Raw genomic sequence first — 72,089 nt, 5'->3', positions numbered from 1 at the left:
GCCCCAACTGACCGAGTGCTCAGTGAATACCTCAGGCAGCAGAAACCCAAGAAAGAGGAGGGAGACGAGGAACCATCATGGAAGGACAGGCCCCTGCACGGTATGTACCACCGGCAGATAGAGGAGGTGGCTGATATCCAGAAATCCTACCAGTGGCTGGACAAAGCTGGACTGAAAGACAGCACAGAGGCACTAATCATGGCAGCACAAGAACAAGCTCTGAGCACAAGATCCATAGAGGCTGGGGTCTATCACACCAGGCAAGACCCCAGGTGCAGGCTGTGTAAAGATGCCCCAGAGACAATCCAGCACATAACAGCAGGGTGCAAGATGCTAGCAGGCAAGGCATACATGGAACGCCATAACCAAGTGGCCGGCATAGTGTACAGGAACATCTGTGCCGAGTATAACCTGGAAGTCCCGAGGTCAAAATGGGAGATGCCCCCAAGGGTGGTGGAGAATGACCGAGCTAAGATCCTGTGGGACTTCCAGATACAGACGGACAAAATGGTGGTGGCTAACCAACCGGACATAGTGGTGGTAGACAAACAGAAGAAGATGGCCGTAGTGATCGATGTAGCGGTTCCGAATGACAGCAATATCAGGAAGAAGGAACACGAGAAGCTGGAGAAATACCAAGGGCTCAGAGAAGAGCTCGAGAGGATGTGGAGGGTGAAGGTAACGGTGGTCCCCGTGGTAATTGGAGCACTAGGTGCGGTGACTCCCAAGCTAGGCGAGTGGCTCCAGCAGATCCCAGGAACAACATCGGAGATCTCTGTCCAGAAGAGCGCAGTCCTGGGAACAGCTAAGATACTGCGCAGGGCCCTCAAGCTCCCAGGCCTCTGGTAGAGGACCCGAGCTTGAAGGATAAACCGCCCGCAGGGGCGTGCTGGGTGTTTTTATATATATATATATATATATATATATATATATATATATATATATATATACACACACATATAGTATATACACTGGGTGAATGTGCAGTAGTAGCAGCAAGCAGGTGAATTCTGTACATTAATATGAATAGACATCTGACTATTTTACAGAATTGACAATATAAACATATTTAAAATTAAAGGAATTTGAAATGTACATTGTGCCTTGGTTTAGTGTCTGGAAGAGAGTCCTGTCTCAATCAATTATAGATGATGTGAGAGGGCGGGTGTGTGTGTTTAGGGCACGGATGGCTTGGGGATAGAAGCTCCTCTTGAGTCTCTCTGTCCTTGCCCAGATGATGCGGAACCTTCTACCAGATTGCAGAAGTTGGAACAGTTTGTTGCCAGGATGGGACGGGTCCTTCAGTATCTGCGCTGCTGTAGTCCGGCATCTCCTGGTGTAGGTGTCCTGAAGTGGGGGGAGAGCAATCCTGCAGCAGCGTTCTGCTGTATGGATCACTCTCTGGAGAGCTTTTTGGTCCTTCACACAGCTGTTCCCAAACCACGATGTCATGTTCTGTGTGAGGATGCTCTCCACAGCGCCTGTATAGAAAATCCTGAGGATCTTTGGAGAGACCTGAACTTCCTCAGTTGTCGTAGGTGATACAGGCGCTGCCTAGCCTTTTTGGTCTGGACCTGAATGTGGGCAGCCCATGTCAGGTCTGAGGAGATGTGGACACCAAGATACTTGAAGGACTGCACCCTCTCCACTGGAGCTCCATTGATGATAATGGGCTTGTAGTCTCTGTGCTGACCCCTTCTGAAGTCCACCACCAGCTCCTTAGTCTTGTTGACGTTCAGCTGGAGGTGGTTGTCCTGGCACCACGATGCCAGATTCTTCACTTCATCCATGTAGGCCGCCTCATCGTTGTTGGAGATGGCACCCAACACCGTCAGCAAACTTCACAATGGTGTTGGAGCCATGGGTGGCCACACAGTCTGAAGTGTAGCGGGAGTAGAGCAGTGGCAAGAGGACACATCCCTGAGATGCTCCTGTGTTGATGGTGATGCTGTTGGAGAAGCACCTGCCCACCCTCACCACCTGAGTTCTGCCAGTGAGGAAGTCCAACACCCATGCACACAGACGGCTGTTAAGTCCCAGATCCCTCAGCTTTGTGAACAGTCTGCAGGGCACTATTGTGTTCCATAAAAAGTGACAAAAACATTAGCGTCCGTTGTGCGTTGGAAGAAAACTTCTTTTTACAGCGAAAAACCCCCCCTAAACTTCCAAACAAGCACCGAGTGCGCTACCACGTAATGGGAAATTCACAGAGAAACTCGCGGATTCTTCAACTGACCGCTGCGGCACACCTGCACCAGGGTAAACCTCCGCCTACCCCACTCCTGCTTTCCAGGTGAAAATAGAGCAACAGGACGGCTAGTCTTTGATTTTATTTATTTTCTGCTGTGTTTTACTTGCATCTATTTGAAAGAATGAGTGTAAACACATAAAAATATTTTATTTTGTGTGCTGCAATGTGCAGAAAATAGGTTTAAATGTTAAACAAATTTCTTCCAGTCAGTGAATGTTGCATATAATTAAATTTTTGCTTGATGCATAAAGTTAAAAGATTAAAACTGATAAAACAAGTTTTAAAAAGAGCTTTTGAAAATAAGTAATCAGTAAAGTAATGGGATGACGTTTTGGGGGGAGGAATCAGTAATTAGTTACTGATTACTTTTTTCAAGTAACTTGACCAACACTGGAAATGAACCATGAATTGTAAGGACAAAAACTCTTCTCAATTCAGAAAGAAACAAAGATTTATCTTTACATGAGAAGCAGGTAATTGAGAGAGAGGGAGACATCTTTACTTATATTACAAGACCTTTACCACTTTAAAACATCCATCTGAATGCTGCTATTCTCTCACTTATATCAAGTTCAGTAAATCAGGTGAATGCAGAAAGATGAAAATGTATTATCTGAATTAATACTTGGGAGCAAATCACCAAGTAAATTTCTTCAGACCACCAGGTGAGGGAACAGGTAAGTGACTTGTTTACAGGAACTTCGTGGGGATTTCTGCCATAGTAGAGAACAGGTTAAAGTGGGCCCAAGTTAGTATCATTATTGTAGCTTGAATTATTTTGTAATCCTGACTGGTTAGCTTAATTGTTGGTCTTTCATTAACAGACTGCAGGTAAGAAGCGTGCAGGAAAGTACAGGTGAGGTTATTTTGGAGGACTGTGCCAACAGACTCCTTTAAGAGTAAACACTAGAAAACTTGATTAATGCTGCAGAGTAGTATTGCTGTGAAGGTTTGAGCTGATCTTTTTATTGGGGGTCGGCCAACCAGCTTAAAGGTGCATTACCACCACCTACTGGACTGGAGCACTTAACAGGGTTAAGGGTTTCCAGAGGACACGAAATTATGCTCGCAACCCGCCAGGACCTTGGCAGTTTAAAAGTAAAGCAACTTGGTTGACCTTTAAAGGAAAAAAAATGACAACAACCACAACTGTGTTTACAGGGAAATATGCACATAATCTGAGGACTGTACTGGAATGCAGAAATCATTTTTTATTTTATAATTTCATTATTGAAGAACTGTGACATTCACATGGTTTGCCGAACACAATCTCAGCTTAGTACGTTAAACCACTCGCGCCACATTTTTGTGCTTTTTTTCCACGGTAAGTACTAGTAAAAGGAAGTATGTCAAATCTAATTTTTATTTAAGATAAAATCCTCTCAGTACTTCCATTATTTCCCTTAAAACCATTATTTGAAAGAAGCGGTATAAAAACTACTAAAAAAAACCTCTGTGTTGTGCACTTCTAGTATACCATACTAGTAAAAAAAAGAAGAACAGAACAGAACAGAAATGAAACATTCAAACAAGCCAATTGCAAAACAGCTGCAACAATGTAAGGATGTAAACAAAAGCAAAATGCACTGATTCACAAATCATTTAACTACATTTAACTCCATGTTTAACTACGACAGGCCAAAGACAACAAAACACAATCTCAAATTACCACGTAATTCTTTCAGGTTTAAAAAAGAAAAGACCGTTATTAATCTTCTCTTCTCTCTTAGTCACCTTCCAAAAAAAAGTTGATCAAAGCAACCTTTTCACCTCCAGGGAGGAAATACTGTTAATTCCACTTTCCTGCACAAGCACCTGTCACTCATCTCGTTGTGATTAAGGTGACATCTTTAGCCTGAGGCAGAGGCGATTAGATGCCATGAAGACTGGAAGAGGAGGAGTGGCTGGTTAAAGTTTGATCTGCAGTACAACTTTGAAAGCTGCCTTTAATGAGGTCTCATCAAATTTAATTTCTATTTTGGGGGTTTCTTCCTGTTATAGGTCATTAATGTTTGCCATGCAGATCATATACATCTCCTAAAGCAGAGAAGCATCAAAGAAATATTACATTTGAAGTAATTTGCACCAATACAGCTGCCTAATATTGTGTGGGTGCAATATTGTGTAGGGTGGCAGTTTGTACTCTCCACAGATGATCTGTTATGGTGCATCTCGGGGATGTTTTAGATTGGAGTTTGAAGGTTGGATCAATACCTTGGGCTCTTTGTTACTAGTGAGAGGTCAAAGTGTCTGATTCATCTATTGCATCTGCATGTTGTGCATGATAAGGCATGTTGTGCCTTATCATAGAATGAATATGACTTGAGTTTAACTATTACATGACTTTTGTCATGTAATAGTTCGTGTATCTTCTAAATGCACTCTCCTCCCAGGGCATCAAATTTTGTTGCGTTTGTTGCTAAAGAGAAACGCTCAAAGTTTCCTTTGGTATCGGTACCTTGATGCACTCCTCACAGGATGCTGCATGCTAACAGCTTTGTCATAAAGTAGTAAATGATCATGATATGGACTCAAATGTGCTTTACAAGATTTAGCCTGTATGTTGAGAATACAAATACGTAACTATAAATAAATGTGACAAATATTTCGGAACAAGCATATGAGACCCATGTCAACATTTTCTGTGCATCACAGCACCATAGCCAAAGAAAACCTTGTGCAAATATCTAAGACAGCCAGCAGCTTTGTCACAATGGCTGGATTTGAAACCTTGGGAATGAGAATAGGCTGCTCTTTCAAACATGTACACACACCTTTTTTAAACAGGTCATTTTCAGCCCTGTGCAGTAAAGTAGCTCTTCCATCCTGGACCACAACATATACCAGAGAGACAACAATGAAAGCAAAGCCCGGCTCCCTCGTTCCTCTTTGACTTTCGTTTTGGAAACAACAGCTCCTCATCTCCTGTGCCCTTTTCCCTGGCTCTTCACCTTGTTCTCCTCAGTAGCTGTAGAAACACATGGGCCACTTACACTATTGAATAGCCACTGCAACACTCTCATTGTGGTGCATGATGGTTTTTAGTTGTCTGCCCAATTAGCATATATGTAAAAGCTCTGACTGTTAACTTTTACATGAGGCAGTAATTAACACCAGTGAGCTTCATGTTCACAGTTATTATGAAATCTGGACTTTGTGCCCTGAATCATTCCCAAAATTAAACAAAACATTACCCGACTGCATATATTAATACCTCTTTAGATAGCTAAATAAAAAGTGCTATATTTATTGTAACTCCCAATGTATGCATGAGTCAAAACCTTTGATAGTCTGGGCAAATCCACCAATCCATGTAAATGCAGAGCATTTGTCCAAAAGTTGCAAGGTTTTTGAATCAATCTCATAACCTTCAACTATCAAAACTAGTTTAATGTATTACACCGCATGTGTTAGGGTAATATCTGATAAGTGATTCAGAATATCAGATCTAATGAATTCACGCCACCGTCGTGTTGCCTCATGACCTAGAAATGCCAGCAGCTGCAGTCGTGGTTTATACTTCATTTCCATCTGTTTGCATTTGCGTTTATACATTTTGTGGCAATACTGTGTTACAAAACTGTCCAAGTGACCAAATCATTTCCTGATTGTTACATTATGTAAAAAGTGTAAGATGAAATGATTTGTATGTTTTGTTTTTCTGCATTTCAGGCCACTAGAAGAGAATATTTAATCACTGGTTTTCTCTGTATCATCTCACAGAAATTATAAATGGTGCAAAAGTTATACAAATACAGGCCATTTACCATTACCATTACCATTTACCATTTTACCATGGTGCAAAAGTTTAAGCAAATCTTCAGAAATTTTAATGCATTAGGGAAATTAGCGTTAGGCAGTCTAACCCTTTGATAATTCAAGCTGTGCCATCCAATAAATGTTACAGGTGGACGTGCTAAAAGAGGACTTCCAGGTAGTGATCGAAAAATAACAACCAGATACAAGATGTCTGACATGCTCGAGAATATGACCTTGAACAAGAAATCAACAAAACTGAATCTGGTAGTATTTTGTTTCATACTGGAATTTTGTTCATACTATGAAGGTGTTTTTGTTTTATATTCTACAATGATTCTGAGAAATCATCCATCCATCCTACTTGCAGGGATAGAAACATCTTTCCTCTCGCCGGCCACCTCCTTCAGCTCTTCAGGGGGGAACACAGTGGCTTTTGATCCATACATGATTTTAGAACTAGATCAGAACTGAAGGCAGGAGTTTTAGCAGTGATACCCAGACCACCCTCTTGGGTCTCCTCCCAGTGGAACATGCTCGGAACATCTTACCTAGCATCCTAGTCAGATGCCTGAACCATGTCACCGGACTGCTGGCTTTACGCTCCCCCTTCAGAGGAAATTCATTTCTCTCTCTCATTTTTTTAAATTCACTACTGAGGGTTTGTGACCACACATGAGGGTAGGAATGTAGATTGACCAGTATATATACAGCTTTGTTTTTACATTCAGCTCAACAGATCAGTACAAAGTCTACATTGTACAGTAGGTGACATTGTACCTGTCTATTTGTCTATCTCCCTCACCACTTATCCAGGGTGGACACTCCACTTCACTGACAAGGAATCACCTCAGATTTTGAGGTGTCACTTTGCCACAAACCATCTGAGTGTCAGCATTCGACAAAGGCAGCAGAACCAGAAAGCTATCATCAGAAAGAAGAGATAAGATCCTGAAACACTGAACCACACACACTCCATTCTTCAGCCCTGCCTACAGAATGCATCTGACGTATTGCTGGCAGTGCAGACCGAGCTCTCACATTCAGCCTGCAACGGTGGGCCAGATACTCCATACTCCCAAAGCAACCTCCATAGGACACTCCAAGGTATGTAGTCAAGTCCACAAAACACACGAAGACCGAATGGGTAAACTCCCACAAACCTTCAAATACCCTTGAGAGGATAAAAAGTGGGTCTAATGTTACATGACCAGGATGAAAACTACATTTTTCTTTCAAATTGAAGGTTAGACTAATGGATGGACTCTCCTCCCCAGTACCCTGGCACTGACCTTCTCAGGGAGGCTCATAGGTGTGAAGTTGGAATACACCGCCTGGTCACACTTCCTGAAAAAAGGAACAACTAGCTCTGTCTGTTTGCTTACTTTCTAACACACAAGATAAGTGAACTCCAACACTAACAAAGCAATAAATCATAAATATTGATCATGCAGTGACCTGTCACAAGTGATTTTAATATTCTAACGATAGGATGTGCTGTTTTCAATTCCAATTCACAATGCACACAGAATTATGCCCGTTGGCATATTGTTGGAAGGTTTTTTGTGCAAAAACACTGTTTTATGCAGGGCCGTTGCTGAATGCATCAACTCTGCATCTGCTTTTTGATATTCTGGTATTGAAATTGTTTTCTCATAGATTTTGTTTCTATGTATGCAATTTAATCTCTTCTCTTCCAAGAAATAGGGCAGGTGCCTCCAACCAGCAATCATTTAAAAATCTTAGTCTTTTCAAGACAACTGTAATAAAAGGCAGCGGCAGTGTGAAATATGCAGGCTTTCATAGTTGAGAGCCTCATTTGTATGTTGACTGCGAGAACCTAGACAACTCTGAGGGGGCAGCCTTAGTTATTTGGTCACTGTACTAACCAAGCCTAACAGAAGCACTACACGTATTCCGGTCCTCATAAAAGATTTGTAAAACCAGCCGTGGAGAATTTCCAAACTAGACTGTATTGTTTGTATAATGCTCATATTCCTACCCTTGCACAGGATGTTAACATAATACTACAAGCTGTTAATAATGGAATAGTATGAAATCTCATCACCTCCATGAATTCAGTGTGTAAACAATGTGTCATGTTGCCACCAGTGGCCACAAACTACAAATTTCCAAACTAGTCAAAGTTCTTTTGGGAGTTTTTGTACATTTCCGAGAGTTTTTCCAACATATAGACATGTCGTGTATTCTGGGTTCAGCAACTGAATGTGGTTCCTGTTTGCTGGCTATTTTGTATTGTATAATTACTCGTGTGTGCATACCAGGCAAATACTACCGCATCAAATAATCATTGAATGACAGCTTTTATTGTACACCTACACGTTGTTCTTGTGTACAGGTATTTTGTGTATGCGTATATAGGTAGCTTTTTTCTGTGTTTTGGCCTTTTGTGCACAAATAAAAAGTGTTTTACATCCCTGAAGTGGAGCTTTTGAAAAACTAGTTTATTTCTGTGTTGAGATGTGGAAAACAAAGATTATGTCTTGCAGTGCCTTCATCTCATTTTTTGATGTCAGATTTTGTACCATGTTATTGCTTGCAGGCCACTGCTTGTTATACTGACATCTAGAGCTTTTGCAATGGTTTTGACAGGACTTTTTATGGTGGGATTTCATGTGGACTGAGATATTTTGTCAACATGAAAGCAGAAAATCCTCTTTTTAAAAAATACCTGTGTAGTTGCAGATGTAGCCCTAGTCTTTGGTTCATAAATACTTCAAAGGGTTTTCTTGAATCACTTGAATTCTTCAATGTTGTCTGGATGTCATTGCTAAACTTTTTAGGGAGAGAAGCATGCAAAAATTGTTTCTTGTTTTCTTTTTAACCATTACAATAAAAAATAAGAATATTGATCTTGATTGAAAAATGAGTAAGAACATCACAAAAGGTGAGCAAGGATTCAAAAGCTAATCTGATTTAAACCACGAGCTTCTTGCATCCCATCTTCATCAGTAGGGTAAAATGAACCTGTCTAACAGTCTAAACCCAGCTCACGCTCCCTATTAGTGGGTGAACAATCCAACGCTTGAATTCTGCTTCACAATGATAGGAAGAGCCGACATCGAAGGATCAAAAAGTGACGTCGCTATGAACGCTTGGCCGCCACAAGCCAGTTATCCCTGTGATAACTTTTCTGAAACCTCCAGCTTAAAACCCCCAAAGTCAAAAGGATCGTGAGGCCCCGCTTTCACGTCTGCATTCACACTGCTGCACCAAGGGAGGTTCCTGTCCTCCCTGAGCTCGCCTTAGGACACCTGCGTTACAGTTTGACAGGTGTACCCCCCCATTCAAACTCCCCACCAGCCACTGTCCCCGGAGCGGGTCACGCCCGGCGGGTGCTGGGCGCTTGACACCAGAAGCGAGAGCCGTCTTGGGGCTCGCCTCCCTGCCTCACCGGGTAAGTGAAAAAACTTTATGATTAAAATATCCAAGAGTAGGGAACGAATGAGATTTCGTAATGGTAGTCTGTGTATCTTCAGAAGTTGTGTGGCTATCAGTTCATCACACTTTGTGACCAATCAATCATATGTCACTGAATTCCAAAAAACCATTTTTTAAAAATGTATCTTTGATGTCTTATTGTACTAATCTGATCATCTGTTTGAATGGATCTCTAACATGGAGATAACGTCACGGTTTCAACCATGTTTGCTGGGTATAAGGTCCTCGCTGTTCCTCCCTTGTTGTCAGTGTTGATTTTCCTGATAAACTTTGTGTTGCCTCCTCAGTCTGTTTGCCCTTTATTCCTGTTTAGTGTTTCTCTTTTCACCTTTTGTTTCTGAAACTTTTGCTTTAACCAATAAAGGCTCATCTTTTAATCTGAATTTTCATCTTCATCTACACTAATCCATGACACATAATGCTGTCGTTTAGAGAATCTTGGATGAAAAGAGAAAGGACAAAAAGAAAGTTTTTTTTCTATATTTTTGTCCAGATCACTCATCAATACTGAGTAATCTAAGTTCATCTTGATTATTTACTACTTAAATGTACAATATTTACATGTCTAAGCCATTGGTCTTTCTAATCACTGAAAGCCAGCCACTCAATTAGCACCTAAGCATTTCTTTAATAAGTGTGTCAGTGAATCAGGGAATCATTTAATTCACTTGTTGAATTATGATCAAGACTGACTTGAGTATTGTGTGTTTCTATAGCTTGCAAGCATCTCCCCCTTTTATTTCATCCCTTGAATATTTTCAGCTTTCTTCTGTGTCTTCGCTAACAAAGGCCATCACTCAGTTTAAAATAGAGTCACACCAGAGTGACAGAATGTGGGCGTCTAGTGGCTGCACTGGTTTGATTTCTGCTTCACCAAGCCAGACACCATCAGACAAAAACTGTCTTGTTTTCCTAAAACGTGTGTTTGACTGATATTCACTTCACTTGTGAATCGCTCTGATTTAGCTTTGCGAAAACGTCAGGTTTAGAAGTGAAAAAGGTTTTGGTTGCCACACCAGGTTTCCTTTGATTCTGACTCACAAGTTAAAGCTTTGATGATTTTCTTTGAATGTCAGCAAACCTCATGCTGGCAGATTTTCCTCATCTCTCACACACATACACACATATGCAAAGAAACAGGCTTTTGCACATAAATGAAATGGTTTCTAAAAAAAATGTGTTTCACTTGAAGCATTTCATAAACGGTACAAATTTGAAAATCATTTGAAAATTCTTTAAAGGTTTAGAGCACTTTGGTGGCAGTTTTGGATTCAAATTTAAACTTAAAGTGGGAAATATTTCTAACAAGTTCAGGCATAAAGTAATATTTTTAATCACACATTAAAAAATTCCATTATTATTAATTCAGACTTGAAAAGAAGTTCCTGACTATATTCATAAAGTTTAAATAAAATTATTTTTTAATAAGGGCGCCACCAAAAGTGCTGGGAACAGGTCCTGTATTTAAGTTTTGATGATTTTTATATGAAGCAAATTTCATTAAATTATCAAATTTTGTCTAATTAATAATTCATTTTCCTACTGAAGAGCACCTGTTGGCAAGGTTACCTTAGAAATCAAAGGAAGAGTGAAAGAGACAAAGACATGAGAGAGCGGGGGAGCAACAGCACCCGTTCCCTGCATAATAAGTAGAAGAGTCTTTTTTATGACAGTCCTTACCAGGAAAAAACAACATTATTAGTATCTTGTGTAAATGCATGAAAGTCTTGATACTGATTACCATCTTGATGTGCAAATAATTCTAGTATCGCTACATGATGTCAGCTTTTGTGAAATGAGATGGAAACTGAGGCGTACCCTGTAACTATAAATAAGTTTGTCACTTAAGATAAAGTGTTTTTCAAATATAAGTATTGTTGTTCTCACCAGGTGTGATGCCCCAGTGTATTCTGCCCTGTCTCTTTGTTTCTGTGCAGGTCCCTTCAGGTGGAGTGCATCAGTGCACCTTGGAGCACCTGTCCATTCTCCCTGCACCATCGTTGGTTGGCTTGTTGATTAGGTTTGGCCCAACTGATAAGACTGACTCATTGTGTGTGTTTTTTTAGATAAAGTTATCTACTTTACTTGCAAATCCACGCCTCTCCTGTCATTTTTTTATGTCTAATGAGTCGGTCCATGACAAGTAGAAAGGTAGAGATGCATCATTTTTACACTGACTTGCCTTATAGTTAATGGGCACTGCTTTTGGAGAGATTCTGCGTGTGTGTGTGTGTGTGTGGGGGGGGGGGGGGTTCACATAATTGCCTCTGCTTCAGTGGCTTAATTGAAGCCAGGTGTCTTTGAGTAGTGCACCCCTATTCTGGTCTATTTATGCCACTCTCGTCATTCTGGGGTACGTGATGCCAATATACCAGTATCAGTATCAAACATCCTTTTCTGGTATCTAATTACAGGTAGGGGTGGGCTCAGCCAAATGACCTGTCGTCTTGCCCACCCAGTCAAAAGTAAAAAAATTGTTTTCCAAATGGAAAAAGCAGCACAGAAAGTACAAGCACCCTTTTCTAACCTCTGACTGGGTTGGTAGCATACAGCCAAATCCAATCTCTCCTCGGACTCACCTTATTAGAATCAGAGGTACAAACACGCAGAGGTCAAAAGAAACAGATTGCTGTGTCTCAGTGTGCACAGGTGATCAACTATGAACCCAAAGCAACAATCAAACCACACACACACACACACACACACACACACACACACACACACACACACACACACACACACACACACACACACACACAGAGTCAGAATACATGTGTAGATCTTGATTCCTTCACTGGCTGTTGTTCCATCATCACAAAGCTTCTGGACAGAGATCATGTACACAAGTGGCAAACTCTGATCAGGAACTCAGAGTCAGTTAAACAAAAAGGATCATTAAAAAAAAAGGTTTATTTTTGAGATATGATGAGTTTCTAGACTAGTCGGTAACTATTATCACGATATTTCCCAGCCTTAAAGGGAGCTCTTCTCTGAGCCCAAGCTTCCCGTATTCCTTTTCCGTACTCCTTCTCCGTATCCTATTCATGTAACTCCTTCCGCTGGGGATACTTGCATAGTAGCATTCCAACAGCGCCCTGTTCTCATCTCTTGCCCACTTGTGCCAGGAGCCCACTTCTCATCACTGTGTCCTGGTTCCTCAACACCTAACACGGACCATATTAATCCAGGCGACGTCTGAGTCTATACGGCTTCAGTTTTCTCTCTCTCCCTCATATCTAAAGTTAGCATGGGGGTCTAGCCTTACCGGATACAGTCGAACTCCTGACTTAAGTTCCAAAGGCGTGTCGAGTTAGATTAGTTAGCTATTTTAAATTGGTGAGTGTGAACTGTTGTGTTAGTCTTGCGATAGTTTGGCGACCTGCTCAAGTCAACCCTGCTACCTTGAATTTGATAGGCGGGAGATAATTGATGGATAGTGTTTATCGATTGTGATGAAGTATCCTGGGCAGCAAAACTTAAGATTCCAAGAAAAAAATATACAGAAAACTATTTTCTTGGAGAAATTCCTCTTCTGAGACCCCTGAGTGCTTAAATTCAAAGAATTGAGTTTCACACCTTCAGATGATGTCCATACTCCCCTGGAGTGTTCACAAAGGTCAAAACAGCAGACATCTTTGTGTTACTGAAGAAACAGACACGTTTGTACAATCTATGAAAGTCACAGCAACATGTTGACTGGCCTCTGTCTGTGCATGGGTCTGTGCCAAATGCCAAGAAACCATCCGTACTGGGAAAATGAAACAAGCTGTCCCATTGTGGCAGGTAGCCATTTTCAGACCCTATTGGCATGTCTACATTTCACTCACAACCTTTGAGGAGAAATGGGTCTGTGTTCTTATGGGTTAATACAAAGCTCACTGAACTTACATAAAAAGTCTTGGAAAACACAAACCTCAGAAGGGGGGAACTAATAAAACACAAGACCAAGAAAGAAAAAAAAACAAGCAGAAGAGGGGGATGATAAATGCACAGATATTTGAACACAGATAAAACTAATGAGGATGAGGTAGACTGAAAGAAACTCAAAGACAAACAGGGGGTGCCACAGAGAAAAGTATAAGTCACAGGAAAATGGGCGGAAAAACCAAACCACAAAAGCAAAATAAGTAAAAGCCAAAGGAAAAAACATAAATGAGACCAGAACAGTGAATTCAGCTTTCTTGGCACACTTTGAGCTCCTGAGTAACTCACTTACCACCTTTTAATGGCTACTTCCTGCAGGATGATGAATATCTAAAAAAAAAAAACGAAAGTTCCTCAGACTTCAGCAGCCTCCCTTCAATCCAGGCAGACAGCTTTGAGATGCGCACGAATGGGAGATTGACATCTGAAAAATCTGCAGAAAGTATATGACGGAATCATGTCAACATGGAGCAGAACCTCAAAGATTTATTCCCAAAATCTTTGGGGAATCCACAAAGACCGACTGAGAGCAGAGGGAGGTTCTACCCAGTATTAGTATAGCAACAAAGTGCTTGTTAGTGTATTTTTCTAACCACGAGTTGCTAATAGTCATATATGCCACATTTTCCTGTTCGCTCTTACTAAGAACTCCCTTTGAAATGATGCCATGTCTCTTTGTGTGTTTGTCAAAAGTGGAGAGGGAAAGACAGCAGACGCAGCATCTAAGAATAAGCACAGCAAGAGCAACAGGAAACCCTTGACTGACAGAAAGGAAGGCTGTGAGCTGGAGACAGTATCATTGATTCCCATGCTTTTGATAGTTAGCTGTCAAAAGCATAGCATAGCTTTTGGACCTTGAAATCAAGCTGTGACCAATAGGTCCCTATGTAAATTATAAATATACAAACACGGTTATCAGTCTGTGATCAGCCAGCAGATCAGAGAGCTCAAAAGAGGATGGAGCCCTTCCCCCTTCAGGCTGTAACATACTGATCTCTTGTCAGACAGCTTATGGATTTTCTGTTTCAATCCTGACATGAGAACTGAGTGATTCCTTTTAATTACACGTATATGTTAGAAAAATCAGGACAAATCTGAATCCCTTCACCCGTCACGCAGCTTTTAAGTTTGTTTCCCTACATGTTGTTGTGTAACGTGTTGATTGATGGTGCAGGTGTGACCGTGGCTCGAGCCTGTTACACACATCCACTACACATCCACACATACAAACACCACCCACCGCTTCTTGTTTGAGGTGTTTGTCTCCCAGCCCGTTAAAGGGCGCTGTGGGTGATAAAAGCTCAGGCGCACTTAAGTGGCCGCGCCTGAAAAGGAGCGCACCTCTCCGGAGCGCACGGTGGAGGGGCGGGTCTAACGGGACAGAGCATCTCTTCTCCTCATTCATTCGCAAAGTGTCTCTCTCAGACTAGAAAGTAGATTACTTACAGAAATTACCCCCTTGCCTTACCTTCATGCGCGCAGACTGTGGAGACATCCGTACGCCTTCGCCTCTCCAGATGAGTGAAAAGCACCGAGACCGGATGGTTCCCTCCCGAGGTACAAACTTCCGACTGGTGCAAACTTCGCGGCTCATCCCGGTATGATAATTTCCAACTTGAGCCTGAGCTGCGCGCACTGTCCCGAGGGAGTAGCCTGCAGCACTGAGGCGACGGACGCGTACGAGGAGGTATCCGGTTCCCTGCCCCCTCCGTCCCTGAGCCCGACTGGGCACCTTGTGGTGGCGGTGTGCCTGGGCTTCATCGGCACTTTCGGGTTTCTCAGTAACTTCCTGGTGCTCACGCTGTTCTGCCGGTACCGGGCTCTGCGCACGCCCATGAATCTCATGCTGGTGAGCATCTCCGCGAGCGACCTGCTGGTTAGTGTGCTGGGGACTCCGTTCAGCTTCGCAGCCAGCACCCAGGGGCGGTGGTTGATCGGACGCGCTGGGTGCGTTTGGTATGGGTTCGTTAACTCATGTTTGGGTAAGAATATTTATTATTATCATTATTAATAATTTATTATTTTTATAATTATTTTAATTAATATGTTTCATTGGAGAATGAATGGCCAAAACAACAGAAGTATTTCTTTTAATTTCTTTTAATGTCTAATCTTCGCTTTCCTTTTATTTCCCCTCAACAAAAATCGAAATACTTATTGCATCGTATTCTGTTGCCTGTCAGACCGGGTCTGTTTATAATTTCATACAATTTTCGTCTTTTCCCAACAAATTTAGCCTGTGTGAAAATCTCATGTCATCATCATTTTTATCCAAAGCTGTTTCACAGGCAAAATTAAATGGCAGCTTGCAATGCATTCCTCGACTGCAGCAATGGGCAACAGAAATTCGGCATGATTAACAGCTTAATTTTCCAGGTAATTTCATAAAACGATTAATATTAATTAAAGGTAATTCGAGTTTTGTTATGAAGGCATCATCTGATGGTGGTGTGCTTCCAAACTTCCCTTACAGGGACATAAATAATGCGATCTGGTGAAGAGGACTCTGTAGCTAGATTTTTTATTTTCATTTTTTTGCAGGGAGAAGATGATTGGCGTTGAAAAGATGAACGCTAAAATAAACATAAAACATGGAAAAAGCATTTCTGATCGCATTACGCAATAAATCTGCTCTTGTAAGGCTCTTATCTGGATCCTCAGAGGTCTTGTCTCAGATTTGTGCGCACAGGACTGTTGACAGAGCTGGGATCAAACCAGTGACCTTTCGGTTTCGGGGCAATCACTGTAATTACTGTCTGGGATTGATTGATTGATGTCAGCCCCATGTTCACAAACCAAAGAATCCTGATTTTCTACCCACTGGAGCGATGAAAACCAGGGAAGAACACCAGGATGATTGGGAGGTGATCCTGCTGTGCCAGACTTTTTTCTCTCCCCTGAATGCAGATGTTCTTCTTTTGCACTAAAGGGACTTTCAAGTTTTAAGTGAACAATCAGCCTGCCCATAGACTTGAATACAGACCTGTCTTCACCTGTAAAGAGAGAGAACAAAAATGTCACTATAAAACCAGTTGTTTTCTCTAAGGAGTCTTGACAGCAAAGTTTGAGTGCTATTAAATGTGATGTTTCATTTGTGAAGTCTGAATTTGCAAGAATGTGCTGTTCCCCTTAATTTATGTGGTTTGTCTGTGGAGTTTGGAGTGAAGTTTGGGAAGATTTTGGCAGTTTTCTCTTTACACCTTGACTTGAACATAGATGTAGTAAGCTGTTGCCGTTTCATCTGTGGAGTCTGAACTTGCTGTAAAGTTAAGTACGCTGCTGTTGCTCTTTATTTAGCTGTTTTCATGGTGGAGCCTGGACTTTCAGGGAGGTGCACTGAGATGTTGTTGCTCTTAAATCTCTTCTCACTTAGAAGTTTGGAATTCAAGCAGTGTAAGGTGCAGCAGGATGTTGCTGTCACCTCTAAATATATTGTTTTACCTTCTGAGTCTGCACTTGGAGGAAGGTGCAGTACAATATTGCACTTGACTCAGCCATTTTATGAGTAGTCTAGTGTGATATAAGGTGCTCTACGGTGGTATTGTTTTCTCTTTGGAGTCAGGACGGTTTAGTGAAGTCAGTTGTCAAATCTCTTAAATTAAATTACTTTTTTATGGAGTCTGTCACTCTTAAATCTGCCGTTTTCTCTTTGGAGTCCTGACCTGCAGCATAGTTTCTCCCCCCTCAAACCACTTTCAATCTGGCCTGTGTTTTCTCATCTTTTCCCCACTGACCCAGCTCAACTTCACAGTTACTGGCCTGGTCAGCAGCTGCTCAATAAAGCCCTGGATGCTACAAGCATCGTCTTCTATAATCTATAACCTATACCTATATAGGTAATCAGAGCAGGTAACCTATATAGGTTATAGATATATAACCAGTTTTCTGGTTATATATCTATAACCAGAAAACTGAGCACTTAAGTTTGGACTATAATTTTTTCCACTGGTGCACGTTCAGGAACAACTGTGGAATAAACAAGCAATAACCAAGAGGATCAAAACTGTACGTAATGGGATCAAAGGGTTGTCTGAAAAATTACACACACAAAAAAAAAACCCTTGAGTGAGATGCTTCAGAGATGTTTCAGAGATGGGCACCCTGACATCAAAGAATTGAGTCGGGAGTGATTGATGACTTTTTGGTTTGAATTGATCAGACAAGTGGAAAAACAAGGAAATGTGCAGCCCAGTATGGACAGACGGTAACCTCACATCATACTGAGTGAGGCTTGTGGTATTTATTTATAAAATGCTGTGGGATTTGTTTCTTTCATCTCGAAGAGGAGTCAGAGCTCAAGCTAGACTGTTTTCTGGTGGAATAAAAGGGAACTCGAGGAGGAGCTTCAACTTGAATTGTGTTGTCTCTTTAGAATAAATAGTTAGATATAACCCAACAAACATCACTGCCTGCATTTCACAGAAAAGTAATCTTTTCAGATGCTTGGAAAGACCTTATTTCTGGCAAAACTGAGGTACTTGTGTTTGACCCTGACAATTTTTCTAAGGAGGTCAGTCATTACACCGGCTCCCACTCCAGCAATATCATATCATCTGCTAAGAGCCTTGGTATCATGTTTCATCAGTATTTGCATTTTGAATCTCATATCTAATCCAGTCTTGTTGCCTTCATTTAAGAAACATCACAAAAAACAAACCTCAATGATCAACTAGCCTGTGTCAAACAGGCCCAAACTCAGCAGCTAGGCTCCTAACAAGCCTGGGAAATTCAGAATTTTAAAGTTTCATTAATAACATGTAAAGACCTACACGGCAGGCATGTATACCAGGCCTGCTGAGATTTTATTCCAACATTTGGCCTCTCCAATCATCTGATCATCTGTTTCATGCTTTGATTTTAAGAGGTGACCACGCTTTTGAAGTTGGAGCTCCTACACTTTGGAACAGGCTGGCTTAATTTAATTTTAAACATCTGCTGAAAACTCATTTTGACTCATTTTCTTAATCGTTCTGCTCTTTACTTTTAGCTCTTGTTCTTGTATGTGTGAAAGTGTGCATGCAAGAATGAATGTAGGATTGTATGTTTGACTGTGTGGACATGTATACTTATCTTTAATCTTTAATGTGTGGTTTTATCCCAAATATAAAGTAATAATGTTAAAAAAATCTATTTACATAAATTTGTTATTATTATCTAAAAAAAAGATTAGTGGATGCTTTAACATGACATTTGATTTGGTTATGATTTGATAGTAATCACATTTACAGAGCACCTACTTGGGTACACAGACTCATAGCTCCATATGCACTGTGAATTTATTTATACCTGCAACTTGAAGATCAGAGCTTATTGTCTGCATGCTGTGATGTCATGGTGTTGCAGTAGTGGGTTCCAACTTTCTGTTTTTTGAGGAGTTTGCAAAGATCAGAGCATTCCTATAGGCTCAAATTGTGGTCATAAATATTTTGTACTTGTAAATCGGTTTTGTACTTGTAAATCAGGATTTATATGTGAAAAAAAGAATTTGTGTGTGGACTTAGCCAAAATAAATACGTGTGAAACTCTGTAAGTTACAAAAACGAATTTTGACCCTATTTTTCCTCCTTTCATCTGATTGGTCAATGTCATGTCAATCACAAATTTTACTATCCAATCAGAGAACAGATTGGTTTGGCTGTCGGAGGGGCGCTTTTTTGAACTGCAGGTCCTTGAAGGGTAATACAGTTTGAAGCTGGAGGATCTCTATATAAATATCCGATAGAAGCGAGGTCCCATAACTTTCAGCAGCTGTTGAAAGGGTAAAGTTGTGGTATATCAGTGGTTAGAAATACCATTATTACTTTAGGATTAGTTTAACACAAAGTCAGACCCAGGACCATGGCTGTGAGTCACAGTGCGCAGCATAAAGGTCCTTTCACATCGGATGCAGGATGTGCTGCTAATGCTAACTAAAAGCAAAGGTGCTGGCTGCTGAGCTCTGTGGGTTTTTGCAGCAGCTCTACCTGTACTAGATGCACCTGCTCCTTGTCGTTTCTATCTCTGACTTTATGTTCTCTATAAGAGTTTTTTTTTTTTTTTTTTTTGCCAGTTCTTCAAATGTTCAATAAAAACATGTATGCTAATTCATAACGAAGAAAGCTTTGTAACTATCCCCACTAGTGAAGACTGTCATTTCCAAAACACTGCCCCCCCTCCCCCGCGGTTCGCAGTGCTGTTGAAAAGGCTGTGGAAGTCCCTGTATTAAGCACATAAACCTGCGACACAAAAATCACCAAACCACCACAGACTGTTTTCCTTCGTGGTGATGAAGGAAAACGCTGGGCTGGCATGTAAAAGGGCATTTATTCCCTTCAAGGACCTGAAGCTCCATAAAGTAGGGGTGCAACGATATTCGTATCGATATTGAACCGTTTGATACAGTGCTTTCGGTTCGGTATGCATATGTATCGAACAATACAACATTTGTAATTTATTTTATCAATTTTCCTTCTGACAATGCTGTCTGTGTTGAGCGCTCAGTGAATCTGCGTTCGACTACTCCGCCTAGGCTGCACTGTCCAGCGCAGATCCACTGAGCGCTCAACACAGACAGCATCGTCAGAAGGAAGAGGGCAGGGCACCTCCCCCACCCTCATTCAGATCTGGCGTTTGGAATTATTTTGGTTTTCATGTGACGTATGACCCTGAAGGTAAGCGAGTCATGGACTAAAGTAAAACAGTATGTTGGATGTGCCATGCAATGCTCAATTACATGGGTGGGAGCTAGTGTGTTAGCGCAGTTAGCTCGTTAACGTGTTGGCCGTCTAGCCCCATGCACGGAGCTATCGGCGGTAGCTCGTTAACGGAGATTTGCCGTGTTGTGGCGTTAAGGTCATTTCAACGAGATTAACCTGAAAGCACTAGTGGGAACACAACGAATATGACTGCACATTTACGCCGACATCATCCTAGTGCAAAGACAAGTGGAAGCAGACAAAAAAAAGCAAGCATGCTACTAACTTTAGCCGAGTCATTTAGACAGCTGTTAGCACATGATTCTCCTTATGCTGCTGAGAATATAGCCCAGAAGAAGCGGATAGTATAGCTTTTATTTTGGAAAGAGCCATTTCTCTGTAATAAACTCTCTTTTCCAAAGATGAGTGATTCCTCAATCAGACACAGGGCTTGCAATATCGCTAGCCCGACGTCCCAGAGCTAGCGATTTTTTCAGTCGGGCTACCAAAATCTATCTCTTCCCTGCCCGTCGGGCTATTGTAGGAAAAATATATGTCAATGCTTTTGCATTCTTTCAGAAATGTAGCTGGGTAATTATGTCATTGGCATCGGTGAGCCACTGTCAATATGTGACATATTGAAGTCGCGTTTGAATTTGCGCTTGTTTTTTTGCTTTCACTTTGCAATCGTGCGAACTGTGTATAGAGAGCGACAGCACTGATCTGTGAGTGATGATAATTTGTGCACCAATTCCTCTGACATCGTCTTATTAATCGTTAGCTTACTATGCAAACATGAGGCAGCAAGCTTAAACATGTGAGAGGTTGATCGCGCAGAGAATCGCTGAGCTTATGTGAGTGCGTGTGTAAAAGCATTTCAGTTCTGCTGAGCCAAATAAGACAGGTCAGGGTGAAGAAGTGACAGCCAAAGAAAAGCTTACCACAAAACGGAGAAGTTATGACAAATCATAAGGCAAAAAGAAAGTGCAGCTTTATGGTTTCATGGACAAAAGAATTTCTGTGCCTGCAATATGATGAGCTAAATAACCAGGGCTGCACATAAGTGGTCCGCAGGTGTGCATTCGCTGTCAAAATAAAAAACACGCACAAGGGTTAGGGTTAAATTTAAAAACTGTACTTTTGAGTTAAAATATATATTTATAATTTTAATAAATGACAAATTAAAAATGCATGAACATTTTTTGTATCGAAAAAATATCGAACCGTGACACCAAAGTATCGAACCGAACCGAACCGTGAATTTTGTGTATCGTTGCACCCCTACCATAAAGCACCCCTCCAATAGCCAAACCCATCTGTTCTCTGATTGGATAGTTAAATTTGTGATTGACATGACATTGGCCAATCAGATCAAAGGAAGAAAAGTCGGGTCAAAATTCGTACTTGTAACTTGCAGAGTTTCGCACGTATTTTTTGGCTAAGTCCACACACAAATCTTTTTTACACACACACAAATTCTTTTTACACATACAAATCCTGATTTACAAGTACAAAATATTTATGACCACAATTTGAGCCCATACATTCCCTTTCACTTTTCAACTACATATCAATCTTTTCAATGAGTTTCTGCTGGTGAAAATCTATTTGTATTCAGTGGATTAAATATTTGCAACAGCTTAACAAATTTCAGCAATTTGTTTGCATGTAAGAAGCTTCATACTGTTGAAATGCAGTGGCACAAAGTGATGGCAGAGTTCTGTTGTGCACTTCAATTGCTACAAATCTTACCAGCCTGCATTAGAAGCAGCTCCAACTAAAAAAAACTAAATAACTGAATTGAAGAAATAAATAAGAACTACCTTTATTTATCCGAGTGTTACTAGAAATATGTATTAAACTGGATACAGCAAAATTTATAGGTCTAGAAATAAGCTACTCAGTTTGTCGAGACTGATGTGAAAACAGAGCTGAGACCTAATTTCATCCCCTGTCTGGGTGAGCTGAGGTGAAATTCTGTCTGTTTTTTAATTCGCTAATGAGACATTGTCTGTTCTGATGCACGCACAGCAGAGCTACAGTGGTGATGGTTAGCAGGCTTGTCATCAAGCCTCATCAGGTCACTTTTGCTGGAATAAGGTCATTCTCATGAAGTCACTGACAACCATTTTCTCTTTTTCTCTGTCTTTTGTTGTTGTTTTGTTTCTCTGTGAACAAGCCAACACTGATTAATGGGCAAGCTATTGGAAGTGTATAATTGGGTAACAGACATGGGAAAGACTTTCTATGGCTTTAATTGTAAGTTTATTGGATGTTTGTGCTCTTGTGAACCTGCTTTAATGCACAAACGTGTGCATGTTATTCAAGAAATTATACTCAGATCAGATTAACTGTGTTGGGGGAATGAATCATTTTCTGAAAGAAATGTGGAAGTAGTGCTAATGTCACTTATATTCCACCAGTCTGTGTCAACTTTGGCACTGAACATTTTTTCTGTTGCAGATTAAACATATTTGACAGATGAAGTGAATGACATTGATCACTTTGTTATAACAACTCCTGTGGTTTTAGAATTCATATGGATGTGACTTTGCCACTTATCACTCATTGAGAGAGCCTCAATGTTATACAGTCTTTAAGACAGATACAGATATTTGGTGATTTCAAAATCAGATATTTAGATATATGTTCAATTTTTTGTCTTTGACACAAAACATACACAAATTTGAGGGAAAGCTATTTGTGTATGCAACAGAGACTGCCCTCTGGTGGACAAATGATGCAACATCATTGAAGGGGTTGAAGGGTGTTTCTCTAATTTACTTTTTCAATTTTCTCTTATTAGCGTTTATAAATGCTGATGCCAAATAGCTAATATCAGCTAAATCAATATGCGGATGAATCAGTTGGGCTGTAGACAGCAGTGGCTGCCCCCAACTGTTCAGTGGGACAAACTACAACAACACAAAAACTGCTCAGGACCACCTGGAGGTGCTCAAGGCAACGGCACACCAAAGATTTCACGAATGCACTGGAATAAGCCCGACCCACAAAAGCTGAACTTACAGGAGTCATTAGCAATTAATATTGTAGTTGCCAGCTTGAGTCATACTTAGTGGACCTGTTACAATCATTTCCAGCTAAATCCACTCTTAATATCATCACAGAGCCAAGAATAGAAAAAACAGTCTGAAACTGAGTTTGAAGCCTGAGTTTTTAGATTACTCTCACATATAGAAAAGTCTCCACTTCAGAGGTAAAACATTTAGTGGTCTAATGGATTTGTTATATCTGTGGAAACTTTTCTCTTCTTTTCTTTTCCCTATTCTTTTAATCTAATAGTGCTTATATTACAATTTTACAATACGTCCCCTGTTTAAAGTTTGCAGATGACATGACATTTGCTCTCAGAAATGTGGTGGCAGAAATCAGACTCATAGAATCTCCTAACCTGATCAGAGAAACCAGGTTAGGTATTTACATAATACTGAAGGAATTGCATACAGTAAACATAGTGCTGCATGTTGTGCTGAGGTGGCAGTGATGGGTAATGCAGAGAAATGAAGAAAAAAAATTATGTCAGCTGGAGTGTACGAGGAAGATGGATGGAAAGAGACAGCAGGAGTGAGATGAAGAAGGAGAAAGAGAGAGTGAGACAAAGGAAAAGAATGAGAAGAAAAAAGACAATGAAAGATGATTAGCTCCTGTGCTGACTCAGGCTTGGAACGTGGGGTCATTCATTTTACCATAAATCTATTCCACACTAGTATGGAGTTGGATGGGGAAGAATCGGGCCTCAGGTGAAAATCCCATTAAAATGCATGTTGCAGAATCAGAGTGGGCCAAGTTTGAATCAAAGCCAACTTTTAGGGGTTGATATCCTAACCAGGCTCCAAGTGCAGACTGTGCAGTCAATATAGGAAATGAATGGAAGATTTGTTGCCTTTAGAAGTTGCCCAGTTGCTGAGGTGGCAGACCATTCATATGAAGAGAATCCACTATATATTTACCAGAGTGTATTGTTTACCGGAGATTATGCAATTAATTTCTTTCCACAATACTCATTTGGTTTTCTTGTCCTTTTCATGAGCTTTTATATTGCTTCCTAAAACAACAGTAAGATCAATGCTATACTTTTACTGTGCAAATAGATTGAATAATTATATAAAATATGAAAGAAATCACACTACAGAGAGTATTTAGAAGTGTTTTAGGGGTGGGGGGGAGGGAAGTAACCAATAAGATGAGTGTGGCGCAAGTATTAGATTTAACAGGTGACCCTTTTGGATGGATAGATGTCAGTGGTTCTTTCAGCTTGTCCCCCTTGTTTCTTTGGCAAATGACACGTGGACAGTGTTGCCAGCAGAAAGCCTCTTCTCTCTTAGAAGAGGTTGAAAGCACAGCTTAGGTTTTCAAAGTTGCATCCAAACAAAGATTTCTGTATCTTCTGTATCTCCTTTGGAAAGACAAGCCCAAAGTGGAGATGCTTGTCCATCATGCACAGCCTCACTTTTGGAGTAAGCCAAACTCAGCATGTCAGCACAAATATAGTGTGGTGGTGGAGGGATGTTGGGGTCGCTTTGCAGCCATAGAACCTGGGCAATTTGCAGTCACTGAGTTGACCATTAAGTCCTCTGTATGCCAAAGTGTTCTAGAGGCCATCTGCCTGACAGCTAAAGCCTGGCCCATGCATCAGAACAATGATCCTGAGCACAGCAACAAATCTACAACAGAATGACTTAAAAAGAAAAGAAGGTGTTGCAATGAAACAGTCAAAGTCTACTCCTCAATCATAGTGAAATGCTGTGGTGGGACCTTAAGAGAAATGTGAAAAAAGTCATACAGAAAGAAAATATGGGCTAGAGTTCACATAACTGTACATTTAAGAATATTACAAGCTTCATTTATTAATTTCATTTAATTACATTTTTTAATCAGATGTTGGACACTGGAGTCAATTGTAAATTACCTAAGAACTCAAAGAGATGAGAATAGGCCTGGCTCAGGAGTCAACCTTATGCCTAATGAGATGCTGGGTTTTTGTTGTTGTTGTTGTTGTTGTTTTAATTTGTGGATGTTGAGTTTACCGAACTGCAGAATTTCACTCTTAAATGTTTTGCTATCAGCCTTGTTTGTACTTTGTCCTTTGGGGGCTGTTGTATTAAAGGATGTAAGCCTTTTCTCCCTGCGACTGTGAACTGGATAAGCAGTTAAGAAAACTGATGGATGGAAGTCTTTTTCATTAAGAAAAAAAAAAACACAGAGGGAGGTAAAGAAAAAATTATTATTGTTTTTCCTTGTCCAATTTTATTGTTATTCAAAAATAATCTTTATCTGTATGGCTCCTTTAGTGCAGGTTAATGTTGACACTAATGGTTAAACGTAATCAGCAATACAATATTATTATCTCACAAACAGCTTCTTCCCCTGAGCCATTCAGAGTGCCAACAAACACTATCCCCCACCCCCCTCCCCTCCCTACTCACCTCACCAATCTGAGCCACGGTGTGAGCACCCCTCATCACTCAGGCCACACACATACAGACTCTATACTCAGACCAGGTTCTTTGCACTGCTTCCAACACTTTGTTCGCCAATTTGTGTCTTTTCTATGGTGTGCCTTTCTCTTATTTTGTGTGTAGGAGTCTCAGCCATTGCCTTGAGAAGGAAAAGTGGAAGAGCTTCTAGGTCAGTTATGTAGGAATTTTCCAACTGGGATGAAACCCCAGGGCAGATGCAGAACATGCCATGGAGGGTTTGTCTCTAGGCTAGAATGGTGGGGACAGAGTGGGAAAAGTCTTCTGAGACTTCCTCTGGTGGAAAATGGATGAGTGGATTGGGGGAAGTGTTCTCTCTAAACAGAGACAGACTGCTGCTGTGATGATACGGCTGTCACTATGACTTTAACCATGACTAAGATTTATTAGTTATGATTCTTGCTCTGATTATTTTTTTTAATGAGTCTGACTCTGTATGTATGCGGAGATGGTTTATTGTGTTGAAGCTACTGTATGTCGGCAACATAATGAAGCACACAGGTTCAGACAGTAACAGCTGGATGTGTCCGTGGATGCCACCACATCAGCTGCTGGGTGAAGCAGCTGCAGCTGTGTTCACAATCAGTAGCTGCACACTGTTGGAGGCGATCCTTTTAAAATGAGGAGTGAGCACAAAATCCACAAATAATAATATTAATAATAATGGATTGCATTTATATAGCACTTTTCGGGGCCCTCAAAGCGCTTTACAATTCCACTATTCATTCACTCTCACATTCACACACTGGTGGAGGCAAACTACAGTTGTAGCTACAGCTGCTCTGGGGCAGACTGACAAAGTGTAACATTAACCATTCTTTGCAATGTATCAGCAGATTGCTTCCCTGAACGTGGTACACAGTACCACAAACTCACACAAGCTGTTTAGATCATTTTTATAAAACACTACTGCTGCACTCTGAAAAAATACATTTTTAGGGTAAAAACATTAAAGAAATGCAAAGCCAACCTGGCCAAAGAACTGACTTTGGAGACCCCTAGTGGCGACTTTAAATATATGGCAATTAAAATATTTGTTTTCATTTTTTTTTTAGTGTGTTGGCTTTTATCAAGAACTTTAAACTGATATTTTTTTGTTTTTGTCTTAGTACAGAGTGTAATGAAGTTTCTGTCTGACCTGGAAAACTACACATCTGAAGTGTCCATGCTTTATCTAGCCAGTAATGAAAAGTGAGAGCTCTCACTCCCTCTTCAGCCACCTGAAAACACACACACACACACACACACACACACACACACACACACACACACACACACGCACACACACACATCTTTCACAAGACATGCCAGCACCAAATCATTTCCATTATTTTCAAGACACTCACCCTTTGCTATTCCTCTCAACACATCATGCGCCCAGCCCCGGTGTGCTGTCCACGCCAACATGGCATGGTTTCAGCCAATCAGAAGGCTTCATTATGCATTAAGGCACTCTGATTGCCTGTAATCAAAGTCTCTTTCCCAAGCAGACTCAGCATAATGGAGGTAAAGTGCCTCTGCACCAGTACTTTCGCCTGTATGTGTTGATTAGCTCTGATTTAAGACTTAACTCACTTCAGCAACAATTTTCTTTCATCAATCTGCAGTTAACACAGAGGAAAGACAGCACATGGCTGTGCTGTCTGCAAATCAGTGTTTCTGTAAGTGGTGTTTCTTTTTTTCATTTTTTGGTGTGAACAGGTTGTGATGATATTTTAAACTACTAGAGGATACAACGACTCAGGGTTTGTATCAGTCCACGACACAACTTCTGCTGTTGAATAAACTCCATTTTCAGTTAACTGAAAGTTTCCCAAATGAATTAGAGCTACTCGGTTGACAATGATTAAAACTGTCAATAAATAATCTATCAGTTGTTTAGGCTAATTTGCTTTCTTTTCTTAACCAAAGAATATATTGACTATGATTTGATTTTATTGTGTTGGTCAGAAAAAAGAAGCATTTAAAGATCTTTTGAGGTTTTGTTAAATTGTGATGCAATGCGTGTTTCCAGTGTTGTTTGTCAATTAACTAAGACATTCTCCTCTGTGAAGAAAAAGTTCTTCAAAAGTCCTTTTAGTTTTTTAGTGTTTTCTGGTTATCATGAAACCAATCTTCAGATTGAGCTTGAATGGAAATGACTACCTGCAGTTCGAATAGTCAGTGTTCAGTAGTTTTTTACTTACTGCCAGTAGCACAAAATCAAAACATTGAACTGAAAAAGAGGGAAAAAAACAGTATGCAAACTCTAGTTAACCAAAAGAAATGTGAGCATGTGTTGAATACTGCTATTTGGATTCTTTGTAACCCGTGTTTTTGTAGGTACAAATGATTGCCAAATGCTAAAAGTGATACAGAAGCACTCACTGAACGGGGGTATGTCTGATTGCACCTGCTCAAAACATGGCTGTGCAGAATGGATAGATTATAGGTTGCCGCTTTATCAAGAAGCAGTCATTGAAACAAGATTTTCTCACAGGAAAACAAAGGCAGAAACAATCAGTTTAATTTAAACATGGCCACCTATCTTTACCTTTCATACCATTTCAAAGACTTGTTTGAGGGTTAAACCTGGGATTACGAGGCATGGGAATTCATAAATATGAATGAATGTAGAAAGTCAAATAACAGTGAATGCGTTGTATGTGTGATCCTCCCACTACACCCAGAGTGGAGCAGGCTGAAGGCCCTGTAGTGGAAAGAAGTACATAAGCAAAGAGACAAAAACATTCTGATTCGGTTGACATATGATAATGCCTGAAGTAAACACGTGTGGATGAACAAAAAGCTCAAACCTTAGTGCGCTCCAAGATGTACAAATTGAAATTAATCTAGCAGGCCTTTGCCATCACAGTTACTGTAAAGCTTTCAAAGCAAATGCCAGCTAATGAAGTTCATTCTCCTCTGTTTGTGCCCCAGCAATGCAAAGTTAAACGCTATTAAGATGATCAAAGCGAGCGGAAAATTGACATGACTTCGTATCTAAATGTATCAATCAATAACTCTGAGGGAAACAGAACGCAGTTGCTCCAGTTCTGAAGAAAGCTTTTTCATTCTCCTCTGCTCACTGACTCCCAAAAGCCCAAAATTTGCTTGATATCTGGGTCTGACCACTTGTTCTGAACTTCTCCCTCCTCAGGTATTGTTTCCCTCATCTCATTGGCTGTTTTGTCCTACGAGCGCTACTGCACCATGATGGCGCAGACTATTGCAGACGGTAGAGACTTCCGCCCAACCCTGGCAGGGATCTGCTTCTCCTGGCTTTACTCCGTGGCCTGGACCGTGCCTCCGCTGCTGGGCTGGAGCAGATATGGTCCCGAGGGTCCCGGCACCACCTGCTCGGTTGACTGGAGGACACGTACGCCAAACAATATCTCCTACATCATCTGCCTGTTCACCTTCTGCCTCGTTCTGCCGTTCGGCGTCATCCTCTACTCCTACGGCAAGCTGCTGCACGCCATCAGACAGGTGCGAATCTGCAATATAAATGTTATGAGAGCGTTTGTTCCAAAGTGAGAAAATGAGCCTTTCGGGAAAAACAGAACACTAATTCTGTCATGAGATGTGACTGTCAAGACAGTTGTGTGGAAATGACCCAGATTTGAGATGAGACACCACAAGGTCATCTATACATTATGTGATTTATATGTAGAGCACAAGAGCGGCCCCTTATCTACGACTTCAATCGAATCACGAGTGTATCATAAGCCTCTCTTTACTGTATAGCCCGGGGCTGCAAAGCCGACAAGAGAGCGGGTAACATGAGTACAAACATTTCAAAGACTTGAGCTTGAAAGCTGAGAAATTTGAACCACCGATCAGGTTTGACTTTTCAACAACCGTCCATTAAAGCTGCCAACATCGTTTTCTTCTCTTGTCTTTAACTTTACGCCTTCGCTGCCGGTCGGGGAGGCTCGGGTCAAACTGCAGCTGTGAGTTTTCTTTTAAAAGCCTCTGAAGCCACATCATATGTGCCAGAGCATAATTGATACCTCGAAGCAAGAAAGAGCAGACAGAGAAAAATGGGAAATCATGACCTGAATTCTGGATGACAGTCATAAATTGTGTCTTCATATTGCTGCTGAGCCGGTGAACTGTTGTAACGGCTCCGGTTATGTCTGAAACTAGGTTGTGTGCTCAGTTCTGTTTTAAATATTAATGGTTTTATTTACACTACCAATCAGAGGTTTGGAGTTCCTCTAGTTCAAGCATTTTGTGTGTTGTGTATTGTCAACATATAGAAAGTACAGCATAGATATTTAAGATATCATCTCACATTTGACTTCTGTATTTATGACCTTGAAGGAGGTCAAATTCTAATAATTTTTCCTTAAAATTAAATACTACCTAGAGAGTGAACTTTGGAGGAGGTTTATGCTCTCAGAGTGCTTCTGGTTTGTTGTTTAAACATTTTCTAATAATTTATTTTGATGTAGTTTATTTATTTATTTTCAAAATGAGTTTAACTTCACATAATACAAACACAAACCACAGGACTATAACTTGGAGGAAAAAGCTGAAGATAAATTTCACACTTTAGGATTTAGAATATTATTATTCCCTTCAGGTGTAATCTTTCTATTTCCCTCCTCTCCTGGTTTAAAGTGCTTTGCTCTATGGATTAAACTAGGATTTTGTTGCTTATTTCCAGCTTCATTCTTTTTTTAGCATTCTGCCTTATGCCCATATTAAATAGTTCTTGGCTTTTTGACACCATAAGGATCTAAGAGTGGAGAAAAGTAAGCTTCTGGGCCATAGGGATTTCCATTATTTAAAATAATGGAATTTCTGCTAATTTAAACTTAAATATAACTTCTGCATTATCTTGCTTACCACATACTGCTGTATTTATGAAAATACATCATTTTAATCAGACATAAGGGCAAGATATATATGCAAAGATAAAAAATGCCTCAATCATTCCAACAATAATGAGATTAAGTCTGCCTTGCACAGTGTTTTTACCAGCTAGTAGCATTAGCTACATCATCAGTGTGACATTATTACTCATATGTAAAATCCATATAACTTTAAAATGTAAGAGCACGAATCAGTGGACTGTAAAGCAAAATACTCCATTACCTGCCACATACAATCGTACTATACTTAGCACAGAAACAGATGACAAATGGTCATTCAAGATCTTCATGTAATAAAAAAACAACAACAATCAGGTAAATATTGTGATTGGTCAGTGAATATCAATAACTAGTAACAGTAACATTCAATATTTTAAAGCCTGACTTTGACTGATTTTCACATTAGAAAGCTGAAAATGGTAGTTTGGTAAGAAAAATGAAGAGCAGCACAGAGCTTCAGTCTGCAGCGTGGTGTTAATGACAAGATTATAGGCAACTGTCTCCATTACACACTGCTGAGGCACTTCATTAAACCTCGAGGATACAGGCTTTCACGCTCAGCGCCGGCTAACTGTAGCGCCGAAAACTCTTTATGGAAAAGCCCAAATAAGAAACAAACAAAAAACATGTGAATGTTATGAAAAATGTACAAGAGAAGGAACGCTGATTTGCCAATGTTTCTTTTACTTTTATTTCATTGCATGTAATATGGTGACCAGTGTTGGTCAAGTTACTTGAAAAAAGTAATCAGTAACTAATTACTGATTACTTCCCCCAAAACGTAATCCTGTTACTTTACTGATTACTTATTTTTAAAAGTAATTAATTACTTAGTTACTTAGTTACTTTTTAAAAACACAATTTACAACCTGAAAAGGTGATATAGCCCAATTCTACTTTTTCTGCACAATCCATCATACAAAATGTAATCAAATGGAAAAGTCCCTTTTTAAAACTTATTTTATTCGTTTTAATCTTTTAACTTTATGCATCAAGCAAAAATTTAATTATATGCAACATTCTCTGACTGGAAGAAATTTGTTTAATATTTAAACCTATTTTCTGCACACTCCAGCACATAAAATAATTTTTTTTGTGTGTTTACACTCACTCTTTCAAACAGATGCAAGTAAAACACAGCAGAAAATAAATAAAGTCAAAGACTAGCGGTCCTTTTGCTCTATTTTCACCTGTAAAGCAGGAGTTGGGTAGGCGGAGGTTTACCCTGGTGCAGGTGTGCCGCAGCGGTCAGTGGAAGACTCCGCGAGTTTCTCTGTGAATTTCCCATTACGTTGTAGCGCACTTGGTGCTTGCTTGGAAGTTTAGGGGTTTTTTTCGCTGTAAAAAGAAGTTTTCTTCCCACGCACAACGGACACTAATGTTTTTGTCACTTTTTATGGAATCAAACTCAAAGTAAGGTCAGTACTTCCACGCTTTAAATGCTGCATGCTCATACTCTCTCCTGCACTCGATATATTGTCCGTTGTTGATCTGCACACAGCTGTAGTCATGAACGTTGCACTTGCTTACGTCACTGTCATGAGACATTCTCGCAAAAAATCACGGTTTTAGTAACGCAGTAACGCAGCGTTCCTACGGGAAAGTAACGGTAATCTAATTACCGTTTTTGGAATAGTAATCCCTTACTTTACTCGTTACTTGAAAAAAGTAATCGGATTACAGTAACGCGTTACAAGTAACGCGTTACTGCCAATCTCTGATGGTGACACATGTTAACTTCTTTTTATTCATGAATATAAATACATTCTTCTTTTCAGGCTGATGGTGCCTGTCTGTAATATGTCGTTCTATTAGGGTCATTAATTAGGTTAAACATTATAATATTATGATTTTAACAATTTACACAGAAGCAGCTCCAAAGTAAGTTGTTCTTTAGGTGGAGAGATGGGATGAGTTACATACTCAAGGTCAGAGATGAGTTACTAAACCATATGGACCATATGATGGTGGGTGCATAACATAGAATCTTTGGATAAAACTTAACAGAAGTGGAGCCAGTGGGCTCCCTGCTCATTTGTAAGGATATTCTGTAAAGCAGATGGGGGTGGAGATGTGATATTGAGGTCCCACCTCCTCCTTCATGTTTAATAGCAATCTCACTGGGCAATCAAACTGGGCAAAATGTGAGGTACACCCTGAACAGCTCACCACTGTTGCAGGGCAAACACAGAGGCATAGATGCCCATTCACATTCACATCTAGGGATATTTAACCCAGCATGCCTGTCTTTGGACTGTGAGACGAGGCTGCAGAACCCATGCAGGCACAAGTCCACACAGCTGGCTGGTGAATTTGAACACAGGGCCCTCCTATTGTGAACAAACAGTGCTCCCACTGTCCTACTGTTGTGTCATCTTTATGACATGCTGCAAAAATTGATTATTGACTACCCGACAAACAAGCTGCAGCATGTCAGACTGCGCAGAGCTGCACAGGGGGTTGTGCTGTCTCCATTCCTCCATTCCTGCTCACCATGCCACATATAGAAATAATCTGATTTTACAGTGGTTGAATGGGCAGTAGGAGTACAAAACACTAGTGGATTTGTGGAGTGGTGTGAGAGGAATCTGCTTCTGAACCTGAATAAGACCAGAGAAACGGTGATCAACTTCAGAAGGAAAAAGACAGCTACAGTCTGTGTCTGTCCTAGGATGGGATGTTTATGTGGTAGAGGGGTACGTGTACCTGGCTGTCCATTTCAACAGTAGGCTGTAGCATAAAAGTGCAAGAGCAAGAGCAAGAGCTCTGTTTCCTAAGGAAGCTGATCCTTCAATGTGTGCAGCAAAATGAAGTAGTGCACTTAGCTGTGGTCTGCAGGGAGAGCAGCATTTTAGCTAGCAGCTTGAAATCTGAAAAAAGAAAGCGACCGGAGGACTTCTTTAAGTTGGTGAGTAGTTCCAGGTGTCTAATACCTGGGACTCTGGAGAAGCCTCTTGGATGCCAAGTGAAATGTATTCACAAACTTAAAGAAGTCCAGTTGCCTTCTTTTTTCCTGGATGACTGAGAACCTACACAGACATCAGAGCGATTAACACCACCAGGCTGAATAAGCGTATTTGGAAGGCTGTTTCTGTGACTGGCTGAAAATTGGACATTTTTACAGCTGTGGAAGAAAGGTCACTGAACAAACTGTAATCCATCATGGATAATCCTGCATTATTTACTGCAGGCAGCAGAGGACACATTGATTCAGCTGTACTGCTAAAAGGACAGATAGTTTTCTTTGTGTTAGTTTGTGATATAAACACAGATCTCAAAATTTGTTATTAGGATCTCATAACCTATAAAGATTTGTACCTAGTAGTTTATATGTGCTGATGAAATTAATAAAACCATCTCTGAGGTTCAGAGTTTAGGCTAAAATCTTCTACACTTCAACCAGAAATCGGTGAAGGATTTAACAGAGTAATGCAAAATCAGTTTGCAACAAACTTAAAAAGGCAAAATGTGTTTAAGCTGTCAGTGGTAACCCCAACACTAACTTTAGAGAACATCAAAAAGTACCAAACATATAGCTTTTGAAGCATGTCAGAATGGGCATTTTTGTGTCTTCTGTATAGCATTAGTGTTGGGTTTAGGGTCATAATCTGTGATGATTGAAGGAAAAATGGGAAATATTTACAATAATCATCTGAAAATGTCTTTCACAAATATAAAACTAAGTGAAGATCATGTTGAGTGATTGAGCCTAACCCGTCAAATAGTTGAAATAAATTCATTTGAAAAAAGCAGCACGGTGGCACGGTGGTTAGCACTGTTGCCTCACAGCAAGAAGGTCCTGAGTTCAATTCCACCATCAGGACGGGTCTTTCTGTGTGGAGTTTGCATGTTCTCCCCGTGTTTGCGTGGGTTCTCTCCGGGTACTCCGGCTTCCTCCCACCGTCCAAAGACATGCAGCTTGTGGGGATAGGTTAATTGGATAATACAAATTGCCACTAGGTGTGAATGGTTGTCTGTCCTTGTGTGTTGGCCCTGCGACAGACTGGCGATCTGTCCAGGGTGTACCCTGCCTCTCGCCCTATGACAGCTGGGATAGGCTCCAGCGCCCCCCGCAACCCTGGAAAGGATAAGCGGAAGCGAATGGATGGATGAAAAAATAATATAAATTAATTGATAAAACTATTTCCAAATCACTGCTGTAAATATTCTGCTTGTCTGTTTATACACAAACAATGGCTCCCTTAATTCTCCTTGTTCTCTTTCTGCATGGATGCCTGTTTGTCATTGCCTTCGTTGTGATGTATGTCCTTCACGTTAATCTGTGACAGCTACATGCACAGTGAGTCTAAGAATTAGGGTTGCCTCAGTCTTCGGCTGTGCATCATATGTCTTCACATTAACTGTGGGAACTGTTCGTTTCTATTAGCCCTGTGGGTATTGTCTGTGTTGATGTTGTTTGCACAAGAATTTAATTTGCCACACCATTTGCTGGTTCATGTACCGTGCTTCTCTGGGTCTTTTCCATGCCTGCAAGCATAAGGAACTTTTTTTTACTAGTTGTTTGGAGCAGAGACTCAATTTAAGTGTAACTGTATGCAATAATCACTAGTTCAAATATTCTCTGTATTGCAGTGTTACCTGTGAGTAAGCGAAGAAGAAAATAGTTACACACCTTCACTGAAGTCTCAATAATGCAACTGTTTTGGTTGTATTAACATTAAAAGCATGACCCCATACTAAATGCAAACACGTCACATTGTAACTTTTCAAAGTCAGTCTTCTTCTGCATCGCTAACGTGGAGGCTGGTAATCTCTGGAGGTCACCATCAGTTGGCTTCCTTTTATCCATACTGAGATATTTCAACCCATCAGATGGATTGTCCCAAAAATATGTTGCAAATGTGCATGTTTGTTGTCCAAAGAGGATTAAACCTTATTACATTAACCATATCAGATTTCAAAGCATCATTTAAATTCACATTCTATCGTAAACTGTGATTAAATTCCTTAAGATATGGAGACAAGGAGTGGAGCAGTTGGTACAGATAAAGAAAGTGATGCTGCAGACTCGGTTACTTTATCAGTGACGCCATCTGAATTAATTAAGCAGAGGAAGACGGGCCAGATGTAGTGAGAAGTCTTTTAGCATACTGCATCCTGTCAGTGATGGCAGGTACATTGATGGATGTAGGTGTAGAGAACAAGGACCCCCCCCCCAAAAAAAAAAAAAAACAAGCAGAGAGTATAGCTGAGCAGGAAGATGACTATTGAGATTGACAGCTGCGATATTTTTTTAATGTCGTTTTGGCAGTTACTGTATACACTGTTTTTTTAATGCCCTTCACAGTTTCCTGTGGTCGACACCAAGTCAAACCTGGATCATCTTACATAAACAGTTTTTTTTTGGTAATGATTAAGATTTTTTAGAAAACTGTGTCTGGTTTTATTCATATTAAACAAGTGTGTTAAACAAACAAGCAAACAAACAAAAAAAGATATAGTCATAGACAGATGGTTTCTTCTGTCTTCATTCTTGTTTCTGATGATTTCTGAGTCTCAGTTAATGTTCTCTGTGTTGTTGTGCTGGTGCTTACTTTCTACATCTATGGTTCTTAGGCTACGTCCACACGTACACGGGTATTCTTGAAAACTGAGATTTTTCATTTTCGTTTTAAAAAAGAATCCCGTCCACACGTAAACGCAGAAATGAAGAAAAACGCTGCTAGGAACATGCCAAAGCAACAGGTGGAGATATATTCCTAACCGTGCAGAAATGTTGGCCAATCAGAAGTCTAGAAGCCTCGGTGGGAAAAAGTAAACAAAGATGGGGCATAGAAGCAGAACCGAGTCATATGTGTGGAGGGACAGTAACTGTGTGTGTATATGTAAGCATTTAAACACTGCAGAGAGTACAATTAACAGTAACAGTATTGTAGAAATTCATTTCACTGAAACAATAACGTGGCGCACACCTTTGACGCTGCGTTTTCACCATTTTTCTCGTCCACACGTAAATGCAAAAACTGAGTTTTTGAAAGTCTCCACCCTGGCAGGCGTTTTTAGAAATCTCCATTTTCAGTGACCGAAAACGTCGTTTACGTGTGGACGAAAGATGCAAACGCAGAGAAAAATCTGCGTTTTCAAAAATACCCGGGTATGTGTGGACGTAGCTTTAGTCTTCAGTCACACAGGTCTAGAGATATCAAATGTAGATTCAGCAGCAAGTTGGTGAATGTCTGCTGACTATTTCCAGGTAAAATCAGCTGGAAAAAGGCTGCTGCACTGAAAACACGTGAGGAAAGTGTGATGCTAACTGGAAACTTTACCCTTCAAAGTAAAAGTTGGGCTTTTTGAAACATGTTGGTTTGTCTCCAGTTCTGGTATCTGTTGCACTTCATGGTTTCATCTTTATCCACTGCCAAAGCAATTGCAAGGATGCTTGTGGTGTAGCACTACACACCTCTCCACAACCAACTTCACCTAGCCCCAAATACACGTTTCCCCTGTGATCAGTGGTTGCCAGAAGGTTGCCAACTGGTCTCTGGACAGAATTTTACATTGCAAAATATTTTATTATTGTGTCTATTTGACATATATTCTGTTGAGGTTTTGTTTTCTTGTCTTTTCATTTTAATCTATTTTTATTATTATTATATGGTCAAAGTAGGTTTCCCAGCATTCCTGTTATATCTGTGCCTGACTCACTCTGTGTTTATGCATTGGTCCTTTTTGTTTCCTTGTCTCATACTTCTTGTTTGTGACCATGTTTCCCTTGTTTACTTCCTGTTTTACTATGAAGTGTGTTTACCTGTTTGTTAATTATATTCATCTGTGACCCTCTCCTTCCTGTTTCTCATTACCAGTTAGTCTCTGTGTGTATAAAGACCCGTGTTTCCTCTCTGTCCTTGTCAAGTCGTCTGGTAATGTTTCTTTGTTAATTTCTTCAGGGATGCTTCCTTGTGCTTTGATTTCCACTTTCTTTACATTTTTGCACTCCATATTTTTCCTATTTGCATCTGCCATTAAAGGCTCATCTGTAGAGTTGGATTTCTTGTAAGATTACAACAGATCATCTTCATTCATGATCTCAGATCATTATTGTAAAGCAGAATTGGTCTACAAATGTGCACTCCTAACATGGTTCAGATTAAGCATAAGTAGCCAAAGTTTTATATAATTAAGTCAGTATATGTACATGTGTACATGTAAGAGTGATCCAGACACTAGCATTCAGGGAGTTTTTATTCTTGGCTCTATATGTTGTCGTTGAGAGCAGATATCCTTTATTCAATCATCTCAGTCAAAGTCACCTGCTAGGCCACCGGCATCCAATCAGAAAAATGTTGGCTTTAAGGGAGAGCGCCTAAAATGACCCAGAAGTTGGTGTCTCAGGACTTGGTGCAGAGCAAACGAGGAGTGTAAATACTGGACTTTTATTCACTGGAGACACATGTAGGTTGAGAATTGTTAGGTAACTTGATAAATATGTCAGCTATATTATACAGCCAAACAATCACTGCAGTGGTAGAGAAAGTGTGCTAATAAATCCTTCCTGTCACTCTGTAATAAAAAGCTAAATGGATGCAATCAGTGGGAATTTTCTTTTATACTGAACAGTCAGTGACATTTTCATTTCGCTTAACCACATCAGATCTGCTGGTTTTGCTGGTCAATAAAAGAACAATATGCAGTTTGTTTTCACAGAAAGATACTGAGGAAAGTTTGAGAAAGATTGTTTCTTTCTGTCCACTAAATTAAGCCATGTTTCTACAGAGTAAGCCCTTAAGGCAGGAAGATAGCTCTTTGTTTCATGTATTAGTTCTGCGACTTAGAAATCTTTCATTCACGGCTGGTGGCGATCATTCTAATTACCAAGTTGATAAGTGATTTATTAAAACAAACTTGTTGCCAGAATCTTAAAACAAGAGTTGAACTGATAGTCCCTCTGGTTAATGAGCTGATAAGGATCCTAATCATTTTCTCAGCTTTGTTGTGATGTGGTGATTTTATAATCGAATGTTGCGTGAGGATCGCTGGCAAGTTTTCTAATTAACCGCAGCAAAATGCAGCTTCCCGTGGAGACAGACAAGAGAAAATGCTCACGGTGAGGAAGATTGGCATCAGCTGGGGAATGCGTTTAGCTTTGCTTTGCTGCCTTGTATGTGTGCTGATGTTTGTCGTCTCACAGCGGCGTAGGCGTAAGGTTACCTGGGGTTAAGATAATCCCTTGCTTACACAGCATGTATTTTTCACACTTGCAGGACAAACAAATAAAGCCATCCCCTTAGTTTTGCGATTGAATCTCTTGAGTGTGTTTGTTCAAGCCACATACCAAGCAGAAGAAACTGAAACTGAAGAGGGAGAAGAGTTCCTTCAGGCTTCTGCATCTTTGCTAGCAATGTGAGTTTTGCTTGCTTTACTCCACATTTGTAATCCTTTACAGTTTTATTGAAACCTCGGAGCCCGTAATTTAAAACAATTTAGCATTAGCATTAGCATTATGTGACGGGTATGACCGCAGCGAGGTGTGACCTGTGTAACCGATGTCACTGGTGTGATGTTACGCAGCCTTTGCAGATGGCAGCGCGTTGTTACGTGAGGGGTGTATACTGAGCTCTCTCCTGTCCTCACTCTACACCTACGCCTGCACGGCCACTAGTATCTCTTATTTTATTGTGAAGGAGGATCTCAGTGCCTTTAAACTTTATTGCTAAGAGAACCATCTCACCCTCAATGTCACAAAAACAGAAGAGATGATAGTGGACTTCTAATGATAATAATGGATTGGATTTATATGTAGCGCTTTTCAAGGCACCCAAAGCACTTTACAGTGAGCGAATGAATATTCACTCACTGGTGGAGGCAGCTACAGTTGTAGCCACAGCTGCCCTGGGGCAGACTGACAGAAGCGAGGCTGCCATATCTCGCCATCGGCCCCTCTGGCCAGCACCAGTAGGCGGTAGGGTAAAGTGTCTTGCCCAAGGACACAACGACCAGGACAGAGAGCCCGGGGATCGAACCGGCGACCTTCCAGTTACAGATGCGCTTCTCAACCCCATGAGCCACAGTCACCCATGACCTTCTAGAGGTGTAGTAAAGCACATACCCGATCACCATCAACAGCGCTGCTGTGGAAAGATTGAACAGCTTCCGTTTCCTAGCTGTACATCTGGCGGAGGATCTCACATGGTCAGTTCACACGAACAACATACCCCTTCATAGACAGCGCAGTTTGACAGGTGTGACAAACCGCGCTACCCATGACAAACCATAAAGACAAACTGCTAACAAAGTGGCTAAAGATGCGGTTTAAAGCTGGTTAATTTTGCCACTAATTAAAGAACAAAAACCATCATTCTCCCTTCATAGTCTTAATGTGCCTGATAATATGTAATAAAAATAGTTTAATCCCCAAGTAGCTAAATTAAGTGAAATTAATCAGAAAGTGTTCCCCATTCTAAAACAATCTCATAACTAAACCGCTCTTGGTTTAACAAACACAGCATCCTGGTTCTGTAAACACTTCGCTCTTTTCTATTGCAGCACACAACACTGACAGCTGATATGTTAAACCTTGAAAAAAAATGAGAATCTACTGAAATGCACTACCCCCATTCACTGGCAGAAAAACAAAGTCAGCAAAGTATCTGTTTTATTGATGGGGCCCGTCAGAGATTTCAAACATATTTATTAAAATGTTTCTGTTTCTTAGCCTTAAAGCTTCTTTAAGAATACGTGTACTGCAAGAACCTGGTGTATAATTTTCAGCTGACGGAGCTTTTGTGTGTGAAGTACCACAAAGACTTGTCATCAAATCTTTATGCATTAATTATCATAATGATATATATCAATATATTGTTTTAAATGTACTTGTTGTTTTCTGCCTATATAGATTTTATTCTATTATTAGGTTACTTTTGGTTGATTGCTGATGCACAGGTTTATAAACTGATACTACAGGTGCTACTACTAAAAATGACTCCGAATCTCAGTCTGCAAACATGCAAAGGCAAGCACAATTATTTTAGCTTGAAAAAAAAACCCATGACGATCATCTTGGATCAAATTTTGATTGACATCCTATGAGAATAAAGTTATATTGCACCTCAAATCAAACAAAAACAAAAAGCACAATGTGACACATGACTGACGAGAGGAAGGCGATGAAATGCATCTCCACAGACTAGCTGGAGATGTCTATGTGGCTGTGTCAGTGAGAGAGATGGGAGTAGCTGAGAAAGAAAGGAGAAAACGAAATGAAAGATATGTTTGTTTCTCTTCATTTAACACAACTGATAGAGAGGCCTCCAGCAGAAGGCAAGAATTGGCTATTGAGTGCAAATAAAGCTATTGGATTCCAGTTTTTTCTCTTATTCAGAATGAAGAGACAAGAAAAAGAGTAGTAGGTACCCATGATTACCAGTCAGGACTGAAAAAGAAAGTAGAAAGGAGGCTTTAAAATAAGCTAAAATGACAAACATAGCGATGAAAGAGTAGAGTGTACGTACTGGCACTGAATGTAAACAAATGACCAAAAGAGAAGATCCCTCCAGTAATAGCAGGTTATAGGAGTGGTTTGGTAGCAGCATTGAAAAACACCTCAGCAGAAGCTTTGCAGATAGAGCAGGTAGAGCTGTTTTGCAAGTCATTCACTGTTAAGGTGAGCAACTCAGACTCAGTCTGCAAAACTGTAATTGACATGGGATGCGACAGCTTTCTCCCCAGTGAGTGGAAAAAGCAACATTACTGTTGCCTCCTGTGGAACTCTGCGCCCTTGTCCCTGACCTTTTAGACCTTCTTTGCAACCTTGATGACTTTAAACAGAGTGACAGCCTCGAGTAACCTCACCACTCTTAGACTGAAAATGAAAGGAAGTTCAAACCATTGGCTTGCTTTATGTGTAACAGTCTTACTAATATGGTTAAATTTAATACTTTGGAACTGGTGAAACAGACAGGAAATTTCACCGTGGGTTGTCTTTTCGAGGAGATTCTGTATAACTACCATTAGGACTTTAAAAGGAGCTTTCTTAATGTAACCCTCAGCTTATGAGATGTATTAAACAGTTGCCAAAGTTTGATGTGATGCGAAATAATTTTGATAAAATTTAATAGTCATACACTTTAAATGGTGGCTGCACCATTTAATATATTTTTGTCTTTCTAAAAGGGGGAACAAGTCTGCACACTATTTCAATTCAATTCATTTATTTGTCTCCAATTCTTTAGCAAAAAATTGAGCTAATGTTTTAAGAATTAAACTATTAAATTAAAGCATTTAGGTCAGAACACAAAGCCTAAGCTTTTGGCTGACCTTATTTTTTGCGAGTTTATCCATCTCTGCTTAAACCTGTTTAAACCATCTTTAATCTATGTTTAATTTAAGCATCCACCAATGCAATTAGAGCAAATAATTTAAATCTAATACCTCCCCTTGAAGTTGACCCCTTTAAGTTGGAATTTTTGTAATAATTTATATTACCAAAATAGGACTAAATGTGAGGTCAGAATATTCAATAGCACTGAGTATTTCTCGCTTTTAAATGTTTCACATCATCAAACAAAGTTTGATGTTAGACAATGGTGACCCGAGTAAATGCAAAATGCAGTTAAATGAGCAACAGAATAACATCTACAGAACTGCAGGCATTAGCTGCCTTGGTTAAGGTCAGAGTTCATGATTCAACAATAAGAAAGAGATCCAAGGTGAAAGCCACCGTTAACCAAGATGAACAGAAAGACTCACAGAAAATATCCTGTGGACTGATGAGAAAAAGTCTAATCTGTTACAGAAATTAAGCCTTCCAAAAAAATCTAACTAACAGCATTTCATAAAAAGAAAATCATACCAAACATGGTGGTGGTAGTGTGATAGTCTGGGGCTGGATAATGTCTGGTTTATGTCCTGAGGCTCGATGGTGCTTGGGTTCGGCAGCAGGACAAAAAAACAAAATGAAAGTTTTGGGGTACATTAGTCAAAAAACTCATTGTCAGTTAATTCAAATTCCTTGATTGCAGTTCTTGTTGCCAAGGGTAGCAGAGCCAGTCATTAGGGTTAAGGGGCAATTACTTTTCCACACAGCACCAGGTAGGTTTGGATGGCTTTTTTCCCCCTTAATAAATGAAATCATCATTTTAAAACTTTATTTTGGATTTACCCAGGTTATCTTTGTCTAATATTAAATTTTGCTTGATTATCTGAAATATAAAAACTAAGAAGAATGCTTTTTCACAGAGCTGTACATTTTGCCTCTAGACAGTTTTATTTATCTGGTAATCTGACTACTCCACTCCTTTCTGCATCTGTCCCTCTGGTTTACGCAAAGCTTGCTTAATAATACTTTTTTCTATCCCCGTGCTGTCATCTCTTAGGTGATTTTATAAAAATGAAGTTGATGTCCATAAAAACTGATCTATTTGATTAGGAAATGATGAGAACATTGTGCTGCCTAGAGTTGCAGTTTTATGGGCTGGCAAGAACTTTTCATCTCCTCCTTGTGAAGAGTTGCAGACTTAAGATTCAGGATGCAGACTGAACCTTCTGCTCTGCATACAACTGTACACATTTAATCTCATTCATCCTTCAGCTCCTTCAGTATATTGGACAGTAAGGTCTGGACTTTCCTTCCATTCAGGAATTACGGATGCATAGACTGCTTGTTGAATTGCTTTTGCCTGGGACAAATGACCAGAAGGGCTGAATTGCAATTTTGCCCTTTGTGCCACAGTACAAACACTTTTTACTTTGAGACTAGTTCAAACTAACTAACTAAAAATCATTTATATTCATAACATTAGACAATATTTATTTACAGAGAAGATCCAGATGTACTCTTCTTTCAACCAGATGAGGTCTGTAGGACATGCTTTAAATCTCTCAGGCATGAAATATGGCAAATGTTTGTTCAGCTTAGTACTGATGAGATTTTGATTCCTGCAGAAACTCATCAGGGAAAGTCTTGAGCTTCTGTCCACTGCTGTGTACAGGAGCCTTTGACGCCCATGTTTTACTTATCATTCTACTTAACATCTATAACTTAGTTCAGATTCATCATTTCCAAAGAAAAGCTAGAGATGCTCACACATTCTGCTTGTATGCAAACTCCAACCGTCAACCCAGCAATGTGATGGAACATGTCCTTGATCGTGTGACACTTTGTGCGCTATGTCTGACCTGATGCTGTCACATGTCCAAACATATCTTAGTTTTTCTAGCACACTCTGCCTTAAAAATGTGCTTCAGGGGGTAAAGGCTTGAAATAATCTTCAAACATCCTCCACGTCCAGCTGACACAGCAGCTGTCACATGGATTGAGAGGCTACAGTTTGCTGAGAGTAATGTGGAAGATGTGATTTTGTTCTCCAAATGTTCATTTTTTTACTTGAAATTTCAACAGTTGACACATAATGGAAACAAGCACAAGTGCCTAAACACAAGTGCATGTTTGTTGTCTGTAATACAAACCAGTGCATGCCAAGTGCATGTTTAAACCTGGAAGTAGTTGACATGTTGGATGACGTCCATGTTTAAATTAATTACATGCCACAAGAGACCAGTATTTAATGTTTGTCCATTTAACATTTAACAGCACAGACAATGCTTCAGTTCTGATTTAATCCCAGTGACTAAAGCGTTCACCGGCATTAACTGATAACGTCATAAACTCACTAACACAAGAAAGCCATACCTGTGTTTTTTTTTAAAGGTTTCATCAACAAAATAAGTATAAATCTAGATACTGAGAAGAATATGAACACTTAATTATTCATTAGATTAAATAAAATTCTTACTGATCTCCAAGCACTCTCAGTCAGAGGACGTCTTCTTTCTTTTCTTGTGAGTTTGTAAACCCACCTTGAAAATTCAGTTTGATGAAAATTAAATGGGGAAAAAAGACAAAAGTAACTTTTTATGATGTTTTCTCCTTTTTCTTTTCTTACCTGAGTAAAATCGCATCTTCTTTTATGTATGATAGAAATTATTTATTTATGATTTCCAGCGTATTAAATCATACAGATTAGTCTCTGTTGTTGCTAAAAGAATATTGCTTTTACTGCTCTAGGCCTCTGTGGGTCCCGCCAATTGATTGAATTATTTGATGTTCATCGTGCTGCTGTCTGCATTTATGGTCTTAGGTTATTGTGCATCAGGTGTTTTGGTTTTTGAAAACTAATGTTTGCATTCTGGTTTAAGGTGTGTTTTTACACAAGTCAGCTCTGAGTTGTGCTTTTGGAGGGGAGGTATGGCAGCTTTATAACTGGTCAGGGGGGCACAGACATAGGGAATAATAAAGCAGAGATTAATGCCACTGTTGGGGGAGAAAAGTCTACAAGCTGCTGAAATTGCAGCACCACTGTTTTTTTGTCTGGTTTTTTTTTTTTGGCATCATGACAGTAGATCAGTAAAGTGTCTTTTCCTCTTTGTCAGGTCCGCAGCGTGAGTTCAGTGGTGACCCGTCGCAGAGAACAGCGGGTGCTGGTGATGGTTGTCACAATGGTGGTATGCTACCTGGTCTGCTGGCTGCCCTATGGTGTGGCAGCTCTGCTTGCAACCTTCGGCCCGCATGATCTTTTGACACCAGAGGCGACCATCATGCCGTCACTGCTGGCCAAATTGTCCACTGTCATCAATCCCTTTATCTACATATTCATGAACAAACAGGTGGGTTAGTGCTCTTTATTTGTCTTAATGACTTTTTTGCAAACATCACTCTCTCTCAACATCTCTTCAGTTTTATTCTAAAACATGCTTACAGTAGAAAAGGCAGCATCTCTTTTATAACTGTAGATCCATCATAATTCATTTAAGGTTGTCTACATCTTGTTTGGATTAGTTAGTGTTGGAGATATAAGCATACAGTTTATGGTACCTAATTTATGCAGACATAAACGCGGGTAACTACCCAAATGGATGTTGTGTGGCCCTTCCTTCCTACCTATAATTAAACCAAACCGAAAGCAGTTTTTCTGTGACAAAATGAAAAATTAAACATTTGACCCTTTTACAGAGACTCTTTTCACACCTGGAAGCTATATCTAAACTAAATTGTGATTTCACAGCTCTGATTGATGGCACAAATGGTTTAACTGAGTCTACTCTAAGCTCAAAATGACACCTTTTCAATGTTTGCTTGGTTCAACCAACAGCGCAAATTTCTAGATTTATCAAAATTACTGAAAGGCAGACGAGATCGTTTACATTACATTACATTTAAAAGCTGGAACCATAAAATTTAGGTGTTTTCAAAACCAAGAAAGGGGCAAAAAATTTTCTCACAGCACTGGCTTAATGTCATTTACACAGAGTAAAAGAGATGTATACATTTAACATTTAGAGGGTAATAAATTGAGTAAGAACCTTTTTAAACAGTGAGATTGAGTCTTCTTCTAGTCTGTCACATGGTTTGCAAGTTTAATCTGATATAATACTTGATGATGTAATTAACTCCACTCACAATGTCCCTGAGGAGCTTCCCTTAGGTCATTCCAGAAGCAACGTTGGTGAGTAGTAGGGGAAAACATTATCACTAATGGCCAGCCGGTTCCAGAGACAGCTGCACCCTCAAACTCCAACCAGCTGACTTGCATTCACTTGACAATGCACATATACTACCACAATCTGAGGATTTGCAGACATTTTCAATGCATGAGCACTACGCGGCATGAGAACAAGAACAGAGAGGTGCTTTGTTTGACAGGGACAACTTTAAAAATCAATGATATCTTAGAAAGAAACACACAGTGCAAACATAATAAAAGGCATGTAAAGGACACTACATCCTTCTGACCTTCTCCAAAGATCATACCGTTGTTATTCTGAGGCTATTGGTAAATTTATGGGTTTTCATAAAATATGGATGACAATTGGAGGGTGGATGTTTTTTATTGAGATAGCTTAAAGAATGCTTAAAACAGAGAGTTCAGCTTGTCTTGATGGCTGACTGGGTGTAGTTATTAAGACTGGTTCAACTTCATATTGCAGTTGCTCACTGCTGGTTGTTTAAGGTTTACTGCACTGTTAATGCTTCTTTGCAACTTTTCTAGGAGTGCAGTCAATTGTCATTTTGGTTTTTTTGTTGCACAGTTCTCAAGGACATTCATTTTCTCAGTTTTGCGTTCTACATGCCGACCATCAAGGCAGCGTCATCTTTGTTTGCATCTTCCACTGACATTCAAAGAAACTCATCTTTGAACTGCCATATGCAGGCTTTAGAATTGTGGCTTTATATGAGCAAAACATCACTCGCTCCATCTTCAAGGCAAAATAATCTATTATCTTTTTATCTCTCCTTGATATTTTTTTTTTAGCTAAACAAAAATATTACATAGCAGCTGATTGTTCAGTGGATTTGCTGATTTAACCGAGCGTTGCCAGAAGCCATTTGTATCAGCTCTGACTCCAATTAAATCCATAAACTTCTCGACCAGAGGCAACAATAAAAGTTAAATATTTTCTTGTTAATAATCTGAATATCAGCCACTGTCCCTACCAAAGGCTCATAATGATCTGTTAGAGAACAAAACAGTGCTGTATTTAAATTGGACAAAATGTTCTTACACCTCATTTTTGCTCTTATTTGTGAACAGAGCGGACGCCACTGGGAGGCCTCTCTGTTGTGCTGTTCTTTAGAAAAATCACTTTTTGGGAGTCGCCTGTTTGTTGCCTCTCCAGTGCACCCGTTTTCACTTTCGTTAGTACCAAAGCAGGTGAAATGCAGTGATTTACAGTGATGTATGCTTGCAAACAGTAAGGACTGATGCTCTGTCCATTAATATGCTGCTTGGAAAAAAAAAAGAGAACATTCAATTGTCAGAGTATCAAAAGGTTTCTATGCAAAAATCCAGTGACTAAAGAAATATAGGATTTACACTTGTGGAGAAAGCAAGCAGACGTCCTCTCACCCTCTGCTGTCTCTTTCTTTACATATTCAGCTAGAACACACATGAAGACGCAGCGCAGACAAAGACAGAGCTGACATTACTCTAACGGGGTCAAAGTCATAAAACACCCCCACCTCGCCCCGCTGTTCAGTTGTGATACACATCAGTGACATTTAGTTGATGTTACTGCTGTTCCTAAATGACAGCAGATCAAACTTCAAGGTGCTTTTTAGCAATTTCACTGTAGATAAATCTTTAAAGCAGTCATTAGCAGATTAATTTAATGACTGCAAACAAATCAGATCAGCACACAGAGGATGGCTTTACGCAATTATTTTTATTACAGTGAGAAAAAAACGATGGTTTCTATGGTTTCTCCTGTTATGTCAGTAAACCTTAAAACCTTATCACAGTTGTCAAAAGTTCATCTAAACAATGATACTGGGTAAAATCTACTTTCTTTTTTCTTTTTTACCTCTACAAGTCATTAGAAAGATTCCTTTGAGCTTCTGCCCCATGCAGACATGATTGCATCGCATAATTTCTGCAGATTTATCCACTGCATTCATATTCATTCATTCATATTCATACTGGAAATCAAGAGCAAGCAGGTTTTTGCCCTTCTTGTTCTTCAGGGGAGGTTCGTGTCCTTTCTGAGTTCATCTTAGGACACCTGAATTGTAGATTGACAGGTGTACCATTCCAGTCAGACTTCTCTCCTGACAACCTCTCCTGAGGAGGTCATGTCAGGTGGATGCTGGGCATTTGACATCTAAAGCAAGAGTCCACCTGGGACTCATCTTCCTGCCTTACTGAGTAAGGGAAAAACATAAGTGATGCGGTGATCAGTACTCTTGCCTCAGCACTTGGTTCAGATCTGCGAACTTGTCGGGGGGTGGGAGGGGTGTCTTTCTGTGTAGAGTTTCCTGTAGAAGTTTCCCCAAGCGCTCCAGCCTTCTCCTAGAGTACTACGACATGCTTGTTAGGTTTATGGGGATTCTAAATTAGAGCCCGACCAATGTGGGAGTTTTTAGACTGATACTAGACAATATCGAGTATTTTTTTTATATTTATTTGCTTTCAGACACACAAAACATATTTCCCAAACATTTGTTATGTATAGTTATTTACTCATCCTCACAAAACTGATGACAATGAAGCTTAAAAATAATCTTGTTTATAATTCTCAGAGCAAGTTATGAATTAGTCTTTTACGCCCTGCAACAACCAGCCCATCTGAGCAGAGTGTCCTTTAGTGGACAAACTGCAGTGTCAAAACTCAAAACATGCGTGAAAGGTGTTTCTGCTCCCTCCGCTTTACTTATTGAAGTTTCATTCATCAGCTGGTATAAATATTGACACATATGACTGATATATCAGTATGGCTCTGGTCTAATTTGGCTGTACGTGTACATGTGGGTGTAAGTGGCTGTCCATCACTCTGCATTAGCCCAGCCACTAGTGACTTGTAAGTATGCGCCTGGTCTCTTACCCTAGGACAGTGTTGTGGCCATTTTTGTTGAATTTTTATGAAACATAATTTGTATCCATTTTTGATTTTTCTTTAATACAATAAGAATATCATAGTTTGCTTTGTCAGTCTGTAATTAATTTTACTTTTGGGAAAGTTTTGGAAAAGTGGTTAGTTTGGTAACTTTTGGACCCTCCCATTAATTAAGGGATTAAGAGCACACTAGGGGGTGTGGTGGAAATGTTTTTTTTTTGTTTGTTTAACAAATGTCAGTTGGGACGAGGGTTTAAAATGATTTGTTGACCACTTTTTGAAATATAATCAAATTAACTTTCGTTTATGTTTAAGTTGTAAGACATTATTGGGTTGATTTTTTTCTTTGTATTTTACCATGAAATAAACGCCATATATTTTCAAAGAAGTCAGAAGTGTGTTCTGAAACAAACCACCTGTTGCCACCCACGGCCTTTTCGTGGACTATTTTTCTGTTTTGGAACTTAAGAGGCAGCGACAGACAGCCTGGATAGGCTCCAGCCTCCCTGTAACTCAAAAAAAAGAAAAAAAGTTTATTTATTCAGTTCTGTTTAAACCAAAATACAGTGGGGTGAGAATGACAAAACAAAACAAATGGATGTACAAACAAATGGAGAGAGACTTAACTGAAACATTGGCTGTTCCCACCTTTCAGGTGCACTCATTTCCCCATTTTAATCATTTTTACTACCTGGATTGTTTCCCAAGAAAAATGGCATATAGTAGGAAGAATGGATACAAGCGTTTACAACACCTGATGTTATATATATCTTTATGCCCGTGGCTTTGACAAAATCTCAGCATACATCTTGGGAGTGAGAACTGTCTGGGTGACTAGAGAAGCCTGTTATTTTAGCCAAACTGGATTTTTCCATAGTGGGAATAGGTTAAGTGATTAATCCAAATTGCTCATAGGTGTGAATGCAGGAGTGAATGTGAGTGCGAATGGTTGTCTGTCCCTGTGTGTTAGCCCTGCGACAGACTGGCGACCTGTCCAGGGTGTACCCTGCCTCTCGCCCTATGACAGCTGGGATAGGCTCCAGCGACCCCCACGACCCTGAAAAGGATAAACGGAATGGATGGATGGATTTTTCCTTTGTAATATGGTGCATTATTATGCTGCAGCAAGCCAGCATAATAATGCTGTGTATAATCAGCAGTGACATTCACATTGTGGTATTCAAATCACTGGTGTTAAAGGGCACAAATTCTGCCAAGAAAACTTTCCTCACACCTTCACAGCAACACCAGGAAGAGTGCAAACTGCTGACACAAAGCCAGTTGTGTCTTTGGATTCACGCTGTTCTTGCCAATTTCTTTCCAAGAGTGGAACCTTCTAATAAAGTGCTGAGCAGGAGGAGTGATGACAGTCCTAACAACCACTCAGTAGTTTCTCACAGTAATTTAAATTTTAAAACATATTTTTCTCCTTTTTTACTCAAAAAACAAGCTCAGAAAAACAGCCAAATTACATCAAAATCAACGTAACGTATCTCATCCATTTGTATTCTTGCAAAATTTTCTTTCCGTCATATCCTGTCATCTGTGATATATGCATTTTTAAATTCAGCTATCGTTTGATGTTTTCCGATGGTACTTTGTATAGTGACGCAAGGCGGTTTTTTTTTATGTGTTAATCTGTCACGGCAGGATGGTTTTTGACAGGATTCAGATGCCCCGTGTTACATTTTCATGAGCGGTGACCTCCAGAGCTCAACAAAATTATTTCTTTTTAATACCTTGTGACATCTCGATGAATCATAAGAAAAAATGAGGGGAATATGAGGTATTCAAACGTGTTGATTGGGTGGAGGAAAAAGCTAAACTTGACCGGGAAAAAGGAAATAATATGCAAGGTTAGATTAAGGATGAAAGAGTAAAAGAAGGCAGGTAAAAAAAATTACAGAAGGAAATGGAAAATGACACAGGAAAAGGGGAAAACAGAAAAACCAAGGTGAGGAAGGGAGGACAGGAGAAATAACTGTAATGAGGAAGCTGGACGTAAAGGCTGGAGGATGGATGTTAAAAGAGGGGAGGAAAATGAAGAAACTTTTTTCAAGAAAGAAGGAATGAAATGAAAATTTGTTAGACTGGCAGTGAAGAAGAAATGTCAGAAATATAGTAGAAGTTGGAAAAGTATACAAGACATTAAGATGAAAGAAAGGTGGGAAAGAGAAAGGTGATGGGCAGGAGGAGTAAAGGATGAAGTTCTTTTTAATCTTGCAAAGGTAGCGTGGCTTTGATTTTGATTAGCATGTTACTATCAGGGAGCGACACAGTGCCGTGGTGACCTTTTCCTTTTTTCCTCTCTCTCATACGTTCACGCAAACAGTCTTTTATCTGCCTCTGTCTGTTTTTATCTGCTGCCTCTGCCTGTCGTTCAGGTGCTGAAGTTGTCACTTTTGAGCTCGTGAGACATTTAAACCGTCTTTGATGGCTGACATATTACGACGGTAAAGTTTTTAGGGTTTGTATGTGACGATTAAGCAACTAACTGAACTTTCAGGACTTCGGATAAGCTCTCGGGAGGCCATGTGGGAGGCCGCACTGTGTGGCGCTTTCAGTCTTCAGTTCCTCCCAGCCCATAACTATGGCAGCAATGTGTTGAGGCGAGTTGAAGACTTTAAGCGCTGTGCAGATTCACGACCCGGACCTCAGCTGCTACTTTTTCCAGCCCAGTTTATACAGACAATGTAATGAGCATCTTATTTACTTTTTACATGTTGGCTGTTTAACACTATCTTTTATATTTCTGTTACATTTCATCTAAGCAAGTGCATATTTCCTACCCGCTGTATGTTTTTTTTTTCAATATTTCAACTAAATATTGAAAGTAAGTACAATGTATAGGAATTTAGACTTGAATACTTATATTCTATTCTTCCTTATAATTCAAATTCATCATGTGTAAGAAAAATGCTTTTTACTCCAGTGCCAAATGCCATAAAATGAGGAATTATGATGTTTTAATGTAATTGACGCCCCTAGTTGAACTACAAATGTGGAGCCCAAAGCCAGTTCCATCCCAAAGAGACCAGCTGCTTGGTAGCTTGTTTATTTTGGAGAGGATGGTGTATGTTTGGACTCTCCCCTGAATTCTCCACCAAGATATTTTGTGCTGCAAAACACTGTGGACTGAGTGGCTCGTGACTCATGAACAATTTGACCTTACAGGATTACTGAGAATGTTGAATGAATCATCATCAGGTTTTTTTTTTATAAAGATCTGTTATATCCGTAGAGTGATGTATTAAGCTATCGTCATTGGCAACCATCTTGATTTTGAAGCTCTCAATATTTCAGCCTTCACCACCTTAAATAAATAAATAAATACATTTTTATTTATATAGCACCTTTCAAGACAGAATCACAAAGTGCTGCACATTACAAGTCATAAAAAGAGAAAATAAAACAGGCAAAAAATTAACCAAAAGTAGTTTTAAAAAGGTGAGTTTTGAGTTGTTGTTTTTTTAAAACAGCTACTGAGTCCGCAGTTCTTAATGTTTGGGGGAGAGAGTTCCACAGTCTCGGGGCCACAGTGGCAAAAGCTCTGTCACCTCTAGTCCTCCTCTTAGTATTTTTTAAAGCAAGTAAGCCCTGATCAGATGACCTCAAAGACCTGCTAGGGACATAGGGCTGTAGCAGATCAAAGATGTAGGCAGGTGCCAGTCCGTGCACAGCTCTGTAGGTCAAGACCAGGATCTTAAAATTGACTCTAAATTTAACAGGAAGCCAGTGTAACTGAGATAACAACGGTGTCACATGTGAGTACTTGGAGGATTTTGTCAAAAGTCTAGCTGCAGCGTTTTGCACAACCTGCAGACGATCCAGAGAACCTTTGCTTAGACACATAAACAGCGAATTACAATAATCCAAGCGTGACGAAATAAATGCATGTATAGCAATCTCCAATTCAGAGCGAGATAAAATCTATTAGTCACAAGCGATGGTCACTAGCTATTTATCAGTCACAAGACAGACAAACCTGCCTCGAGGATTTCTCTTAAGACATTCCATGTGTAACGTGATGTTTCATTATGTGTTTGAAATTCTTTTTATTGGCTGTTACATTGTGGTTACTTCTCATGCCCTGAAATCAAACATTTCCAAAAAAGCCTCATCTTTATTAGCTACAATATTCAGTTGATTACACATTAAAGCAGCGGTATATTTAACCAATTTCTTTTTAAAAACTTAACAGACATGATTTTGGCTTGATTTGATGCTAAAAGCACATGTGCTTTCAGTTAAGAAGAAATCTTAATATTGCTGATTTAGAGTTGCCACACTGTGGTTAGTTAATTGTGTCAAGCGCATAAAAGTACTCAGCCCACAATTATAATAAGAAAAAAAACCCACTTCTTACATTACAAACAAAGAGCTTTACTGTCTTCTGTTGTAGGCTCACCAAAACAAAAGCAGCCCCACCCATATGGAAAAGATATATATAAATCTTATAAAGTTTGTATCTGTCTTGTGTGAAACTTATATGAAAAGCATACAAGAGTGAAAACAGATATAAGATCCCCTGAAAAATTATATAAATGAAACTTGTATGTTTTACTAAAATAATATATGAAAGTAATGAGAAAGTGGCCACTTTCATGAGTAAATCATATAAGCCTTATATTCACTATATGAAGTAGGCCACATCTTATGCAAGTCTTTTATAAGGTTTTACTATTTCTTTTCCATATGGGCACGCTCTTCTTATAATCGTCTTTCCAGGCGAACGCATCAAAAATTCAATATTTATCCACCTTACCACACTCTAAACTTATCATATAATGGACAAAAATACAGTGGACTTCAGTCTTATTTCAGTTACATTAGAAACAATCTTCAGGGAGCTTCCTTTGTTCTATAGCTAACGATGATGTAACTGAATATAACTTTGCACACAGCTCTTTGATTTTTTTTTAACAAATTCAGGCTGGAGGCTGTTACATATTTTTTATCTGACATTATGTACTTAATTTACTTTAATAGGCCATCTGTGTTTGTACTTCAGAAACCATTTGCAAGGTTCACGAGGGAACTAAGACACTGGGAAACTAGGAACTTTAAACTAGGAGTGAGGATAACTAGGAATATGGAGGAGACACAACAAAGAGCAAAGGAAAGCACAGGGAGCAACGAGGATGAGGGAAACACAGCTGGGACTAATTAAACATAAAGAGACAAAGGAAGCAAAGCAGAATACACCACACACACAGGACAGGGACTATCAAAATAAAGCAGGAAACAGGAGACAGACATGGAGACGCGGACTTGACAAGGAGACACGACTGATTGGGGAGACACAGGAGATGAACGAACACAGAAACTACACATGAAGACAGTTCACGGGGGCCGACCGCAGCGCAGAGGTGAAATCATGTAGATATGAAACAACTGGACACATGCAGCACTGATCACTTGTGTCTGTTTCCAGAAGACTGGCCACACAGCTACGTTTTCAGTCTCTCTTTGTGATGCAGTCCATTTCACCAGAGTTACCAAAGCTGAGAGAAATCAAATAAAGAAATCAATATAACCACCATCAGCATGTAAGCAGGCTACCACACAAGCAGGTCTGTTTTTTCCAAGCGTTTTTATTGCTTTTAATATCCACAATGATGTCATAGTTTAGTGGAGACAACAACATTTTGTGAATAGGGCAATCACACACAAAAAAAACCTTCCTCCACAGTATACCAAGGTAAATTGGACCTTTTCATGATTTTGTACAACATGCATTTTATTCTTTTTGTGTGCTCACTGCCTGCATCTTGCTGCACTCTGTATGGACGTCTTCATCTTTTAGCGTTGCTTCCTGGCTGAGGAATTGTAAAATAGTATTTCCTATATAGTGAGCTGCAAAATGTTTAACATTAGCTGCCAATGTCGTGTGTTGGAGGTATTTTCTTTTTCTTTTGTAGAACTATTCACTGAGCAATAAAACAATGTAAAAACACCTACAGATAAAATGTGTGACTGGCCAACTGTACATAAATAATTAAAAGTACTTATTCAGCAGAAAATCGTCCCTTTTAAGTGTTTCAATGTATGGATTAGTATTACTAATGCCAGTTTTTACTAATGTTTTCTGGTGTGCTGTGAGGGCCACATATCTCTTCAGGAAAAAGTAGCATAGTGTTTGGAGTATTTAAAGTTTTGGAGTTATAGGGTTTGTTTGCATTTTTACTTCATTATTTGAAACTCTGGCCACATTAATACGAGCATCAGAGGTTTTAACAGTATACATGACTGAAATAAGTTAATAAATAATAGAGATGGACCGATCCGATATTACGTATCGGTATCGGTCCGATACTGACCTAAATTACTGGATCGGATATCGGAGAAAAATAAAAAATGTAATCCGATCCATTAAATATCACGAAAGCACCTCACAAAACTTGCAACACGCCGTAACTCACCTCAGAACGTTAGCACGTCGGAGCAGTATGCATCACGTGATAGAGCAGCTGTGGCATGCAGGACCTGTCGGTGGTCTGGATAGCATGTGGAGCTTCGCTAGCAACCTGGCATTTCATCTCCGACAAAGTTATCCCCGAGAGAAGTAAAGCAAGTGTGTAAGTCCATCTCTGAATGTTTGTAAAGCATTCCTGCGTTAAGCTTAACAAGCGACTGCCTCTCGCTCTCCGGCTGCTACTTCAATCGTGAAACTGCTTAAATGATCAGCTGATCGGCTTTCTGTCGCGAGTCTGTCTCTCGTTTGTTTTTGGTCCACTTTGCGCCAGAAAGAGGAAACCAGCGCTGAACAACAGCAGCACGTTTAAGCTTGATAAGCTGTTGTTAGAATTTATTTAATATTAATTTCTACACCAGGATCTTTTTCTACGTAGCTGACGCTGGTAACTGTGCAGGGGCGGATCTAGCAAAGTTTAGCCAGGGGGGCCGATAGGGCATTAACTGGGAAAAGGGGGCACAAAGACATACTTTTCTTTCTTATTCTCATTTAAAATGTCTAGCTTTTAATAAATAATTATCTGACACCCAAAGTTTTAATTTGATGTAAAATGAATAGAAGTCAATTACTGTATATAGGGACTATTAAGTCTAATATATATACCCTAGTAAGCTATAGTACTTTTTCCTTTGGGAAGGTACCATCTGTGCAGTCTGCAATTTTGTTGAAGAAAGATGTTGAATCTATTTAATATTTCTTGAAAAATAATTGATTTCTGTGCATTTTTTTTCACACTGCATCAAATTAAGGTTGATTACGTCGATTAAGCATCATGAGGTGGTGCGTGAGGGGTGGTTCCCTATTTTTTATTTATTTAATTTTGTTGTTGCTGGGAGTTGGAACCCTATTAGTTAGGTTGCTTAATATTTACGCTAAGTACTCTTTAAAATACCAGAATAGGGAGGATGGTGTAGGTCTAAGTTTATTAGATTGATCAGTATTGCTGAACTATGAAATATTTTTTTTGTATACAGGTATAACAGAATAGCTTTAGTGTAGTTGTTGTTTTAAACTTGAGTATGAACTTGCAGACTTGCAAAATGCAGCAAGATATTTTAAAAAACAGTTTTGTTGATTAAAAAACACTATATCGGATTCATATCGGTATCGGCAGATATCCAAATTTATGATATCGGTATCGGTATCGGACATAAAAAAGTGGTATCGTGCCATCTCTAATAAATAAGTTCCTCTTGGAATCATAAATGTGGGCTCTATTCTTGTGAACACCTTTCCAGCACAGCACAAACTCTAGAGGTTTAATAGATTTTCCAGTTTGTCTTGAAATAATAAAACGACTGTCTATTTATTTACCTTTTGCAAACTCCTATTTCCTGTATACCACCAGAACTTCTGCACAATAGAAATGATTATATTGAGCATGTTTATTAACACTGCCAGGTGTTATTTCATACGTCTGAAAAATAAAGTAAATCCCTTGAATGAGCCTGGCTTTTGTTTTCAACACTGCACTGCAAAGAATAGCTGCAGACGCCCATCGAAGATGAAAAACACACCACCAACTGTGAAACCCTCACATCATCGCTCCCACCCACCAACCCCAGTCTCTTGCATTAAAGACCACACTTCACATCAAGGTGGTATCACATGTTCATTTGTGTTAATCACTCCCACAGGTTTGGAGTGGCAGGTGAGGATTTGGTCACTCATCAGTTCATCATAAGATCCCAGTCTGTGTCTGATCTCAGCTGTAATCCCACCTGACGTCAGCTCGCCCTCCTTCCTCCCCAATTTCTCCTTCCCACTTCTCTCCTTTTCTTTTTTCTCTGCGGTTTTACTTTCAAACCAACATTTTCTTTTTTTTCTCCCCCAGGCACATCTCTCTAGTTGATTAACACACTGGGATTTGAGACGAGCAGATTTAAAGCACACAGCTAATTTTGAAAGCTGCATAATTTCCTCAGGGTAACAGAAATTAATTGGCTCATATGAGGAATTATCAGCCAATTGCTCAAGTGTCTTAGTTAAAAAGCACTACAAACTGGTCTCATTTGTCATATCAATAAGTGGGTGTCTACATTTTCAAAGGGTGCTAACATGCTGGAGGAAACTGCATGCCGAGGTGTCGTGTTTCATGCAGCACGCTTGTTTGATCTGCAGCACCCTGGGGAAATGTAGTAGACTTTAAGTATACATGTGGAACTGGGGAGTATACTAAGTACACTACGTTTATCCAGGGGATGCCTGCCGGACTCAAAACATGCAGAAGACAGAAAACTTGAAAGTGTGTAATTGCAAACCTCCTCTTATTTTTCAATGACTTCACTATGATTATCATTAAATGGTATTTCTGTCTGTGCAACATCCAGTTAGTTCTGATCTCTTGGTCATTTCGTTGCTGTCTCTTATTCCTTACATTAATACACTTCTGTTAACAAATATCTGAAATATACCAAAGTTATGAACACTGGAGAGAAACATCTATTCTTATCAGTATTTTCAGTGTTTGCTGTTATTGCTGAATGATTACTATTACTTTTTTTCTCCATTGTTTTCCAGTCTTTCTGCTGTGCTGTCTGTTTCACTTTTTATACTCAGTGCAAACCTCAGTTAAATACTGTTACTACTACTAGTAAGTACAGGATTTACAGTATTGTGCAAAACTTGTCCATCCTTTTTGAATCTCTTTTCCTAGTTTTTCTTTGGATGTTGTCTGATTTTTCACTCATTTTCAGTTCAGGATCTTCAATCACATCGTTATTAGTGATCTGTCTAAAAATTACAAAAGGTAACCGTCAGACAGGCATGAAACAGCACTTTTGATCCAACAAAGGGATTCCCAAAGAGCTTTAGCTGAAAACACGATATATCACAGAACGGTGTGCTGTGTGTACTGATATCCTAAAGCATTATTTACAGCAAAATAAAAGTATCCGAAAGGCACGTCCTTAAGAAAAAGGGGAAAAAATACAGCAAAGACCTGACTCAGGGCCTGAGAGATACAGCTGCCCTTTGAGTCGATCCATCTGTTGTTTGCTCAACCCTCATCAGAAATGGACTCAGTGGAAGGATGGCTGTCAAAAACGCATTCTTAAGGAAGGGAAACAGTGAGAAAAGGCTGAAGTATGCCAAATTACACACAAACTGGACTGGAGATCAGTGGCATTTGGTCTGATATGTGGTTCAATTCCTCATCAACATCTTGTCCAGAGTCAAGTCAATTATGATTGCAGAAAAGCACCATCCACCATGCAAAACCATGCGGAAAGCATCTGATGTGCAGCAGCATAAAACACACGCAAACGTAACGGAACGCTGTCAGTCACTTCTTGGAGCCCAAACCTGTTTCTACTCATAGTACTATGTCATTACAGCATGCATTAGGATTTTACCCCTGGAAGTCAAAATAAGATGGTTATTCTGAACTTCAGTAATCTGTATTCAACACAAAAAAGCAAGCATCAGTGACAGAGGTGACACTGAATTATTTAGTCATGAAAGGGTGAATTGGCATTGAGGTGGGTTGCAAAGCAGTGTGTAGATGTACCACAGTTCTATTCAGTCTAAAGCAGCTTAAGTTATTCCTAAATTTTACTGCAAACTACTGAAACAAGTCTTGTTATGTCTCTTGTGGGAATTATATCATTTTTATATCATGTTTATTCTTCGATATCCTTTTTATTAAGCTTTGAGTAGTGGCATTTGATTAAAACATTTATTCAATATATTACACATATAGTTTCAATCATGTTATTACACATATTGCAAAATGTGCTTAGAAAAAGTTGGCCTTCTTTCTGGTAAGAGGTTACAAGCTTTATCTCTGAAAAGGTGATCAGAGATCTTAATATTCATCAAGTCAAAAGTCACCTGCAGTCACGTTCACCTCTTTTACCTCCTAACCAAACACCCAAATCTACAGATTTCAGCCATTAACAAACTCATTACCACTCTGCGGCTAATCCTGTGTGTGTCTGTGTGTTTTTGTGTAGTTTTACAGGTGTTTCACAGCATTCTTCAGCTGCTCCATCCCTGAGCAGAGCTCCACCTTAAAGACGTTTTCTCGGGTGACTAAGACATTCCGCTCCCACCGCCATGAGAAGGAACCCCAGGTGTTTGCCGCCGCTCCATCCACAGCCTTGCCCACACCCCACTCCATTCATGAGTCCTCGCAGGAAGCCAATCATGTGGCTCAATCTCCAACAAAAAGAGACTGTGTGGTTTCCCAAACTCCTACTGCTGTCAGCCTCAAACCTAAACTGATTCTGGTGGCTCACTATAGGGAATAAAAACAGAGACAACAGGAGGTGACTGCTCAGAGAAACAAGAAGGCGCAAACGAGCGGGAGAACAGGTCTCCAATTAAGAAACAAATCCTCTTAATAGCTGGAAAGAACGATTGCAGTGGGACCGCAGTGGGAGTTTTAAATACAAGCTGGGATGCTTTAATCCCAGAACAGGTTATCATTGCTGTGTGAGGTCGGCAAACAGGGATAGAGGCTCTGTGTACAAATCAGAAGACAGATTTGAAGATTAGGGCTACACAGAGTGCTATGTGTTAAAACCACACACTTCTGCCATTAGGATGTACCCGACATAATCACATCCATTGTACACAAGAGCACAAATGTTGCATTAAAGCTCACTTACCTCTGCCTAAAGTTTACCATTAAGGACCATGTATTTCTTTCACACTGGAAGACGGATAATTCTACCTAATTCTGCAGAAATGGTCAGGGATGTATGGTCAGAACATGACCCACGCAGTGCCAATGTGGAGAGGAAGATTACAAAACAAGAAGCCTGCTGTTTTAGAAAAAGTGGATATTCGCTTTTACTAAATGTTTAATCACGATGAGATGGGGGCTCTGCTTACATAATGGTTGTTTTTGTGGACGGACTCATGCTTGGTTTTAACAACAGTGCATTTGGAACGGATACATCGACAACACTTTGATTTGAGCCCCCATTATTTAGCAGTTACTAGCTGTATATACAGATTTACTAAATGGTTTATAGCACATTGTAATGTGTTTGCAAGTATGTGTCTTTATGTAATTAATTGCGTTTGAAATTAAACCCTTTATTTGCGTGTATTCAGATGTGTATATTTGTGTGTGTGTGTGTGTGTGTGTGTGTGTGTGTGTGTGTGTGTGTGTGTGTGTGTGTGTGTGTGTGTGTGTGTGTGTGTGTGTGGAATTAGCATGTTTATTAGGCCACTGCTAGTATGTCAGTAATGGGTATGGAAATAAGCACGACTGCACTTTAATGATTCAGATGTCCCAATGGAGAGGAAGATGTGCCGGTAAATCAATTACAAAGAGAAATGAAAAAAACCACAGAGTGCTTAAAAAAGCTAAGCTTTTTGCTTGTATGGATATGTGTGTGTTTTTTTTATGTAACTAACAGAACCAATTCAGGAACATTTTGCAGAACCACTGAATTGTTTGGTGATGATTACTATCCCTGTTTTTTTTTTTTTCATTTTGTTTTGTTTGTGCAAAGGGGGAATCCCAAAAAGTTCATTCTGTTCAACTGGACGTAGTGTTTACATTGGGACAAACGTTTTGTCACTCATCCAAGTGACTTCTTTAGTCCCAGCTGACTGCAGGTTTCCCCAACCTCACAAACAGTACATTTGCATAATAACTGAGACTAGCACACTAAAGGGATTATGGGCTGTGAGGTCAGTTCCTTGATCATTAATATGCAAAGTGTCATGACCATTGATCAGCAACCACTGACCCATTCACAGAGAGTTGGGGAATGTCTGCAATCACAGCATTGTAAGATGGGAAAAGATGTATCCTTAGGCCCGCTCCTCGATTCAGAGATGGTCTTTCCCTTTTCACATAAATGGCCTTCAATGTCCAGGTGTGTACATCCTCATCACTGAAAGAGTGTCCACTTGTCTGTAGGTGTGAATACACTGCCGGCCTGGCGAGTTAGCTATACCGTGTGGTGCCATTTGCTTAGCCAGAGATTGTTTAGGTTCGCTGATGTATAAATCATGGCAATCCTGTGGCACTTAACAACGTACACTATATTACTCTGTGCTGGGGGACCTGATCCTTGGGGTTGACTAATTATTTAAGGTTCCGGGGTGGCTGTAGCTCAGGAGGTGGAGCAGGTCACCTACTGATCGGAACGTTGGTGGTTCTGGCTCCTCTAGTCTGCATGCCAAGTATCCTTGGGCAAGATACTACCTCCGATGCATCCATCGGAGTGTGAATGTGTGTGAATGTCGTTAGAAAAGCACTCGGTTTAGAGTCAGTGCTTGTGAGAATGGGTGTGATTGGGTGAATGTGGCATGTTGTATACAGCGCTTTGAGTACTCTGGGAGAGTAGAAACGCTATATAAGAATCAGTACATTTTACTATGACTCTCATCATCCACTGGAGTATGCTGGGCATACTCAGGACACTACAACGCCAGCCCCACAGATACAGCGGCCAGGGAAGCAGAAGAACATCATATCAAGAAGGCCCTGAGTAAATGTGATTATCCTAGTTGGACATTTGTGAAATCCAGGTCAATCCAGGAGAGAATAAGGACAACTGCTGCTTAAGCAAAAGCCCTTAGTGATCTGTTGTGTCAGAAGTATCAGAACAGCTGAGATGCATTTCCTATAAACACAGCATCTCCATGGCTTTCAAACCCCAAAACCTGCTGCACCAAAAATTGGTCCACTCCAAGGATCCTGTTCCCCGACACAAACAGAGTAATATAGTGTACGCTGTCAAGTGCCAGGAGGAGTGCCATGATTTATACATCGGGGAAACCAGACAACCTGCGGATAAGTGAAATGCAAAACACAGAAGAGCAAACTCGTCAGACCAAGACTCCTTAGCCTATCTACAGGCCATGAACACTCTTTCAATGACGAGGATGTACACATCCTGGACAGGGAGGAACGCTGGTTTGATCAGGGAGTCGAGGAGGCCATTTATGTGAAAAAGGAAAGGCCATCTCTGAATCGAGGAGGGGACCTAAGGGTACATCTTTCCCCATCTTACAATGCTGTGATTGCAGCCATTCCTGAACTCTGTAAATTGTTACTCGTGGCCCTTTGTCAATTGTCATTAATCAATGGTCTTTGATCAGTGGTTGTTGATCATTTGTGATCAGGAAACTGATATCACGGCCCATTGTTCGTCAGTTGTGCTAGTTTCATTCATAATGCACATGCACTGTTTATAAGGTTGCGGAAACCTGCAGTCAGCTGAGACTGAAGAAGTCACTTAGATGAAAACGCTACGTCCAGATAAGCAGAATCAACTTTTTGGAATTTCCTTACCTGGATGATGCTTTTGATGTTTTGTCAACTATGTTTGCAGATACTGTAGCAGGATTTTTTTTTTCAATTTGGTTGAAGAAGGAGGGTAAGCCTTTTTTCCTGACCCAATTTCCAAACCAGTAGGCTATTAGAGGATTTGATACAGAGTATTAAGGATTTTTTGAGTAATTTCATGCAATTTAGTACTGAGATGGTTTTTATTAGATCTTTATTTACACTTTGCTGCATATAAGTCTCCTTTCACCAGAGCTGGGACTGTTACAAAAGCCATTAAAGGGACCTTCCACCATGTTACATGGGACATGTAAGGTATTTCAGTGTTTTGAGTTGCTGATATTTCTAAAACTGCTGCGTCTCTCTGTTTGGTGGCAGTGTGGTTTTGTGTTGTCTCCTAATGTACTTTCCTTTGCTTATGCAACATAAATGAAATAATATCCGAAACAGATTGGGATGTCTCAGTATTTTTCCTTCATTGAAAGTTTTTTTTGTCTCTTTCCTGAGAAGCTTTAGCTCACTGTTACTGTGTCAGTTTACTTTCTCCATATTCACATGTGGTGATTAATCCATGAATTATTAACACAGGCATTATTACAGAGAGAAAAACAGATTACCAGTCTTGGCCTCTTTGAGAAGCAAACAGTATTTGGAGCATTCGAATGGAATATTACAAAATGACGGCCATGAATATGTAATGAGCTGAAAGCTGCAAACACACTCACTCAAGTCAGTAGCAGAGGTTTCATAGTGGATTACTTGATCTCATCTTTTGGAGGATGGTATGCTGCAGGAATTAAGTGTGGCTCCACACAGTTTCAGTTACATTACACTGAAAACACTGAAAACACTTTTATCAGGGATTTTTAGTTTCATACATGTTACCACTAGGTCACTACCTCATCAGTGGAGAAGTACCAAAAAACAGTTTTAACTGCCGCTTAAAGTTGGCCCCAAAAAGTGTAAAGAAATAGTTCCTCCAGTATGAAAAGTGACACCTTTATCATGTTTATTATCAAACAGCCAGCAGACTTGAAGGCTATTTAGAAGTCTTTTGGAAATTTTTATTCATTTGGATATATCATCTGCTAGCCCTCCCCTACTCTAATTAAAGTCACTGAACTGAACCTTTCCACTATATTTGTACTGCTGGTATCATTTGAAGCATTTTAATTGAATAAAATAAAAAATAATATGGTCTGCTGTGATGGCATAGCTTGTCCAAAAAGTTTGTGATCCATTTTTGAGGAGTGAAATTAGAAGGTATAAAAAGATGTTACAGTGGGAGAGAAATGCGGTACACAGATTATAATCAGTCAATTCCCTGTACTACTGATCTCAGCTCACATAACACCTGTCTGCAAAATCTATTTCTTCCACTCCACACCGCCCACTACCATGGGTAAGACCAAAGAGCTGTCAAGGGACATCAGGGATAAGATTGTGAGCCTACACAAAGGTGGAATGGGCTACACAACCATCAGCAAGAAAGTTGGTAAGAAGACAGCTGTTGACCTTAATATATGGAAACTGAAGAAATATAAAATAACCATCAATCACCCCAGGTCTGGCCCCAAAGTATACTGCCAAGGCAAAAAAGGAGTGGTTAAAGAAGACATTACTACATTAAGGTCATGTAGTAGCCAATCTCTAGGCCTCAATCCTGTAGAAAATCTATGGAGGGATATGAAGTTTTTCATTGACAAACAGCAGGCAAGAAACCTAAAGGATTTAAAGAGTTCCTGTGAAGAGGAGTGGGCCATAATCTATCCTGAGTAACCAACTGGTAACAGACTACAAGAAGCATCTTACTGCTGTGTTATAGGCCATGTTTTGGTTCGGGATCAAATACTTATCTCAGTGAAATGCAAATCATTTTCTAACTTTGAGGTAGTAGAGAGGTTTAGTACAAGAGGTATAGCAAAGTCACTATTTGTACATGAGTGTCAGCTACTGCTGTGTTAGAGGGGAGCCCCATTTTCTGACATGCTAGTGATGTGTCAGGTAGATAGAAGGTACAGTGAGATGGTATTACAGGAAGTCCAAGTGTCACCAATTTATAATACTAACACATAGAACACTATGTGTTCAATATCGCAACTTATTCAGTATATTACACTGGATGCACGCTTGCACATGTGAGGTAATCTAAGGATGTTTTTTGAGTGATGATGTTGCACCATGTTGCATAAATAGTTTAGCCAATTAAAAATGTTTTGCTGCACAGACCTATGCTTCCTTTTGGAATTAGCACCATGCTGTGCTAGGCTAGAAATGGATGAAGGCTTATAAACCAAAATGACTGAATCCCCTGAAGAAGTGGTTCTGGTGTGCATTTGAGAATCACACTTGCTTGAAGTTATTTCAAGCTTATTTGCAAGGACAACCCAGTTCTATTAAAATATTATAAAAGGAACAGCATAAATACTACAGAAAAACATGTAGAATTAATTTTTTCAATAGATTTTTTTTTTAAACATGAAGTTGCTTTGGCCTTTTTTCAACATGAATATAATATTTCACAGTAGGTTTTCTTCCTGCATGTACATATAAGGTTGTGTTGAATCTATCTGTCTGGAATGTAATCATAAACTGTACAGCATGGCCTTATCACTTGCAGAGACACCAATTACATAATCAGACAGATTAGATGGTTGCAGATTATCAGATCCAGACATCTCCAACTAACTGCAGTGCCCTTTATATCACACTAGATCATAAACAGTTACTCTGTTGTGATGGAGTGTCATAACACAGCGCTTGTATTTTAATCAAATTATACTGAGAAGTTGCAGGCACTGAATGTTACAAATTGAAATAACAGTACCAGTAGGTTATATAATGTTTTGTATTACAAGAGCCAAATTAAGTAATTAGTGAGTCAGAAAATGTTTGACAATTGCAATAAGTCAAACTGAGCGCTTAATAATTTTTTTTTTAAAAAAGAGCTCTTTGTTTATATTTCTGAGCAAAATGCACTGAAAGATATATATATATTTTAAATTTTTTTTTTTTTTAAAGAACCAAATACAGGAAAGCTAAAGAGGTGGTTGCCAGAAAATGTAAAGCACAGTGTCTGGGAAGTAAGCAAATAAATAAGTGCCGTTCATCTCCATATTCTTTACGTGACAAAGACAAATCTCGCTTCTTCTGTATGAACTGTCAGTTCATCTCTACGTGATTGGTTACACGTCTTTGTGCTTTTGAAGCACATGTTCAATTTCGCCTGAAAATAATTTTGTCAGCCACCGTTGACTCACTTTTTCGCTTGAGGTAACCAGTTGATGAAGTACCACAGGATATGATGGGATAATCATCAACATGGTTTCAGTGACAGTCGTGCCGGTGACAGAGGTAGCCTCCGTTTCATTATTCTGAAGAGACAGTTCACAGCTGGATGCCCTTTTATTATTGCTTATTATTGTCAGCTCATTATATTTCATGCACGCTGTGTTGATTTACATCAGTCTACCTTCCTTCCCACACAGGAAAAAAAAAGAGTTCCATCTATTACTAAGTGGCAGTCTAGCAGTAGAAATATGTAATTGTTAGCAAGTTTTTATCGTGAATACTAAACAGTGCAGCCTGATATCTGTACTGTGGCTTGTTGTGATGTTTAGGAGGGAATGATCTCATGCTTTAGGTCACAGCTTGCATGTTTCAACTGTGGGAGAACTGGACAAAGGTTTAAGTCTCTTGTCACATGACTGTGGGTTTGGTTTGATTGTTTGATGTCTGCTGGAGCCCTGTGTGCTTGCACCCCAGCCACTTCAAGACAGGCAGAGGTTTACACAATGTTTGGTCTGAATACAGGGTTGGATTATCGCACGAGGCAAAAACAAACAAACAAACAAACAAACAAAACAAAAACAAAAAGCTCCAAACAGCCCCATACCCTCATGGGAATCCCAGGTATTTTTCTTTTTAATTTTTTAGAAGGAAATTTGCAGCACTAGCAAACACTCTCAGCTAAGGCAGCGATGTTGTAATGTTTTACCCCTGTTATTTTGTTGGGATTCTTTGGTTTTTATGAGAAAACCCACCAGAGATAATAAAAAAAGGAAAATACAGGAGTATAAGTGATGTTTGCTTCCTACACAGTGAAAAGCAAACCAATTTTCATAGCTGGAAACCCTCCCATAGTCTTCACTTATGAAAGCTGGGTCAGTTAACAACCATTTCCCTTGGGTGAGTCAATAGCATCCAAACCCAAGCACCATATCAGGTCAAGCGTGTGACCAGGAGCATGCTACACTACTACATGTGTATTATGACTTTTGGCCACACAAACACCGTCATTACTTACTGCCCTACAAGCCTGATTTGGCTCCCTGAAAGTTCATCCCCCTTTTCCCCCCAAATTAAATTCAAGTTGAAGGGTAAGGTCCAAGATTTTGACTCCACATCTTCAAATATGCTAAACCTGGCATGACTTCACCATTTTCTGCAGAAGCCAGAAGACACATTGAAAGGAACAGTGAAATAACCTTTTTTGTTTGGTAGATTGATTCTGTAGCTTGGTCAGAAGTGGCATTCAGCCTACACTAATCCCTGTGGCATGCAAATGATAGAGAGGCACAGCTGTGACGCTGGTATTTATAATCAGCAGATTTAAATGAGATTAACTGGTCTTTCACTCTAAAGTACTCTCTGGACTATTAATGTTAACACAGGGATTATGGCAAATGTGGCCAAAAACTGTTTAAACACAAAACACACACACACACACAAAGAGTCAGAAATGATAGATGAGCTAATTTCCCTTTTTTTTTTTTTTTTTTTTTTTTAGAAAAACACTTTCATTACTAACAAACGATGGTTTGACGTCCTCAGTCTGTCCTTCCTCTGACGCAGTTTTAATTGGATTGAACAGAAACTTCCACTCATCATATCTCTCTTGTTTTCAACAGAAGCAAATCCAATCTCACTGGGAGTACTACTGAAAAAGTGGGTGAATATCTCTACTGTCTCAGCTAAATCACTACATGGATCCTCATTAGCAGCTTGATAAAGAGAGACGGAAGCTTTATAATTTCATTTTATATTCACTACACTTTCAGGATAAATGCTCACGTTAGTTTGGTGAGTGAAATACCTTGTAACGTTTGAAAGATTGAAACTTTAGATTGAATGTTCTGCAGATTGTTTTTTACAGCTCTTACTCTGGATAATTTCCTTTTTAGCTTTACCTGTCCTCTTTCTGATTTAGGAACTTAATTAATTTGACATATTACAATCAACACTGACTGTGTCCTCAGCTTGGGCCCAAAAAATAAGAGTAGCCCATCCTTGTGTTTTTTAGCCCTTCAAAGTGCAAAAAACATGACATCTAGCTACTTGTGCTTTCTTTACAAAGCTATAGTCATAAATGAAAATGGCCTCTAAATGTGTGCATCCCGAGAATGTTGGGTAACTTTAATGTGAGTTATGAAATGACACAGTTCTGTTACAATCAGAATATTGTATTAATCCAAAAGGAAACTGGTTGCAGACAACTGAAAAGTAAATACTGAAGATAGAAAATATGAAGACAGGAAAAATATCAAAACCATACGCAACTCTATAAAAACTAAGGCCATTCAAGAGCCAATATGGCAAAAGTAAATAAGTAACTAGGGAGGAGCTGTGATGTTAGATGACTGCTAGTTGGGATGACTTCCTGTGTTGCATCAATGGAGATTTTTTCCTGAAATGTGCTCCTGTGACTATCCACCAATGATGGAGAGGTTATGGACTTGTTCTTATATAATGTTTTTCTACCTGAGCACTTAAAACACTTTTTTACAACATGCCTCATTCACCCATTCATACAAGGACTGTTTTCTAAGCTTGAGTGCTTTCTATCTAGCATTCACACTCTGATGAATGCACTGGAGAGCAACTTGGGTTAGTATCTTGCTCAAGGTTATTTGACATGGAGCAGCAAGGGATCTAACCACCGACCTTCCAACTAGTAGATAACCTGCTCTACATCCTGAGCTACAGCCACCCCTGGGATATTAAGGATTATCCATTATAGTACATAACTAGACAGCGGCAGAGTGAGAAGAAATAAAGAGGAGAACAGGAAGGGGAAAGTGTATTCTACAAAACACTGTGTAAAGAGGGGAACTTTACATCTGTTGTGACTTACACACTGAAAATGAAAAATGTTCAACATAAGTACCTACTTTCTGAATCTACAACCACCAGTCAACCACTCCAGGCGGTGACAGGATGTTGCTGACAATAGTTAAGCAAAAGAGTGCAAAACCCACCCCCCACCACCCTTCTATCGGTCTATGTTTTTTTATGCCCTCATGACCCCTTACATCTACGAGGCATATAACTCCACCTGAATGTTTTCAAAGCTTGTCTCTAGGATTTATTGAAAGGGAATATTTTTTATTTTATTTTTTTGTTTCACACATGGTACAGCAGTAATGCATTCCCATACACAACCGTCCTTTCAATTAAAGTAACACTGTTTCCATGCATGAAAAGGAGCAGGAAGAAGAATAAATTCTTATTGATACCTGCCCCCTATCTGTGATAATACAAGTAGGCAACCAAAATTACACTATGACAATTTTCTGCACATAACAAAACAAAGCAAACAGAACAATATACTCAACAATGAGCAATACCACTAAATATCAAACTAAAAGGATCATTTTTCTACAATTAAATTCTATTCTTTTCAACTTCTTCATATTGGTTTATCATTTTATTCTTATAGCAGATTTTAAATTGAGAAACATTTATACAACACTTAAGATGATTACTGAGAGAATTCCAGTTTCTTATGCCTATGAGTGTTGGACACATTTGCCTTTGTGTGGTTCGAGCAAACCGGTGCTTAAAATAAAACTTCCTTCTGCCGTCCCCGTTTTCTGAACACAATACAAATAAACTTTGTAACTTAAGAGGTAGTGTTTTATTTTTCGCCCTAAACATAATAGTTAAAATCTGTAATTTCACTATGTCTTCTAGTTTTAACAATTTCGATTTTATAAACAAATTATTAGTGTGTTCTCTATATTTAACATTATGCATAATTCGAAGCGCTCTCTTCTGTAATAAATATAATGGTTTCATATTAGTCACGTATGTATTCCCCATACTTCAATACAATAGCTCAGATAGGGTAGAAACAATGAAAAATATAATATTCTCATTGTCTTGTAATCTAATATATATCTAACATTACCCAGGATATAAATACTTTTAGCCAACTCTTTTTTAACATGTTCAATATGTGATTTCCATGTTAACTTGTCATCCACTATTACACCCAGAATACGGAATTCTGTCACTCTTTCAATTAATACTCCCTCTATAGATAATACTATCTCTTTCTCCTTTACACGGTTTCCGAATATCATAAACTTTGTTTTTTCCAAATTCAGTGATAACTCATTTACATCAAACCATTTTTTAATTTTTTTCATTTCAAAAACCATAATTTTAGCCAATTCTTTCAAGTTCTCTCCGGAACAATATAGTGTTGAAAGTACTCAAGAAGGGCAAAAATAGTTTTCTTGTATATCTGGGGCCTCTGAAGGACATGAACTACAGTTTCTCCATTCTTTGAAGACAGGACATGTGTCTGAGGGTTTGTGTCAGAGGTGTAAGAGAAGAATATCAGAATTTCCCTGCAAATTTGTTTCTTGAACAGAAATCCCCTCCATTTGAGACTCTGAATTTCTGAAACAGGGTTCCTGCCACCCAATGTAAATTACTCTTATTCTGTGGAAGTGGATCATTTGAAACTTCACTATACCCCCAAATGTGTGTGAAGAATATTAGGTGGACCTATGCAAGAGTGCATGCATATCATTCTACTTGAAGCAGACCTTTGTCAACATCCTGTTTTGGTTTCTTCCCTGAATCTGCTCAAACTACACCACAGTGCCTAGTAAAGTGCCTTTGCATACACACTGGGTATGTATGCAAAGCCTCAAAGTCGCTCATAGCCTTGAGCACATATTATCCCAGAACCTAAAGTAAAAGATTGGTGTTGAGAGCACAAAGCCAGTGTACCCCTCTCCAACTCGCTCATATATATGCTCGCATATGATTGTGAACATTTCTCCCCTCATGGCTTTTTTCAGATTCCTTAATCCAGTCTTTTGACATTGGGACATTGTCTGAAAACAGGCCTCAAAGCCATTTGAGTATTAGCATCACTTGTCAAGAGGAGGGTTTTCTTAGGGGCATGGCTGCCAGGTGGATAATCTCCAAGAAGTGATATCCTTCTTGGAGTCCTGGTGTCCTTCACATAGCTTGGTTGGTCAGGTGAGACGTTACCTTTACCTGCCCAAGATCCATAAAGCGCTTGCTTTATGGATCTTGGGCAGCAGATACAACAGACTAAGCAGGTCCTTAGTCCTTAAGAGGTTCCTCTGCTTTACAGGTACAGTATGGACTTAGCATGATATGGAAAGTGTATTGTCTTCTAATTTCCTTGGACTAGATGATGATTTGTGTTGGGGATCTGCTTAAAGTATTGTTTATTTTCTAGCTGTCTATTTGCTTATAGCCTATACTGTTGTTTATCCATGAGAACTCTTTTGTGGCCTTTTATTGACCAATTTAATGACAATACCCATGTTTTTCCTTAATCATCTGCTTCTCAGCATCAATTAAGGCTCAGGCCTTTCTTCATCCAGTTTAAAGTCCTTGTATGCACAGATGTCTGCTTTAAATAAACTTTTAACAGGGTTACTTTAGGCTTCCCAGTCTGGCTCCCAGTTGGATAGGACAATAAATCATGTTTTTTTTAAATTCACTGACCCCCATATATTCCAAGATTTTAATCTATCTGTGGTATAAATGGGGGTCCTACGAAGGTCGAAGCTCAACGAAAGTAAGGTCGAAAGTAAGATCCTTCTCACCTGTACCGAGAATGAAGTAAACTCCTTTGGCAGATTCAAAATAATCAAGGGGAAGGACAAGGACTCCCCTGCCCTCCCTTCCCCCACTTCCTCCAAGTCTCCTCTAAACCCAGAGTGATTTCTCACAGCTTACACCAGCCTTCTCAGAAAGTGGCAGAAGTTGGCACCAGGGTAGCTGTCAGGTTGGCAGGTCTTGAGAAGGAGAACATCCAAAAAAAAAAAAAAAAAAAGGTTAAAATTGAATTAATTAATTGAAGATACCTGACGGCACTCCACACTGATATCTGGGGAATGGATGTAGTGAATAGTGGGAACAAGTGAGCCCTTTCACCTGCAGCTGTAAGATCTAAAACTGTTATCATGAAGACATCTAGGAGGACATAGATCAAAACAAATGTCCCACCCAAGCCCAGTTTATTAGACACGTTCTGTACTATCTTGTCAGTTCATAAGCTCACCATACATTTCTGACCTCCCAGTGTGATAATTTGCACTCAGCATGCTTCTCTCCTTTTCAACCCTATACCCTCCTGTCTGTGCATCTGTCTCTCTCGCAATAATTATTCCTGCTTCCCTTCCTCTGGTAACTTGTCCTTTGTCTTCGTCACATAATTCTAAGGTGTTAAGCCTTTTTAATTACTCCATTTTTGTGTAGAACAAATGTGCAATTTGAGGTCTTATTAATAAAAATGTCTGTACACTCTAAAGTCACAGACA

The 72,089-nt window shown here is 39.6% G+C and overlaps 1 protein-coding gene across 1 annotated transcript; it reads left to right on the top strand.

Moving 5' to 3' along the window:
* Positions 1-14,703: 14,703 nt before the first annotated feature.
* tmtopsb (teleost multiple tissue opsin b) lies at positions 14,704-62,947 on the top strand. Its single transcript, XM_026180818.2, has 4 exons — positions 14,704-15,375; positions 28,705-29,033; positions 44,813-45,046; positions 59,198-62,947. Exons 1-4 carry the CDS (start codon positions 14,994-14,996, stop codon positions 59,492-59,494), a joined length of 1,242 nt encoding a protein of 413 aa, XP_026036603.2. The 5' UTR covers positions 14,704-14,993; the 3' UTR covers positions 59,495-62,947.
* The last annotated feature ends 9,142 nt before the right edge of the window (positions 62,948-72,089 follow it).

This window comes from Astatotilapia calliptera, chromosome 9, assembly GCF_964374335.1.
Source record: "Astatotilapia calliptera chromosome 9, fAstCal68.1, whole genome shotgun sequence".
Taxonomy (NCBI): Eukaryota; Metazoa; Chordata; class Actinopteri; order Cichliformes; family Cichlidae; genus Astatotilapia; species Astatotilapia calliptera.
The sequence above is the reverse complement of the archived record's forward strand: the minus strand, read 5'-3'. Positions and strand labels throughout refer to the sequence as shown.

Coding starts and splice junctions, on each gene's coding strand:
- tmtopsb (XM_026180818.2), top strand. CDS start 14,994: ATGATAATTTCCAACTTGAGCCTGAGCTGCGCGCACTGTCCCGAGGGA. Junction 15,376..28,704: donor GTTCGTTAACTCATGTTTGG/GTAAGAATATTT, acceptor CTCCCTCCTCAG/GTATTGTTTCCCTCATCTCA. Junction 45,047..59,197: donor ACATATTCATGAACAAACAG/GTGGGTTAGTGC, acceptor GTTTTTGTGTAG/TTTTACAGGTGTTTCACAGC.